The sequence below is a fragment of the Ornithorhynchus anatinus genome, chromosome 17 (assembly GCF_004115215.2).
Source record: "Ornithorhynchus anatinus isolate Pmale09 chromosome 17, mOrnAna1.pri.v4, whole genome shotgun sequence".
NCBI classification, from domain to species: domain Eukaryota; kingdom Metazoa; phylum Chordata; class Mammalia; order Monotremata; family Ornithorhynchidae; genus Ornithorhynchus; species Ornithorhynchus anatinus.
The window spans coordinates 35,510,103-35,582,191 of NC_041744.1; the positions used below are offsets into that span (position 1 = coordinate 35,510,103).

At 46.4% G+C, this 72,089-nt stretch overlaps 1 long non-coding RNA gene and 1 other non-coding gene across 2 annotated transcripts; both read right to left on the reverse strand.

Annotated features, from left to right (window-relative positions):
* Positions 1–1,341: 1,341 nt before the first annotated feature.
* LOC114818086 lies at positions 1,342–1,479 on the reverse strand. Its single transcript, XR_003765907.1, has one exon. It is a non-coding gene; the product is annotated as a small nucleolar RNA SNORA7 (small nucleolar RNA).
* Positions 1,480–29,407: 27,928 nt separating this feature from the next.
* On the reverse strand, positions 29,408–44,726 carry LOC114817641. Its single transcript, XR_003765498.1, has 2 exons — positions 44,642–44,726; positions 29,408–29,870 (listed from the first exon to the last, which is right to left on the reverse strand). It is a non-coding gene; the product is annotated as an uncharacterized LOC114817641 (long non-coding RNA).
* Between the last annotated feature and the right edge of the window lie 27,363 nt (positions 44,727–72,089).

Genomic DNA, 72,089 nt, shown 5'->3' on the forward strand with positions numbered 1-72,089 from the left:
AAACATCCCTAGGAATATGTAAGCTCGGGGCTATTGGCTTATGACCAAATAGAACCCAGCCAGGGAACCTAATGAAAAACTTAACACATACCCCTCCCTCCTTTCTCAGTTTTCAAAAACATTTCAGAATTATGTGCACGTTTTACAATGTGTGCATATCTTTTTCCTTCTTCCTCCTATTTGTAAACTGCCTTAGAGTCAAACTCCCTCTCCACTCCCCACCCCAGAGGACAGAGATTGTGTCTACTAACTCTATTCAATCAATTAATCAATCAGTCATATTTATTGAGCGCTTACTATACGCAGAGCAGGGTACTAAGCGCTTGGGAAAGTACGATACAGCAATAAACAGCGACACTGCCTGCCCACAAGGAGCTCACAGTCTAGAGTGAGAGAGACAGACTTCAAGATAAACAAAATAAAACTTAAGTGCTTTGGGTCTGGGAGCGGGGAAGAGCAAGCGCATTAATAAAATTAATAGTGCCCTTTCCCAGGCCCCTAGTATAATGCTCTGAACGCCATAGGGACTCAACAAATACAAGTGATGGATTAATTGATTCATAGAAGGATCTGGATTGGGAGGAGGAAGGATCTTGCTGTCTGTTGCAGAGGAGAGTTTGATCTTCTAACAAGCAGCTTGTGAACAGCAGGGAACACAGTGTGGTTTAGTGGATAGAGCACGGGCTTGGGAGTCAGAAGGACCTGGGTTCTAACCCCAGCTCCACCACGTCTGCTGTGCTACCGTGGGCAATCGCTTAACTTCTCTGGGCCCCCGTTACCTCGTCTGTAAAATGAGGATTAAGGCCGTGAGCCCCATGTGGGACAGGGACTGTGTCCAACCTGATTAACTTATATCTCCCTCAGAGCTTAGAACAGTGTTTGCACATAGTAAGCATGTAACACATATCATCATCATCATCATCATCATTATTATTATTATTATTATTAAGGGGTGGAGGAAGCATAGCCTTGGTCCACGGAGATGGAGCCAATGGGAAGTTTCCAAGCAAAACATAATTTGGGCAGCCTAATCCACTTGGAAAATGACTTGCATGATTTAGTTCCTTGTGGGCATGAAACGTGTCTACCAACTCTGTTACGCTGTATTCTCCCCAGTGCTTAGTACAGTCTTTTCTCATCTTAGGCTGTCGAGCCGACCCTGACCCGTAGCGACGCCAGAACGCCCCACCTCCACCTGCAATCGTTCTGGGGGTGTTTCCACAGAGTTTTCTCGGTAAAAATCCAGAAGTGGTTTACCATTGCCTCCTTCCATGCAGTAAACTTCAGTCTCCACCCTCGACTCTCTCTCGTGCCGTTGCTGCCCAACAGAGGTGAGTTTTGACCTGTAGCAGATTGTCTTCCCCTCGCTAGCCACTGCCCAAGCTAGGAATAGAATGGGTAGGCCTCTGCTTGATTCTCCCTCCCATCGTCGAGATTGGTAGAGTACTGGAAACTCTCCAGGTGTGATCCTGAGAGGGGGGCTTAGTACAGTGCTCCGCACTAATTAAGTACTCAATAAATATGATTGATTGATTAATTGACTGATTGCTGTGCTCTTGGCTCTGCCTTACGTTCTGCCGGTAAATTTCCATTCTGAATCGGTCTTAGCCCCTCTTCAACGGTAGCCCCAATCAACCATCTCGCAAGGCGAGGTTGCTGGCTTTATGCGGGGTGGTGAGAGAGTGAGGATGGCTCCATGCAAGCCATCACCACTAAGGACAAACAATTTAAATACAAGCCCGACTGATGATGGTATGTCTCATACCTGCACTCAAAAAAGTCCTGAGTAGGTGGTCTTGGATATAATAATAATGATAATAATTGTGGTATTTTTTGAGCACTTAGTGTGTCCAAAACACTGGGGTCGACACAAGCAAATCCAGCTGGACACAGTCCTTGTCCCACAAGGGGCTCACAGTCTCAATCCCCGTTTAACCGATGAGGGAACTGAGGCATAGAGTAAGCTCTCAATAAATACGATTGATTGATTATTATTATAGACGGTGGGGGAGCCCCATGTGGAAAAGTGACTCTTGTCCAATCCGCTTATATGTACTCCAGCACTTAGAAGAGTGCTTGACGCTTAATAAGAACTATTATTACTATTATTATTGTTACTATTAAGTGTCTAACAAATGCCACAGTTGTCTTAATCGACATGAACTGAATACTCTGTCCTGAAGAAAGCTCATTTCTACCATTTGTAATTGGGCTAGAATGCTGTCGGGGATACAGCGAATTTGTGTTGAATGCAGGTGTGAGCATCTGCGGTGTCAGAAGGGGTAAGGATGACATCGCACGTTTTCCTTAATGGGGTTTATTTTTTTTTTTTCAAGGCAGCAAATCCTGTTACAGAACTGGACATACAGAATTTCATTTTTTATTAAATTCAAAAGAGAAGTCAGACTGTCTGGATCCAAGTCCATAAAAACAGAATTGAGAAAGAAAACTGAAATAGACTATCGCTTCAGGGAATGTTCGGATCTGTGGTTTTGCTTCTCATCAGGCAATGGTTAAGAGGAATGAATAACTGAAATTGTTTTCTTATAATAGAGTTTGCGCTCACACCGTGGTTTATGCCTGCTGATTTCACAGACAGACTTGGGGTTGGGAGCCATATTTAAAAGGAAAAAGTCTGAGTCACAGAAAGTTGTCTCAGGTAGCACAATTAGCAGCAAATGGCCTGGCCCAAGTTTGACGCTTGTCTTTGTTGAGAGGAAAAAGTTTGCAGAGAAAAATCACTGCGGATTCTCGAGGAAGAAGATATCCTAGCAACAAGAATCTTGTGGCCGGGATCTTCACTCTATACAATCCTGACTTTTGCTCTGTAGGTGGAAAGCTTCTTGTGTCTATCAACTCTGCTGTACTGTATCAATCAGTCAATCCTATTTATTGAGTGCTACTGTGTAAGAACTGTACTAAGCACTTGGGAGAGTACTATATAACGCTATAACGGTTGGTAGACACATTCCCTGCCCACAGTGAGCTTACAGTCTAACAGGAGAGATGGATATTAATATAAATAAATACAATTCCTGATACGTAAATAAGTGCTGTGGGGACTGGGGAGGAGTGAATAAACGGAGAAAATCAGGGCAACGCAGAAGCGAGCGGGAGAAGAGGAAAAGAGGGCTTAGCCAGGGAAGACCTCTTAGAGGCGATGTGCCTTCGATAAGGCTCTGAAGGAGGGAGAGTAAATGTCTGTCAGATGTGAAGAGGGAGATTGTTCCAGGCCAGAGGCAGGACGGGGGAAAGAGGTTGGCGGTGAGATAGACGAGACGGAAGTACAGTGAGTAGGTTGGCATTAGAGGAGCAAAATAAGTTGTAGAAGGAGAGAAGCGAGGTGAGGTAGAAGGGGACAAGGTGATTGACAAGGAGTTTCTGTTTGATGTGGTGATGGACGGGCAACCGCTGGAGGTTCTTGAGGAATGGAGAGACGTGGACTGAACGTTTATTGTACAAAAACGATCCGGGCAGTAGCGTGAAGTACTGTACTCTCCCAAGTGCTTAGTACAGTGCTCTGCACACAGTAAATGCTCAGTAAATACGATTTGATAGATTTACTGATAGAAATAGGGCCCACAAACGGGGGAGAAGAGGGCAGAGAGAACAACTCAGAGACCATTTAAAAGAACAGACAGGGTGGCCTAGAGTGGAGTGAGAGACCTGCAAGAGACAGACCAGCTGGACTGCGGGAATCGGGAGGAAAGTGGTTCTCCACTAGCCAGGGCATCAGGAAGTTCAGGAGACAGGCTCAGAAAGAGCAGTAGAAATACAGCGGACCTGCACTGGTGCTACAGAATTACAAATGCATCAGAGGAGCAAGGACCAGTAATCAAATTCCATCCTGATTCCCGTATCAGCCTCCTTGTTGACCTCCCTGCCTCCTGTCTCTTCCCACTCCAGTCTATACTTCACTCCACTTCCCGGATGGTTTTTCTACGGAAACGTTCAGCCCATGTTTCCCCGCCGCTCAAGAACCTCCACTGGTCGCCCATCCACTTCCACATGAAACCGAAACTCCTTTCGGTCGGCTTTAAAGCGCTCGATCACCTTGGTCCCTCCTACCTCACCTCGCTACTCTCCTACTTCAAACCAGCCCGCACACTTCACTCCTCTAATGTTAACCTACTTACTTTACTTCGCTATCACCTATCTGGCCACTGACCTCTCACCCATGTCCTTTCTCTGGCCCGGAACACCCTCCCTCTTAATACCCGACAATTATTCCCCGCTACCATCCCCAAGCCTTATGGAAGGCACACCTCCCAGAAGAAGCCTTCTCTGACTAAACCCTCTTTCCTTTGTCTTCCATCACCCTGATTTGCTCCTTTTATTCATCCCCGCTCCCAGCCCTACAGTCCTCATGTACATATCTGTAATTTTATTCTTTTATCTCAAAAGTCTGTCTCCCCTACTAGACTGGAGGTTCGTTATGGGCAGAGAATGTGTCTGTTGTTATTTTGTGCTCTCCCAAGCACTCAGTACGGTGCTCTGCCCACGCTAAGCGTTGGATAAATGCGGTTGACCGAATAACTGACCAACCTTCACTCACAGGGTAAAATGGAGAGTCAATCGCAAGTGCCTTTCCAGTCACACAGGCACGAAGTGGAGGGAATCTCTCCAACAACGTCGCCATTTCTCAATCTGAGGGGTAGTTTTCTGTGTACTCTGGCGGCTTTCTTGTGTGGTACGAAGATATGAGGGCCCCAGGTTTTTAGAGTTTAGAAATGGGGTTGCCAATCGCAACCCCAGGAAGAAAGAAGTGAAGCCAGGGTGGATTAACAGATATATATATTCATATGTATATATATCCTCCCGGCAATCCTCAAACATTGGGAATCACCTGGAATAACAACTTGAACCAAAGCAGGGCATATCACTAAGAAGAAGAAAGCTTGCCGCTGCCTGGAAGGGTGACAGGGACACTGGGGCGAGAAAGCCCTTTCATTCAGCCTTAGGGTAGACTAAGTATTCTCCAGATTCCATATAGAGAAGCAGTGTGGTCTAGTAGAAAGAGCTCGGACTTGGGAGTCAGCGGACCTGGGTTCTAATTCTGGCACTGCCACTCGCCTGCTGGGTCACCTAGGGCAAGTCGTTTAACTCCTCTGGGTCTCAGTTTCCTCATCTGCAATATGGGGGTGCAATACCCGTTCTCTTCCCTCTTTATATTGTGAATCCCATGTAGAACGGGGACTGTGTCCAATCTAATCCTAACGTATCTACTCCAGTAATTTAGTACAGTGCTTGGCACATAATATAAATATTACCATTATTATTATCGCACTAGACGTTTCTCCTACTGCACGCTACCATGCCCACTATTTACAAACTGTCTTTCTCTAAAGAGCACAGTGCATCACGCAGGTAATTTAAGCATAAAGAGATGGAATCATTTTTATAAAAATTCATGATTTTCCAGTAACTAGAATTGACCCAGGCAAGACTGTTTGCTTAACTGTGTTGATGAATTCACAGAAATAAATTTGAGACACATGTGACTTGTCATTTCTGGAAATGTGTTCATGATAACATGAAAAACCCCTAAAGCAAGGAGATTAGTTTGAAAAAGCAATTTGCTGTAGCCAATAAAGCTGTCTTTCTATTTCAAAACACCCTGCTCCCTGGGCGATAACATTAGAGACTTCCCACAAGCATTTTGCATCCAATGTATAGCATCGGTCTCCCACTGGCAAAGATAATCCTTCCCCTCAAGCAATCCCTTGCGTGCAGGAGTAACTCAAAGCACAAAAGTCCGGTCTCAGTAGCACTCATTTCACAACTGAACAATGCCCATTTCACCACCCCGAATCTGCAGGTACTAAAGGAGACTCAAGCCTGAGCCAGGTTAGGGATAAATCGTAAGGAGAAAATAAGCAAAAAAAAAAAAAAAGAAAACCGAGAGGAATCCTTCGTCTTGAGGTTGTGCACATTGTGAACGGCAACTACAGTAGGAGGGACGGTGGGTGGAAGAACAAACCAACAGTAAATGCCTGGGGTTTGAATCACGGGAGGGTTTTCCAGGAGATAGTGCTTACTTTTCAGACGGTATATAGTAGCATCATTCAGCACCGGCAAAAGGAAGCCCCTGGCATAAAATTAGAATATGCAAACTCTATCACAACAGAAAAAATGAATAAGTATATGTATCTATATGATTCATTGAGAGTTTGGTGAAGGAATTCAAACATCTTTTTTATTTCCCATTTTTTTCATGGTATTTGTGAAGTGCCGTTCTATTTGCGGAGCAGATACAAGTGAATCAGGTCAGACATAATCCCTGTCCCACATTGAGTTCACAGTCTAAATAGCAGGGAGAAGATATATGGGTTTAAGGAGAACCAACAGAATCATAACTTGGGAGCTACTGTGTGACCTAAAACAAATCACTTTTCTGGGCCTCACTTTCCTCATCTGCAAGGTAAGTGATATGTTCAAGGTCACACAGTAGTTCCCAAATTATGGCTCTGTTGGTTCTCCTTAAACCCATATATCTAAACTAGAGTTTCTTTGGGGTTTTTTGTGTGTTTTTATGGCATCTGTTAAGCATTTACTATGTACGGGACACTGTACTGAGCACTGGGTTAGGTACAAGCCAATCAGTTCGGACATCCCTGTCCCCACTGGGGCTCATCACAGTCTTAATCCCCATTTTACATATGTCTTTACCCCTTACCCTTCGGCCCCCAAGTCACCCCCAAATCCTGCTTCTGGCTTGGCCCCAAAGATTTTTCCTTTCTCCTTTGTATAAGCTTCTTTGCTAAAGCAATGTGGAGAGCAGCCCGCCAGCTGTTTTTCAGTTTTACACTGCAGCTTGTTGTCTGTGCTGCATGCAGGGATGGAGATGGATATCATTTATTCTGTGAATGCCAACAATATTACTGTTAAACCATATGTGCGCCACTTTAAATAAACTGTAAAGCGGTGAGGATTCATTTATTTCTCTCACATCTCCCCATCTGATTGCCTTCATCTCTTTCTGTCTCAGGTGCTTCATTAATTTGACAAATACTTATCTTTGACAGAAATGATTATTAGCCTCTTTTTCCAAAAATAACAATAATAATAGTTGTGGCATTTGTTAGGCGCTTTCTATGGAATCATCATCATCATCATCAATAATAATAATTGTGATATTTAAGCACTAATGTGTCCAGCATTGTGCTAAGCACTGGGGAAGACATAATCTAAGTAGATCAGACACAGTCCCAATCTCACTTGGGACTCACAGTCTAAGTGGGAAGGAGAACAGGGGTTGAATCCCATTTTACAGATGAGGAAATGAAGGCACAGAGAAGTGACTTGCTCTAGGTTATACAGCGAGTAAGTGGCAGAGGCAGGATTAGAATCCAGGTCCTCTGACTCCCAGAGGACTCCCAAAGTGGCTCTTTCCACTAGGCCACACTGTTTGAAACAGTCGGCTTTTCAAATACTATGGGATCTTTCCATATAAATAATGATGATGGTATTCGTTAAGCCCTTACTATGGGCTAAGCCCTGTTCTGAGTCCTGGCAATGTTCTAAGTGCAGTCAATCATTGCTATTTATTGAGTGCTTGTTGTGTGCAGAGTAATTAGCAGCAGGATCAGGAGGGGATTGGAGTATACCGATTCCTGACCCAGCCACTTGTTCCGAAACACTGCTTCCATCCATCGACCCACATCAGAAAAGATCATACTGCAAATCGATCAAGCATGGCTATTGATCGAGTACTTACAATGTGCAGAACACTGTACTAAGTGCTTGGAAGAGACCAATAGTTAGTAGACACAATCCCTGCCCTTAAGGAGTTTACAATCAGAAGGAGGAGCTCACAGTGAAAAGAACTGTCACAGTCTTAAAAATAAAAATGATCAATTTGGTATTTGTTAAGCGCTTACTATGTGCAGATCTCTGTTATAAGCGCTGGGGGAGATACAGGGTAATCAGGTTGTCCCACGTGAGGCTCGCAGTTAATCCCCATTTTACGGATGAGGTAAATGAAGCACAGAGAAGTGAAGTGACTTGCGCACAGTCACCCAGCTGACAAGTGGCAGAGCCGGGATTCGAACCCATGACCTCTGACTCCCAAGCCCGGGCTCTTTCCACTGAGCCACGCTGCTGCGTCTTGCCCGAGATGGTGAGGTAATAACATCTTCTCTTGGAAGGATAAATTTTCTCCAGCGATATAAGATTTCTTGGTCAACCAGAAGCCTGGGAAAGATGATTTATTTATCTTTCCCTTCCATGTTTGCTTCACCATGGCTATTTGCCTCAGCGAGACAGTCTATTTTGGAGGAATAATACGAGTGACTAATGCGCTTGGTTATTTTGAGCAAAGTTGTCTGTCCCATTTCTAGAAAGACTTTGCCCGTCTCCTTCCTCACCCATGGAAGGATGACATCACTGTGAGTCTGGGTTGGGTAGGTAAAGAATTACTAGTAAAAATTAACAATAATAATTACGGTATTTGTTAAGCACTTACGATATGACACTTTTCTAAGTGCTGGGATAGACACAAGGTAATCAGGATGGACGCAGTTCCTGTCCCACCATCTTTATCCTCATTTCACAGATGAGGGACCTGAGGCGCAAAGAAGTGAAGTGACCTGTCCAAGGTCACACAGCTGACAAGGGGCAGAGCCGGGATTAGAACCTACGATCTCTGACTCCCAAACCCGTGCTCTTGCCACTAGGCCGTGCTGCTTCTCATTTTGGGGTGGATTCAGTCTCTGGGGACCCAAAGAGGAAGTCAAAGGGTCGGGTGATGGTGAAGGTCATTTAGATCCCGTTCCATCTGACCAATCTTTGCCGACATGCCAGGCATAAATGGCACTGAAGCCACCTGTCAGCCACTTTCCCCATGCCCTTCACTTGTTTAATTCTTTTCATTTTTAGCACGGATACTGGCCAGGGCTCTCAATTTAAAAAAAAAAACCCAACAAAAAACCCCCAAGAAAGGTGAGGGTAAAGAGTTCCAAACCACCAGAAGATGGGCGTGAGGTCTATATGAGAGGGGCTCCTGTTCCCACCAGTCAATTCGATCGAGATTTTCTGACAGGCAGTGACTGTTAAAGGATTTATTTCACAATGCGGTGACTCAGTAGCTGTTTCCTGGTTCCGTTCTTCCAGCTTGGCTGGGGTGATGCTTTGGTTTATTTTAAGAACAGAAATGAGCAGTCCTCTTCATGACATCAGAAGGTCTTTCTCCCTCTCTCTCTTTTTTTTTTCTTTTTTAATGGTACCTGTTAAGCACTACATGCCAGGGTAGATACACGCTGATCAAGTTGGACACAGTCCATGTCCCACATGGGGCTCACAGTGTTAATCCGCATTTTACAGATGAGGGAACGGAGGCTCAGGGAAGTAAAGTGACTTACCCAAGGTCATACAGCAGACAAGTGGCAGAGTTGGACATAGAACCCACATCCTTCTGACTCTCAGGCCCATGCTCTATCCACTAAACCACGCTGCCTCTCTTTTCGGGCATAGCTATTTTACATATCTCATGTTTCAAGGTGGCCAAACACACACGGAGACACTGACACACGTAACTAGTTGTGATAGATCACTTGACCGGTGGCTAAATCATGTCGGGGTCCGTGAGTGCGTTGTTCTATTATATTGTTATAATGTTATATATTGTTTAGTGTGTTGTATTACATTGTATCATGTCATATATGTTTTGTTATATCGTTATATCGTACTCTCGCAAGTGCTCACTACTGCGCTCCGCACACAGTAAATGCTCAAAAAATACGACTGATTGATCGATTGAGGGTGCCTGAAAAGATCGGTACATAAGCCTTGCGCATTATGTGCACATACACTTAGCTGTTTATTGTTTAATGGGGTCATTAACTTGCAGTCGCCATCACTGCTTTTTATGCTACTCCTCGACTTCTCCCTCTGCCCAAGGAAAATAACTCCTCTCCTATCCGCTACACACCAGGACGAGGCAATGAATTAGAACCCGGGGTCTCATCCGGGCTCTGCCGCTTGTCTGTTGTGTGACCTCGGGCAAATCACTTCACTTCTCTGGGCCTCAGATACCTCATCTGTAAAATGGGGATTATGAGCCCAAAGTTGGACATGGACTCTGTCCAAATCTGATTCACTTGTGTCTACTCCAGAGCTTAGTAGAGGGTCTAGCACGTAATAAAAGTTTAATACCATAAGAAGGGGAAGCGTTTTGCGTGTGTGTGAGAGATGTATGTCTGTGTATTATTCTTGTCTCCTCTTCGTAATATATTTGACAGTCTGTCTTCCCTGCTATACTGTAAGCTCCTTGAGGGCAAGGATCATGTTTATTAATGCTATCATTTTCCCGCAGGGACCGTGCAGAGAATGTCACTCTTTATTGTTGCATTGTATTTTCCCAAGCATTTAGTACAGTGCTCTGCACGCAGTAAGGGCTTAATAAATATGACTGAATGAGTGAATAGGTGCTCAATAAATACTAATCATTAATTGAATGATTTACATAAGACACTGATATAAGACATTAGATATTTTCAAGATTTTTGACATTCTAGGGACCAACCACAAAACAAGTCGCTGAAATGAATTCCTCTAAACAAATTTGTTTTCAAAGGCTTTGGCCAAAGGTTTCACAGACACTCGTAAGTTAACAACAGATACAACGGTTCCATATTGGGCTTCCTCCCCCCCCCCCCCCCGCTCCCCCCGGCTTAATAGAAGAAGAAATTGTTTAATTTTAGGAATTGATAACTGACACCAGTCTGTCAAAAACCAGTTGAGGATCCTATATTCACCCATCTCTTTTCTCAGTGAAACATCTGTCAGAGAATAAGAATTTGCAGTGATGTGCGGAACTTGGAGGATGAAGTTAAAAATACGATTTTCTCCAAACACCCTTAGGCTTAAAGCGGGACGTGAGAGCTGAAGAAATTTATAATGGAAAAAGGATCAACTATAGACCCGTTTGTGCCAATGCATTTTTACCTGCTCCACTGAAGAAAGAAAAGTGATCAGATCTGATTATTTTCCCATTACCGAAAAGAGAAACATCACTGAGGCTCTGTGGACCTGGACTGAACAGGCGACTTGAGTGAGAGTCATGGAATTATCTTGGGGGGAACGTTAACGGGGGGGTCAGAAAGTGGGATTCTGGTTAAAATTCCGAGGATATGGTATCGGATTGGGGGAATTTGCGAGCAGTCGAGACGGCGACGGTGGAGGGAGTTGAGGGAGAGGCTAAGGAGTGAGATGGGGAGGGGCCTAGGGAAAACTGGGCAGAAATTAACATTAGTCTCTATTTCTTCCTTTTTCCACACGTGCAAAAAGTATAATTTAGGCATAAAAAGGGAGAGTTTTGATTGATTTCTGCCCAGACTTCACGAGACTCAATCGATAGTATTTTTTGAGTTCTTACTGTGCAGAGCACTGTACTGGGAGCTTGGGAGAGTACAGTAGTACAGAATCGGTAGACGTGTTCCCTGCCCGCAATGAGATGGAAGAGAATCAGACACCGGAGCGGACCCACTGGAGACTTTCTTGGCATAGGATGCAGGTAAACAACTGAGGTACGTGACTGGGGGCAGAGGAATGGACTAGGTGACCTCAGGGATCAGTCTAGCTCCAATCAGTGGTGTGTATTAAGCATTTACCATGTGCAGAGCACTGTACTGAGCACTTGGGAGAGTACAATACTCCAGATTGGGCAGATATGTTCCCTGTCCACAATAAGCGTACTGTCTAGAGCTCTAAGAGCCTCTGATTAAAAGAAACCGCATTGACACCAGTAAGGAGATGGCTATAATTCATTCTCACTGGTGAAACAGCAAAGCTTCAGCTGTTCATAATAATAATAATAATGATGATGTTGGTATCTGTTAAGCGCTTACTATGTGCAGAGCACTGTTCTAAGTGCTGGGGGAGATACAGGATAATCGGGTTGTCCCACGTGAGACTCACAGTCTTGGTCCCCATTTTGCAGGTGAGGTAACTGAGGCACAGAAAAGTTAAGTGACTTGCCCACAGTCACACAGCTGACAAGTGGCAGAGCCGGCATTCGAACCCATGATCTCTGATCCCCCAGCCCGGCCTCTTTCCACTGAGCCACGCTGCTTCTCATGAAACTTTGTTTTGATGGCATTTGTTAAGAGCTTACTACGTGTCAAACGCTGTTCTGAGAGCTGAGGTAAATGCAAGTGAATTAGTTTGGACACAGTCCGTGTCCCACATGGGGCTCCCAGGCTAAGTAGGAGGGACAACAGAGTACGGAGGCACAGAGAAGTGAAGCGACTCGCCCAAGATCACACAGCAAGCACTTGGCAGAACTAGAATGAGATCCCAGGTGCTCTGACTCCCAGGGCGTAGCGCTCCTTAAACTCGTCCCCGATGAGTCTCCAAGGGACACGCTGACGTACACTTTGATTCACGAAAAGTGACCGAGAGTGGAAATCCACGATTGTATTGTATCAACATCATTTGGGAATCCTAAACGAGTATCATTATTCGCGAGGTCACGAAGGTAGCACTTTCGGGAGCCGGGTTGAAAGGTAGCAGTCGCCAGGAAGGAGAAGTTAATGTAGGTGGATTAAGCCATTGCAATTAGGTTTCTGGGAACATGATTGCCTCTCTCTGCGGTGTTACTAAATCCAGAGTGACACGGTTTTAATGAGCCTTCTGGGTTCTGAACAGTGCAGGTCAGGAAGCAGTGACAACAGAGAGGTCCAACACCAGATACGGATTTCTAATACAAATTGTGGGATTTATTAAGTGCAAACTATTTGCCAAACACTGTGCAAGATCATCAGAATGGACCCAGATCCTACCCCACACGGGCTCATAGATAAAGACTCACAATCTAAAAATGAATATTTTTTTTCTCTTTCTCTGCCTTGCTCTCACCAATAGTTAGCATCTCTGTGCCTCAGTTTCCTCATCGGCAAAATGGGAATTAAAAACCTTTTTTATGGTATCTGTACTTACATTTACCGTGTGCCAGGCACTGTACTAAGTGCTGGATAGATACAAGCTAATCAGGTTGGACACAGTCCCCGTCCCACTGGAGCTCACAGTCTTAATCCTTATTTTATAGATGAGGGAACTGAGGTACAGAGAAGTGAAGTGACTTGCCTACGGTCACATATGGCAGACAAGTGGCGGAGCCAGGATTAGAACCCTGGCCCTTTGACTACCAGGCCCGAGCTGTTCTTCCTCCTACATGGACTGTGGGCCCCAGAGGGACTTAGTCCAAGCTAATTAACTTGTATCTATCCCAGCGTTTAGAACAGTGCTTGACACATAATAAGTGTTTTACGAATACCATAAAAAAATTCTTATCATTGTGGCCTAATGAATAAATCAGGGGGCTGGGAGTCAGAAGGACCTGGGTTCTAATCCCAGCTCCTCCACTTGCCTGCTGTGTGACCTTCGGAAGTCCCCTCAAGTCTCTGTGCCTCAGTTCCCTCATCTGTCAAATAGGGATTAAGACTGTGAGCCCCATGTGGGACATGGACCGTGTCCAGCCTGATTAACTTGTATCTATTCCAGCATTTAATACAGTGCCTGGCACATCTTAAGCACTTAACAAATACCGGAAAAAAGCCAACCTCATTCAATGGTGATATTATCCTCTAAGCCCAAGGTAGGTAACGAAGACCAAAGTTTGAATTGCTTCGGCAACCTTTAACCTCCCCCATTCCCCATTTCATCGGCCAGTCCGTCGGGCTGTTCGGTGTAAACGTGAATACGACTGAAAAATGCCGAGAGCACGTCGGTGGTGCCGTGACTCACTGTGACTAACTCAGTTGTGGAGTTCCCCGGGGCTTGGAGATTTCACCCGTCTGTTCGACGAGCACGGGGCCACGAGGAGAGGTTATTAAACCACCTCCATGAATAACAGCTCCATCAATTTAGCGATGGCAGACAGTCCCCATCTATTCATTCTCAAATCCAGGAGGACCTGGACTCCAGCTGCCACAGTGGCAGAAGGAAAATGAGCTCTTTCGGCTAATTCTCCGCAGATTGTGCTAAAGGGAAGGGGCGCTTTTTCAACGACCCATCTGAGACCGCTCTCCCGATATGCAGGACAAGGAGAGAAGGTCGTTTCACCAAATTGGAGGTGATTAGACTGGGGAGATTTTGACGAGGAAGCCCTGCCTTCTTTCTCCTAAAGACGGCCATCTCGGTACTTTAAACCAATAAATCAGTATACATTTGAATTTGAATTTGAAGAAGAAATCATAGATGGTGAAATTCACTTGTGTGGTTGTGTGGGGCTGAAAGGCCAATGCAGTATTCACAATTCTGGCTAGACTGGGCACCCATATTGTCTCGTGTTTAATGTTTGCAGCACCTGGCACTGTTTTCTCTTTTGCCTCCTAGTTTCTCTTTCCCTTCCTCCTCCTCCTTCTCCTCCTCCTATTTCTCCTCCTCCTCCTGCTCTTCCTCCTCCTCCCCCTCCTCCTCCTCTTTCTTCTCTTTATCCTCTTTCCTCCTCTTTTTCCTCTGCCTCTTTTTCCTCCTATTTCTCCTCCTCTCCCTTTTTCTCTTCCTCCTCTTTTCTCCTCCTTCCCCTTTGTCCTCCTCCTCTTTTCCCCCCAACTCTTTTTCTTCCTATTTCTCCTCCTCCCCTTTTCCTCTTCCTCCTTTTTCTCCTTCTCCTCCATTTTCCTCTTTTCTTATCTTCCCACTCACATTCTCACCAGGATCCTGAACTAGCCTCCTGCCCATTGCACTCCTGTTTCGGATTACCCAGGGAACTACACCCTTTCCCGTTAGTGTGGATAATTAAGAGATGATTCTAATTTCTTCCTTTTGGCAAAATCAGGCCCTTCGAGTTTCCAGGGCAGACTCATAGGTCAAATATATTTTAAATGCCACGCGTCAATTTTGTGGAGTACCGATTTTAGGTATTGCTCCGTGCTAGGTACTCAACCAACCAATCCTTCGGTGGTATTTACTGAACACTTATTGTGTGCAGAGCTCCGTACTCTAGAACAGTACAGAAATATAGGTTGAATTCAGCCCCTTTCCACAGGGAGCTTACCTGTTAGGCTGGGGAGACGAACATCAATAAATTAAACATCAAAGGTCTCCCTTTTCCCTCCCCTTCCCTATTCTCAGTCTCGCCCAAGCAAAGTCCCCACTGCTCCAGACGTTATCAAGCTTCTGGTGTTCCACTCCAGGATCATAAAGTTTTAGAGAGGACCGTGGAAGGTGAGTGTTCATCGTAACTCTCATTTTCTAGCCTCAATCGTTCCGACCCCTGGACAATGAATCTGTCCCACAGAGGACACACCTGTAGCTAAATTTATGTCATCTTGGCAGGGACGCATACACCGAGGCTTTTGTTGATTGGGTTATGTATTCTGTGAACAGAATAGCATTTCCCTTTAAGTGGGTCAAGGGTGTTTAAATCACTACACGCTCCCTTCTATTCTTTGGCTAAGACTGTTTTCAGACACTTAAGGCCAAATGTCTTGGTTCCGTCCCCATCTGTGGAAAATACAAACGAGAAACACAAAGAACCCCGAGACCATTATCGATCCTCCCTCATTCCGAGGGAGGTGGTGTTTGTATCTCCTTGAAAGAAGTCATGTTTTCGGCATTCTTTTTTAACCTAGGCAGCTAGCAATCCATTGTGATTGAGCTGGAGCCTCTAGGAGTTATTGAAGAGCCAGCGCTGCCAAGAATTCTACAGCAACACGCTCTAAAGTCTGACTTATCTACTCTCCTGGATTAAGATCCCTCTGCTTTTACTGTGTGTTGAATGGATGAGCCTCAATACAACTGAAAAGCATTCTCCGGGCCTTGTACCAGGTCCACATTTTGAAGCTCTATTTCTATAGGAAATTCCTGGTGTCCAATTCCCTTTCTTCTCCACATTGTTGCAAGACACACATGCCGCGATAGCCTGACACACCGAACCGTTTTAGAAAGCCTCCGGAGAGCAATTTGCCGAGTACGCATTATCCTGGTGTGAAACGCTTGGCAGCCATTATGAGCCAACCCACTCTTTCATGTAAACAATGACATTTATTTTCTTTTCAGAGGTTAATATTCACAGTTCTTAAGTGGTATAGGCATCCTGAAAGGGACAATTCCCCTCTCGGTCCTCCGGGAATAGGACAGTGTCACCAGCCTCGCCGTAAAAGCTTCATGGAGCTGCCATCGGCGACCGAAATTTGGGACCGGCTGGGAGGAAATAGGGGTCAGATGATTCAATTATTGCTTCGGATTGTCTTTTCCTTGCTTGAATGGAAACGCCCACGTTTGAAAGAAAATGATTTAAACAATAGCCAAGATCAAACTGGTTTGAGACTTTTGGTAGGGTAAGTTGTCTGGCCCTTTAAAACGATCTTGAACAACCTCCCTGATCCCACATGGTCTGGAGAAGGCACCTTGGGACAATGAAGGCTTAGATTATCTGTGTGATTTGGGATTCGGCATTCGAAAAACTCCTTACCGTCAACTTGAAGGCACTCCAACAGTTCTCTCCCTTCCTGCTTTATGTTGCCTTTTTTGTACTAAAACCCAGTCTACACGCTTTGCTCCTCTAACACCTACGTACTCACTGAATGTCGATCTCGCCTCTCTCACTGCCTACCCCGATCTCGCCTCTCTCACTGCCTACCCCTCACCCACATCCTCCCTCTGGCCTGGAACTCCCATCCCCTCCACATTCATCAGACCGCCGCTCTCCCCACCCTCAAATTCAAATTAAATTCCATCTCCTCCAAGAGGCCTTCCCCAACTCATTCACCCTAATCACTCTCCCTTCTGCATCATTCGTTCATTCAACTGTATTTATTGAGCGCTTACTCTGTGCAAAGCATTGTACTAATTGCTTGAAGAGTACAAAATCACAACAGATAGATACATTCTCGGGGCTGAGGGTGGGTTGAGTATCAAGTACTTAAAGGGCCTAGGCGATATGTATAATTTATTTTTTTATTTATATTAACATCTGTCTACCGCTCTAGACTGTAAGTTCCTGTGAACAGGGAACGCGTCTATCAGCTCTATTGTACTCTCCAGAGTGCTTAGTATAGTGCTCTGCGCCCAGTAAATGCTTTATAAATACCAGGGGTTGATGGATGGATTGGTTGACTGAAAAAGGAAAAGTTGCGAGAAAAGAGTCTGTGAGGCTGGCACGGAAGTTTAGAAGACCGCCTTGTAAACAGGCCGACTACTTTTAGAGTGTAAGCTACTTGTGGGAGGGAATGTGTCTACCAACTCTATTGCACTGTACTCTCCCTAGTGCTTAGTGAAGTGCTCTGCACACAGTAAGCGCTCATTAACTATGACCAATTGACTGATAAACTGTTTCAACGTGATAAGGGGTTTTATTCATAAAATTTTAAGAATTTAAATTTTAAAATGAACAATTTTAAAAAGAGGAAATCATCCTAATGGCGGGGCCATCTGTCCTTTAAATCCGATCCAAGTGTTTTTGGGACCGGACACATTGGGAAGGTCAGAACGTTTCTAACTCCACGAGTTCCTCCGAAGTAGTCCTTAATCTGTCCGTAAAATAGATGTTCCAAAAAGAATACTACTTTAAGGCTAAGTAGTACCTTCTTTTGACTTTCTTCATTACCAAAGTCCTTCTGTGGGCCGTCTATCGATCAGTCCATCAGTCGTTGGTATCCATTGAGCGCCTGCTGTGTCAGAGCAGTGTACTAAGCACTTGGGAGAATATAATAGAGCTCTAGGAAAATTAAAATTGTTTTAAACGAAACAAGGAGGCCAACCATCTATATCAGTGCCCTCCCTGACCGCGTCCTAGAGGACAGGAATCAGAAGGGAGAGTCAGAGGAGAGAGGGAGAGGCAGAGGTGACATAGTCCATGTGGACCGTGAAGAGCATTCATTCATTCATTCATTCATTCATTCAATCACATTTATTGAGCACTTACTGTGTGCAGAGCACTGTAATAAGCGCTAAGAAAGTACAATTCGACAACAGATAGAGGCGATCCCTACCCAACGACGGGCTCACAGTCTAGAAATGGGCTCACAGCCTACAGCAGTAGGCTTGCCATGGGTTGGCAGAGCACGAGCCTGGGGGTCCGAAGGAGCTGGGTTTTGATCCCTGCTCTGCCACTTGTCTGCTGTGTGACCTTGGGTAAGTCACTTAGCTTATCTATGCCTTAGTTCCCTCATCTGTAAAATGGGAATTAAGACTGTGAGCCCCATGTGGAACCTGGACTGTGTCCAAACTCATTAGCTTGTATCTACCCCAGTGCTTAGTACTGCCTGGCATATAATAAGTGCTTAACAAATACCATTAAAAAAATAAAGACTGAGTTGAATTTGTCATAACTCTACCGGATCTCTCGTGAATTGGCTGGAGGAATTGATTATCCTGGAGGATAATCATCAAGTAGTTCCTTCAGCTTCCTGGTGACATTACGTGAGACAACCCACAATCAGGCTGGATCATTTATTCGGCCTGGTCATGGCTTACGTTCTCAAGCCTAACCCAAACCCTAAACCTAACCCTAACCTCAATTCTAAACATAGCTCTATCTGGCCCAGAACATGGTCTTGCTTATGTTCTCAGTACAATTTAGATCCACTGATTTTCCCCTAATTCCATCAGAGAAAATTCATTCTCATCTTTCATGATCCATTTATTGTATTATCTTCCTTCCTGAAGTTCAGTACGCCACAATTCTGCTATTTCAAAATGCCCGTCATCAGCATCTTCTTCAGCAGCCCCGATTCCCTGCTCTTCTTCAGTCTTCTACTAAAATATTTGGTTACAAGCATCTCCTAAATTCCAAGTACATCTCCCAAACCCTTTCGCATTCCTCCAGCTAAATGGGGTAACACCCACATGACAGCTAACGACTTTGAACATCACGTCTTTAAATTCTTTTTTTCATGCTCTAGAGTCATATTTCCCAGGCTTCCCACAGTTCCGTATCACGGGACGCAGATTATCTGAACGTCACCGTTCTCAACTGACTCTTGCCCAGACAATAATGAAGGGTCTTGAATGTCTGAAAAATAAAACCATCATTTCACCGGTTATCCAAACCTAAGTGCATCTGAAAAAGCCTCACCACCAATTGGTTTGGGTAAATGGCATTTGACAGCACACAAATGGGTCATGTTTACACATTTGACTATTCTGAGTTGCCCACATGCTCGCCCTTTGCCCGTGACTCATGCCAGTGGTTACATCACAGCGTCTCACGTTTCTCTAAAAGCTACTCCCGGAATCACCGTCCTTTTTGAATACGTTCTGTAAATCTTCTAACGTCTTCGAACGACGCCAACGACCGACTTCTTTCCTTTCGCCTGTTCAAAATTTTTCTTTGACATTTAGAGTTCTTAGCTACTTAATGGTGGGGGAAGAAAGGGGATCATAGACTAACTCTAGAACAGTGAGAGCTGCACCGTACTCATTCAAAAATGCTGTCTGGGGCTCAATTCTACTACTCGGGCTTCGGTTACCCTGGGGGTGCCCAGTCACTAGCCCCCCCCCCAGGGAATATGATTTGGAGGAGGAGTCTAAGGGGCTAGTGGAATTCTGAGTGGGCTCATTCATTGCTGCTGCCTTCTGAGTTTGGTCAAGAGGAATCAGAGTCATTGCAGATGGAAAATAATAAATATCACTGGGGCGGGGGGGGTCCCTATAGGAATAAGGAAATTTTCCTTTCATTAAGAGTTTAACTGTCCTTGGTCTCAGAGGTTGCAAACTAAGACTCTCAAAAAAGGCCAAAAAAGGCCTTATAAGTGATAGACCGGATGGGAAGGGATGGAGTCACTCAGTAAATCGTATGTTCATTATATTGATATTGGACTCTCCCAAATGCTTAGTACAGTGCTCTTAATACAGTTAGCGCTCAGTAAATACAATTGATTGATTGATTATCTCACAAGGATGTTGTGAGGGATGAAGAGTTTGGGAATGAAGTTTCCAAGGGCTACACAGATCCATTGTATCACTGCTGCTTTTAAAGTAGGAGAGGGAAGAGAACAAAGGGGAATAAAAGAATAAGAGGCAAAGGAGGAAAGGGAAAATAAAACCTGAAAGTGGCACATATGTGTTTAAAAGGGAACACCGAGATTCTGAACTACATTGATCTAGGGTGGCAGGATATGCAATTTTTTTATGTGAAACAGAACAGATAATAGACGAGGGGTGATGAAGAGGGTGATGGAATAAAGGTAGAAAAGTTATAGAATTCCAGGTAAGGATCTTTGCCATTCATTAGGTTTCTTCTATGTTTTGCTTCCTGTGGGCAGGGATAGTCTCTACCAACTCTGTTATATTGTACTCGCCCAAGCGTTTACTACAGCACTCTGTACACAATAGGCACTCAATCAATACCACTGATAATGATAATGATGCTATCAATATTTTAGCCCCTTCCAAATCTCCAGATCGCACAAGTGATTTCTGCATCATTTATTGGCATAGTCTCTCTTTCACAGCGGTCAGTATTAGATAATTTACTGAACGCAGAGCGCGGTTTTAAGCACTGGGGCAAAGTACATGGAGAAAATTTGCAAACATTTCCTGATTCTCAAAGGGGTGGATAGTCAAAGAGTAAAGGGGCTAGAGCTGGAGTGAAAACCCAGAAGGAAAGATGAACACAAACAATTAAGAAAGAAGGACAGTGATATATAGCTATAAAAAAGGGCCAAAAGATATTGTGGCCCAGAAGACAGAATTTCAAGGTCCCCTGACCTCAGCTCAACAATCCCCAAAGTTTCAGTTGGAGCTATAGTTGGGAACTTGAGAGGGCCTCAGGTTTCTGGTGTTTTAGTCCTTCCCAGCCTGGAACAAGAGCTGATAGGAAAACAGATGTCATGGGAGCGGGGCAGCTTTTGTCCCGGGTGAAAGGTCTTCCCTTCTAGAGTGTAAATTGGCCGTGGGCAGGGAACCCTGTGGTACTGTACCCTCCCAAGCGCTTAGGGCAGTGCTTTGCACACAGTAAGGACTCAATAAATACCACTGATGAGAGGCCTTGATTATATAACATGAGGGGAGGCAGAAGGTGAGTATGAAAAGGCCACAGTTTTCATCTCAAACCTTACAGTTGTGAACAGTCAGGATTTGGAAACCGTTCAGAAGGAAACCGTTTTCATCCAGGTAAACTGAACTTAATTCTGCTTCCCTCCCAGACCCCAGGGATAAAAATGAAGGGCTGGTCTCAGGGCTCTCAAAGTTGCGGGAGAAGTGAGCTTGCTGACATCTTGTCTCAAGAAGTTTTGACTAATGACGACTGCAGCCAACCAGCTGAGCATGGGCCTGGGAGTCAGAAGGACACGGGTTCTAATTCTGGCTCTGTCATTTGTCCCCCCGCCCCCCGGTAACATCCATACCGGTCTGCATCTCCTCTCTTCAGCACTGACAAGTCTTCAAGCCTTCCTTTCTCTTCCCCGGATCCCCAGATTTAAAAAAAAACGCCTTAGAAGGCAGCAGCTCCCAAGATAAGAGCTATTAATGGAAAAAGTTTCATCCAGGCTTTTACAGAATTTCTGCTCTTTTAAAGCCCCTTCTCTGCTGATATCGCCACTCCTCCTCCCTCTTTCCCACTCCTCCCTTCCCAGTTCAATCTCCACAGTAAGGGTGTGCACTGCTGATAGGAGAGGGAAAGAGATTCTGACGGAGACTGTTGGGGCAGAACACCGAGTTTATCCACTGCTGCTTTCCTGCTCTCACCAAGTAGTGGGAAATTGCTTTTTGTGCTTAGAGTGAAACTTTGGAACTCGTCCAGCAAAAAATGATTTTTTTCCTTAGTGGCTTTCTTGGCATTCTAGACTGAATGGGGCAGATACAGAATGACCTGCATCTACTGGACTCTGGTTACTTCTAGCCCAGCGTTCTCCCAGCTCTAGGTTAGCATTTACAAAGAAGTTTGATGTGTGTGTGGTGGGGGGAGAGACTTGGTTCTATGCCTTCTCTCCACCTAATAATGATAATAATAATGACAATAACTCTGGTGGCATTTTTTAAGTGCTTACTGTGTGCCAAGCTCTGTACTAAGTCCTGGGGTAGATACAAGCAAATCAGGTGGGACACAGTCCCTGTCCCACATGGTTCTCACAGTGACAACCCCCATTATACCGATGAGGGAACTGAGACACAGAGAGGAAAAGTGACTTGCCCAAGGTCACACATCCACTACTCCATGCTTCTTCTCACAGCACCTAACAATAATACTATAATTTTTTAATCATCAGTGATAGTTACTGAGCACTTACTGTGTGCGGAGCACTGCGTTCTGTTCCAGGCACTGTATCAAGCACTGGGGAGGATGCAAATTGATCAGGTCGGACACAGTTCCTGCCCAAAATAGGGTTCGTGGTCTTAGGGGGCGGGAGAACAGCGGCGTGGTCTAGCGGTTAGAGCACAGGCCTGGGAGTCAGAAGGACCTGGGTTCTAATTCCGACTCTGCCACATATCTGCTGTGTGACCCTGGGCAAGTCATTTCACTTCTCTATGACTCAGTGATCCGATCTGCAAAATGGAGATTAAGACTGTGAACCCCATGTGGGACGTGGATTGCGTCCAATCTGATCACTCTGTATCTACCCCGGCGTTTAAAACCGGCACCTCACACGTGGAAAGTGCTTAACAAAAATCATTTAAAGAAGGGACTGAATTCCCATCTTACAGATAAGGAAACTGAGGCCCAGAGAAGTTAAATGGTTTGCCCGAGGTCACACGGCTGTCAAGTGGTGGAGCCAGGACTAGAACTCAGATCCCATGGCTCCCAGGCCAGTCCTGCTCCTCCTAGGTCATTCGTGCCTAAGGTTTCATTTCCAAAAGAGGAAACCTCTTTTGGAAATGAAACTCACTTTTCTCCCCACATTCCCTAAAGAGTGGAGTCATCGGTATCGAGAAGCAGCGTGGCTCAGTGGAAAGAGCCCGGGCTTGGGAGTCAGAGGTCATGGGTTCGAATCCCGGCTCAGCCACTTGTCAGCTGTGTGACTGGGCAAGTCACTTAACTTCTCTATGCCTCAGTTACCTCATCTGTAAAATGGGGATTAACTGTGAGCCTGACGTGGGACAAACTGATTACCCTGTATCTACCCCACCACTTAGGACAGTGCTTTGCACATAGTAAATGCTTAACAAATACCAATGTTATTATTATTATTGTTAATCCCCGCTGCCTCTAGAATTGGAGAATATTTCACTGACAGTGAACCTGACATCTTAGTCAGAGCTTGGCAAACCTGGTCCCAATCCAGACCCTCATTTCGGTCCCTGGTTGAGCTCAAGCTAAGGCTGCCGGCTGCCACTGGGTTGTGAAAATCTTTGCTGCGTACAAACTGAAGCAGCGTGGCCCAGTGGAAAGACCACCAGCCTGGGCGTCGGGGGACCTGGGTTCTAAACCCAGCTGTGCCATTACTTGCTGGGTCACCTCGGGCAGGTCACTTAACTCCTCTGAGCCTCGGTTTCCTCATCCGTACAATGGAGGCTCAATACCCGTTCTCCCTCCTACTTAGGCTGTCAACCCTTCATGAGACGAGACTGTCAGACCCGTTTATCTGTCCTAGTGCTCAGTTCAGCGTTTGGGACACAGTTAATGCTTAACAAATCCCACAATTATTGTGGGACTTTATGACCCTCTGACCCTCTTGGCATGTTGACATAATATTCAGCCCATTGTTCGTACATCTAATAGGGTTTGTTAAAACAACTGTAGAGGCTCCAGTGGTCTGCTTGCATGTCCTAAATTTGATTTTATAGAAATTATTAAGAAAAGTATGTTCAAGTTTCCTTGGAATCATAAAGGCTGTTTCATGACAACAGAAGGTTATTGGTAAATATGCGGCCATGAAGAATCAAGACATATAAATGCATATAAACCTAAGGCTATAGGCAGAGTTGTTAATAATGATGATGACGGCATTTGCTTTGAATTTATCACGTACCAAGCACCTTCCTAAGCACTAAGGCAGACACAAGGGGACACAGTCCCTCCCACACACGGGGTCCACAGTCTAAGCGGGAGGGACATCAGGTATTGAATCCCTACTTTGAGGATGAGAAAATGGAGGCACACAGAAGTTAAGTGACTTGCCCAAAGTCACCCAACAGGTCCCTGGCAGAAGTGGGATCAGAACCCAAGCCCTGTGATCCCCAGGCCCCTGATCTTTCCACTAGGTTACACCATTTACCTTTTTGGTTGCCTATCCTCACCTCTGACTTCTACGCTCATCAGCGACATTTATCGAGCGCTCGGGAGAGTAGACTGAAACAGAGTTAGTAGACACATTCCCTGCCCACAACGAGTTTACAGTCCAGAGCCTAATACAGTCTAATTATCCTATTTATAAATTCTCCTGATTACCCTGGGAGCTAGGGGACAGAGACTTTGACTGGCCCAGCTCTTAGTACGGTGCTTTGCACAAAGTAAGCGCTTAACAGCCACTACGGTTATTCCTAACAGATTCCCCAGGGATCAGAGCCCAACAAGAGTGAGCAGAAATGGCATCATAAATCACCCCGGGGCCATCCAGTAGTGCTTCTGTCTTATCGACATCTGGGCATTGCATTCCCAGACCCCGGATCTGTGTGTGACTTGCGTTTCGCTCTTCACCTCATCAGTACCCAATTCAGGCAATCCGTCGGAAATACAGTTAGAGCTGTAGGATTTGGGAAATTTGCCCGAAACAAGGAATTGAGATCGATGGGATCTACTGAGAGAGAATAATTCACATAACAAGGTGCAGATATCAATTGTGGAAGATTTAGGAATGGGGCGGACTCTGAAGGAAGAGAGGGGGATTATTAGCAGTCGGACGGTCCATGAACTTGGAGCAACGACATTGCGAAAAAGCTTTCGTTTTGCTGGCACATGGTGGTGACATAAAGTTCAACATGATGGAAGTTTCCCGGGGAATATTGTCAGCCATCAGGTTGCATTTAGTATGGAGCCTTTGTAGCACTGTCAATCTCTACCACATGTCTAAGATTGTCTTCTCCCCAGTGCTCGGTAAAGTGCTCTGCACGCAGAAAGTGCTCAATAAATACCACTGACGATGAAGAGGGGGAGGAAAGAGGAGAGAAGAACCTATTCTCCAGATGAGGAAACTGAGGGGCAAAGATGTGTCATCCCCAAGAATTGAATTTGAAATTAAATGAATCCCCCATTTTTTCCTCCCTCTGCATTTCTTGCTTTGCCTTTTTTTTTTCCAGTCGTATTTATTAAGCACTTACTATGTGCTAAGCAGTGGGTAGAAACAAGCTAATCAGGTTGGACACGGTCCATATCCCACATGAGGTTCAAGGTCTTCACCCCTATTTTTCAGGTGAGATTCCTGAGACACAGAGAAGTAAAGTGACTTGCCCAGGGTCACACAGCAGATGAGTGGCAGAACTGGGTTTAGAATTCAGATCCTTCTGACTCCCAGGCCCGTGCTCTATCCACTAGGCCACGCTGCTTCTCACTAGTCCACACTGCTTCTCCCCAGGCCATCCTGCTTCTCAAAGCATTTCACCTTTATTAAGAAAGCCGGTTCATCTTCCTGTTCCTCTCTGCTGTGTCTTCATTTTGCAGAGGAAGAAACGGTGACAGATAAGTCATCCAAGGTCACACTATCAATCAGTCAATCAATGGTACTTTTTGAGCACTTACTATGTGCAGAGCACCGTACTAAGAGCTTGGGAAAGTAAAGTAGAACAAAGTTGGTAGGCACATTCCCTTCCCTCTAGGAGCTTACAGTCTACAAGGGGAGACAAGCAATAATATTAATATAAATTAGGCATAAGTACTTAAGTCCTCTAAATGATAAACTCATCATGGGCAGGAAGCGTTTCTGCCAACTCTGTTGAATTGTATTCTCCAAAGCACATAGTGCGTGGCTCAGTGGAAAGAACATGGGCTTGGGGGTCAGAGGTCATGGGTTCGAATCCCGGCTCGGCCACCTGTCGGCTGGGTGACCGTGGGCAAGTCACTTAACTTCCCTATGCCTCAGTGACCTCATCTGTAAAATGGGGATTAAGACCGTGAGCCTCACGTGGGACAACCTGATTCCCCCGTGTCTACCCCAGCGCTTAGAACAGTGCTCTGCACATAGTAAGCGCTTAACAAATACCAACATAAGTATTATTATGACGGGGCTTTGCACATAGTAAGTGTTCTATGAATGCTACAGAGGATGATGATGAAGTGTTGTGGGGTAAGAGTGAATAAAAGGGGCGAATCCAAGTGCCAGGGTGACACCGAAGGGAGTGGGAAAAGAGGAATTGAGGGTTTAGCGGAGGAAGGTCTCTTGGAGGGGAGGTGCTTTTAATAAGTCTCTGAAGGTGGGGAGCGTGATCGTCTGTCAGATAGGAGGAGGGAGGGCGGTCCAGGATGGAGGCAGGATGTGGGCGGAGGATCGGTGGTGAGACAGACAAGATCGAGGTACAGTAAGAAGCTTGGCATTAGAGGAGGGCAGAGTAGGTTCACGCGGGGTTTAGATATATTCACGCTGGAGAATTCCATACTGGAGTCTTAAAGGACGAGGGAGAGATCAATCAATGATATTTATTGAACGCTATGCAGACACTCTACTAAAAACTTGCAAGGGTATAATTCAACAGAGTTAGAAGACATGATTCCTGCCTCCAGGGAGCATAGGAACTTAGGGATATGGAGGGAAAAGTTAGGGTTGTTAGCCGGTCCTTCATCAGATGTGAGGCTGGATGAAGCGTCGCGGCTCAGTGGAAAGAGCAGGAGCCTGGAAGTCCGGACCTGACTCTACCCCTTGCCTGCTGTGTGACCGTGGACGAGTCACTTAACTTCTCTGGGCCTCAGATTCCTCAGCTGTAAAATGGGGAACCGATGACTCGTTCTGCCTCCCGGTTAGACGGTACTAAGAGATTTAAGATGCAGCATCTATTAATCTTCGTGCGCTCTCGACATCTTCAAGGCAACCTACTCCTCTCTCTCAGTAACCTATCTACTTACGTTATATCTACCCGGTGTTTAATATAGTTCTTGGCTCACAGCAAACGTGCTTAACAGATAGTACTATAATTAACATGTCCAAGTAGGTAATCGGTGAGTTGCATGGACTGGGCACTTACTTTGAGCAGAGCACTGCGTTAAGCAATTAATCAATCGCTCATTCCTATTTATAGAGTGGTTAGGGTGTGCAGAGCAATGTATCAGAGAGTACAATGTATCAGAGGTGGTAGACACGTTCCCTGCTGACAAGGAGCTTACAGTCTAGAGGGGGAGACAGACATTTACACAAGTAAATAAATAAATTCCGGCACGTAAGTGCTGTGGGGCTGAGGAAGGGGTGAATAAAGGGTTCAAATCCAACTGTAAAGAGGAGGCCGAAGGGAGAGGGAGAAGAAGAAACAAGGGCTTAGTCGGGGAAGGTCTCTTGGAGGAGATGTGCCTTTAACAACCACCACATGTGCCTGTGGTCGGTGTTGAAGACAGAATCCTGGGCTGGCTGAAGTACTGATTTCCTCAGTGATGCTCTGCTACTTTCATCAGTCAATTAATGGTATTTAGTGGAGCGCTAACCACATGCAGAGCTCTGTACTAAGTGTTTGGGAGAGTACAGTACAAGATTTTCTAATTTGCTGGGTGTGCTGTATTGTACTCTCCCAGTTTTCTGCACATGTAAGTGTTCAATAAACATCACTGATTGATTGGGGGTGGATCTAGATTTTCATTCGAGATATCTACCTTCCCTCAGCTCTCTCTCTTTAGGGTGTCCTTATGTTGTACGTATATGCCATCGCTGAGTTATGTCGCACGTGGCCCTATGGTCCTCTAGACTGTAAGCTCATCGTGGACTGTATCTACCGCTGTTATATCATTGTATCGTACTTTCCTAAGTGCTTAATACAGTACTCTGCACGCATTAAGTACTCAGTAAATACCATTAATTGTTTGACTGTAAGCTCACAGCGGACAGGGAACGTGTCTAGCCATTCTGTCGTATTGCACCCTCTCAAGAGCTCTGTAGAGTGCTTTGCTCATAGTAATTGCTCAGTAAATGCCATTGATTGATTGACTGGTAGACTGTAAGTTCGTTGTGGGCAGGGAATGTATCCACCAACTCTGTTGTATTGCTCCCTCCTTAGCAGTTTGTGGAGTGCTCTGCACACAGTAAACGCTCAATAAATACGATCGATTGATTGTTTGACTGCTATGCTCACAGAAATGGCTCAGAAAATACCATTAATTGATTGATTGATAGATCAGGCCCGACGGTCCCTGACTAACTTTGGACTCGGGGGGACGGGAGACAGGTATTTACTTCCTATTTTCCAGATGACAAAACTGAGGCACAGAGAAGGGGTCACTTGTCCAAGATCACACAACGGGCAAGTGATAGAGTCAGGATTAGAACCCAGCTCTCGTGATTCCCAGGCCCATGCTCTTTCTGTTAGGCCATGCTGCTAATACTTCAGGAACTTCAGTCAGCGAAGCAGAGCACACGTCTAGATCAAGGAAGATGAAGGACAGTACAGGTCAGAGACAGGCCATCTTTTCCAGGTAAACGCATTTTTGGAAAACCGATTCTATATTGGACGAATCAATATTGTTAACTGGAAAGCATCTGAATGAGAAAATCTGGAGCTGCATCTTAAATCTCAAGTTTGGTTCTAGTTAAGCAAAACTCAAAGCTGCAAAGGTTTAAATGCAGTTTGAAATTTAGCACAACCACTATGGGAAATGCTGCTAAATATAACCGTCGTTTATGGCCTCCCTAATTGCAGGCGACATTGTTCTGTCTTTTTATTGCTGCAATCCTTACATATTAATTAATGCTAGGGTTTGTTGACTGTTAGGTTGGCATTGTTATGTCTTTCTTATGTATTTTTGGGCTTGGCCATCTGGCCGGAGACACAACCCAAATAGCCACTTAAAAAAAGAAAAATCCATCAGTGATCTTGCAGGCAGGATGGAACACTCGGGAATGGGGATTCTTTTGTCAAACAATCTATCCATCAATCAATCATATAGAGAGTTTACTGTATCCAGAGCACTGTACTAAGCACTTGGGAGAGTAAAATGTAACAGAGTTAGAAGACGTGTTCCCTCCCCAAAAGAAGCTAACAGTCTACAGGGATTCTGATTAACTCCCCCCCCGCCAAAAAGTGTTGATATTACCCTATTAGAGTTCAATCAAACAATTTATATAGCTGCCATTAGATCGCTCACAATCAGATTTTGCCTGAAAAATTTCAGCAGGATGATAACTTTGAATCTACCTGAAATTGAGAAGATGGTCATTTTGATTGTCACATAATGGGGAGTGTTAAGACGCGTCCTGGGGAGGGTTGGGGAGGAAAGGTTTGGGGCAGAGCTAGGAGACAAGCACTAAATGTCTTTTAAGGCTCACTGGGGTTTATTTAGGGGATGGAGCCTATTAAAAACTTCCACATGGGACTCTTTAGACTCATGCCCTTAGTAGATCAGTTTTGCTCCTTCTCCGCTAAACCCGTCCACATGGACATTTATGACAGGAAGGACATTTCCCAGACTTTAATATAAAACAGCAGAGGTTCCCATCTGCATTTTCTCAGCCGCACTGCACGACCAGGAAGCCAGGATTTGGTACACCAGAACTTGTGAACTGCAAAGCTCCAAAAGCGGCTATCTCCCATGTAAAAACATCACGGAAAGAGCTATAGGTTACTGAGAGAGAGGAGTAGGTTGCCTTGAAGATGTCGAGAGCGCACGAAGAAGAGGAATTTTTCTACAGGGAGCGGGCCTAGCGACTTCTGTTTCCCTAGGGGTCAACATTCCTTGCGGACGCCTGCCCCCGGATACGATTCTCTCGTTCGTTCTTCTAGGGGGGTCTCTGGAAGCTGGAAATCTTGGGCCCGCCTTTTCATCCTATCGTCGGTGTCGTCGGTGACCGGCGTCTTCTGGATTAGCCTCAGTTTAAATTCCCATCCCTGGAGAGGCGGAATAAGATAGGCAGTGTGGCCTAGTGGAAAGAGCACAGCCGTTGGAGTGAGAGAAGCTTACTGTGTGGCCTGGGTCAAGTCACTTAACCTCTCTGTGCCTCAATTTTCTCATGGTCCATGTCCTACCTCTAGCCTGGAACGCCTTCTCTCCTCATGTCCTCCAAACATCCACACATCCCCACTCCAAAGCCCTACTGACGGCCTTCCCAGACTAAGCCCCCTTTTCCTCAGCGCCCGACCCGCTCCCTTTGCTCTGCCCCGCTTCCCCCGACACAGCTCTTGTTTATCTATGTGCATATCTATAATTCTATTTATGTGTACTAATGTCTATTTACTTGTTTTGATGTGCATATAATTGTAATTCTGTTTATTTATATTGATGCCTGGTCACTTGTTTTGATGTCTGTCTGCCCATTTCTAGACTGTTAGCCCAATATGGGCAAAGATTGTCTCTTTTTATGGTTGAATTGTACTTTCCAAGTGCTTAGTACAGTGCTCTGCACACAGTAAGTGCTCAATAAATATGACTGACTGAATGAATGAATTCCCTTCTAATTTCATACCCATGCAAGCCTTGGGGTAGATAAGGACTAATCCTCATCTCAGCATAAGGACTGTTGTTCATGGTTTGTCCATCCCCCTTCCCCAACCCTGTTCAGCACAGATAAGGTGAGCGAGCAAATGCAGAAAATGACCCGAGAAGCAGCGTGGCTTAGTGGAAAGAGCGCGGGCTTGGGAATCAGAGGATGCGGGTTCTAATTCCGGCTCTGCCACTTATCTGCTGTGTGACCTTGGACAAGCCACTTATCTTCTCTGTGCCTCAGTTCCCTCATCTGTAAAATGGGGATTAAGACTGTGAGCCCCAAGTGGGACAAACTGATCACCCTGTATCTATCTTAGTACAGTGCTTGGCACGTAGTAAGCACTTAATACCGTAACTATCATCATTATTATCATTGTCTGGCCGCCTTCCACTGCTGACGGATCTTGGCCGGAACCTTTCGGGTCAGGTTACTGTTATAGTGTTATATCGTACTCTCCCAAGCGCTTAGTACAGTGCCCCGCACACAGTAGGGACTCAATAAAGACCACTGACCGAGTGACTGGATCTCAACGTGACTTCAGGTCAAAGCACAGCTAGATTTATTAGATGAGATGCTTTCTTCGGCAGATGAAGGAAGGGTGCAGAAAGCATCCCCAAGACCTCTATATTCCTTTCACAAATGGCACCAAAAAGTTTGACACCATTAAGAAAGTGGGGTCCTGGCAACTACCAAGCAACTTTGGCTCTTCTGAGGAGACCTGATGCTTCTGAGGACTCCAAATGGGGGTGACAAGAAGACCCAGATTGCTGAATATGCAAAGTAGAAGACACCGGTAAATGAATCAAAAACAAATAAAGAATGTCAAAAGATGGCAGATGGGTGACATTGATCAGGAACGTGGAGGGATCAATCAAGTTAGGCCAAGGGTGCGGGACAGGTTGGGTGCTTTCAGCTTCCATCCAGCCTGGTAACGAACTGCTTAGTATTCGCCCAGTTTTTAGCTCAAGAATTTAAAAAGAACAACCTCATTTATCTGGGGTACGCCGAACTGGCTGAAATGCTCCCCTAAAATGGATAGCCTGATTTTAGGTAACGGAAGCAACATGGCCTGTTGGAAAGAGCGCGGGCCTGGGAGTCAGGAGACTTAGGTTCTAAGCCCGGTACTGCCACGTGCCTGCTCTGTGACCTAGGGCGAGTCAGTTCACTTCCTCCGTGCCTCAGTTACCTCATCAGTGAATCGCATTTACCTCATCTGTAAAATGGGGATTAAGAGAGTGAGCCCCATGTGGGGCAGGGATCGTGCCTAGCCTGATTTACTTGCACCCACCCCAGCGCGCAGTGCAGTGACTGACACACACAAAGCAATTAACAAATACCATAATTACTATCATTAATTATTATCACTCTCCCAAATCCTTAGTACAGTGCTCTGAACGCAGTAAGCACTCAATTAATACCATTAAGTGATTTAAAAATTGGTTATGCAATTCTGCCTTTCTCCCCCGGCCTCTGCTTTTTAGCCACTGTGTTCGTCTGCAAGCATCCCCTTCTAAAAGTTCTATTATATCCCAGCCGTTAATGTGAGCTTTTTTGAGCAGTTCGGTAGTGTATGTTACCATTTCCACTGGGAGAGATTACATCTCTATGTGATGAAATTTGTTCTCCTCCCATGGACAGCCTCTCCAGTTACACAAGCCCTACAACGTCGCATCCGGGCCTTTATTTACTTGGAGACATTTTTCACGTTTGGTTTGTAAGATGCGGGGTGGGGACACATGTTTGTAACATGTGCAGTGTAGAGCCTAGTTAATCTTCCAGTTTCGTGCACTGGGAAAGGGTCCCAAAACAATCGAAACCTGGTCGAGGCATAATAATCACGCTATTTTGCTCATCGGGTCGATCACGTTCTCTGTCCCATGTGGGACTGGCTGTCTAAGTAGGAGGCGAACGAGTATTTCAACCCATTTTACAGAGGAGGAAATCGCAGCACAGAGAAGTGACGTGACTCGTCTAAAGTCACACAGCAGGCAAGCGGCAGAACGGGGATTAGAATTCGGGTCTCGACTCCCTGGCCTGTTCCTTTCCAATAGGCCACGCTGCTTCTCTGATACTTATAAGGGAAACCACCTCACCACTATGTTTCTTTGAAATTTTCGAACCCATTTTCCCCTTGAACCGATTCATTCCTACGCTGCCCTTAATTTGCTTTTTAAAATGGTATTTGTTAAGCACGCACTCTACTAAACGCTGGGGTGGATACAAGCTTGTCGGGTTGGACAGTCCATCTCCCATGGGATTGGAACCCAGGTCTTTCTGATTCCCGGGCCTGGGCTCTAGCCTTTAGGCCACGCCGCTTCTGCCCCGGGACCCGGGATCTTAGGATGCAGTCTGAGTGACTCGGAGGCGAAGAGCTATGTTTTCAATCGACAGACTATTTGAGCCTTTCCCCCTTCCTCCCTGAAAGATGCTCTGTAAATGCCATGTTCTTTTCGAGTTGTGTTCCTTGCAACTGCATGTATTATTCATCCGGTTGAGGTACCCCCACACGGTCAGGGGGAAATTGTGAGCCGAATGTCTGTGAGCGTCCCTTTGATGCTGTGAGCAGATTCACGATAAGTGGCCTGGAAGAATGAGTGTATTTTTCCTGTACATTCTAGTTAAAATGACAGTATCACCCGTATGCGCTATATCTTTGTGGGAGATGTCACCCGAGAGGTTGGCCCCCGAGATTCTGATTCACAGTAGAAAAGGAAAAATGAGTTACGCTGCCCCAGTGTCACGGAGAAAATTCAGATGCCGATAAACTAGCGCTCGGGTCTCTTTGACCGCGGACGAGACGACGTCCAAATGCCTTTTGTGAAGAACCTGAGTTCTCTCCCTCCGGACTATAAGCTCGTTGTGGGAAGGGATCTGTTATATTGTTCTATTGTACTCTCCCAAGTGCTTAATGCAGTGCTCTGCACACAGTGAGAACTCAGTAAATACGATTGATTAATTCTAACGTCAGCTCCCTAAGCGTGTCTTATCTAAGACCTCGGGTCGGACGCTTAGCCTCTCTGGATCTCGGTTTCCTCATCTCTCAAGTGGGGGTAATAATGCTGGTATTTGTTAAGCGCTTACTATGTGCAGAGCACTGTTCTAAGCGCTGGGGTAGATACTGGGTCATCAGGTCGTCCCACGTGAGGCTCACAGTCTCCATTTTACAGATGAGGTCACTGAGGCACAGAGAAGTGAAGTGACTTGCCCACAGTCACACAGCTGACAAGGGGCAGAGCCGAGATTCGAACCCATGACCTCTGACTCCCAAGCCCGGGCTCTTTCCACTGAGCCAAGCTGCTTCAAGTGATCCCCATCTCTCTTTCCCTCTCAGGGATGTCATGAGGATAAAATAAGATCATTGACGAGAAAGAGCTCTGGGTACATAAAAACATTCGACAAATGAAAGGGCTCTGGGTACATAAAAACATTCGACAAATAACAGATGTTATTACCGAGACCCGATGCAGCGGCAAAGGAGGACCTGGGGTGCTGGGGGCGGTCGTTCCTGACAGAGAAATGCATATTTTATGAACTTGGCTGGTTGAAAATACAGGACTGGCTTTTAGGGGGATAGAGTCAGGTGAACTGGGAGGGGGAGGGAAGGGAGAACTCCGGACTCTCTCCCCGTAACGGCAGGAGTCCGGGAAATACCTGGGGGTTCGTACGGTTTGGGTTTCCTCTCCATCCAAACCGCTACCGCGTCAGCGTAATCGCTCATCCTATCCCCACCCCATTATTGCATCAGCCTCCTTACTGACCTCCCAACCTCCCGCCTCTCCCCACTCCAGTTCATACTTGACTCGGTTGCCCGGATTATCTTTCTACAGAAACATTCTGGGCATGTCACCCCCTCCTCAAAAATCTCCGGTGGTTTCGTATCAACCCCCCATCAAGCAAAAACTCCTCACAATTGGCTTCAAAGCTCTCCGTCACCTTGCCCCCTCCGACATCACCTCCCTTCTCTCCTTCTACATCTCAACCCGCACGCTCCACTCCTCTGGTGCTAACCTTCTCGCTGGGCCTCGTTCTCGCCCGTCCCGCCGTCGACCTCTGGCCCACGACCTCAGACCTGTGGCCTGAAATCCCCTCCCTCCTCAAATCCTCCAAACAATCACACCTTCCCCCTTCAAAGCCCTACTGAAGGCTCACCTCCTCCGAGAGGCCTTCCCAGACTAAGCCCCCTTTTCCTCCCCTCCCCTCCCCTCCCTGCCACCCCGACTCTCTCCCTTTGCTCTACCCCCGCAGTACTTGTTCATGTAGGTACATATCTATAATTCTATTTATTTATATTAATGTCTGTTTACTTGTTTTGATGTGTATATAGCTATAATTCTATTTATATTGATACCTGTTTACTTGTTTTGTTGTCTTTCTCCCCCCTCCTAGACTGTAAGCCTCTTGTGGGCAGAGATTGTCTCTTTTTATTGCTGAATTGTACTTTCCAAGCACTTAGTACAGTGCTCAATAAATACGACCGAATGGAGGGGAGAGAAGTGACCTTTCCCACTGGAATCTCCATTCTGCGGGTCCCCCTTCTGCTTCTGGATATGCTGTCCCCTCCCTGACTCTTTCCTCACCTGTCCAAAGCCCAGAAAGTCTGGGAGTCAGAAGGTTATGGGTTCTAATCCTGGCTCTGCCACTTGTCTGCAGTGTCACTTCACTTCTCTGGGCCTCATTTCCCTCACCGTAGAATGCGTTTTGAGACCGTGAGCCCCAAGTGGGACAGGGATGGTGTCCAACCCGAGTCGACCGGAACCACCGCCGCGCGAACCACCGCCGCGCTTAGTACAGTGCCTGGCATATAGTAAGTGCTTAACCAATACCACGATCATCATTACTATATTATTGTAAAGTTGGAGATGTCTGTTAAGCTCTTACTATGTCCCGGGCACTGTACTAAGCTCTGGTGTCTTTCCGAGGTGCAGGTTCGTCCTGGTTCTGTTGCAGGCTGAGATGCTGAAGCAGTCATTCAGTCAGTCATTCGTAATTATTGAGCATTTAATCTGTGAAGTGACTTGCCCAAGGTCACGCAGCAGACACATGGCAGAGCGGGGATTAGAACCCAGGTCCTTCTGACTCCCAGGCCCGTGCTCTATCTATTAGGTCTTATATCGCTCTCCCCTACCCACCCCGGGAACAGCCCTGCTCCAGAGCAGCCCGATGGGGGGCCTGGACTCTTCTGGACCATTCCAATGTAGAGAATGACCTCCATTTGACCTCTCCTCCCTTTGAATATTCAGATTGACTGTGGTTTCCGACTTCCTTTCCTGTCCTAAAATGTCAATTTGCCCTTCTGCCCAGCTGTTCTAAAGATGGAGCTTTCTCTTATAGCAAGATCTGGTTCGTAGAAGGGCATAGAAAACTTGTAGCTGTGAGCCTCTTTATATTTGTGCGCCCACAAAGACATCTACCCCAGCGCTTACAGCAGTGCTCTGCACATAGTAGGCGCTTAACAAATACCAACATTATTATTATTATATGCCCCTATAGGCATGTAAATGCGCACATGGACATATACTCCGTGCCTTCATTCATGCAATTGCATTTATTGAGCTCTTACTGTGTGCAGAGCACTGTACTAAGCGCTTGGGAGAGTACAATATAGCAATAAACAGACACATTCCCTGCCCACAACGAGCCTACAGTCTGGTTAGCGACATCTTTAATAGGAATGCCTATCACCATATATGTTGTGGATCAACCTCGTCGTTAGACTGTAATTTGCTGTGGGCAGAGAAGGTGTCTGCTAATTTTCTTGACTGTTGCTCTTCCAAGAGCTCAGTACAGTGCTCTGAGCATAGTAAGCATTCAATAAATATGACTGATTGATCAAGGTAGGAGCTGGAATAGTGTTTTCATGTTTCCAGGAAGGATTTACCAAGAACATCATCATCATAATAAAAATGATACTATTTGGTAAGCTCCAGGGCAGATACAATGTAGTTAGACTGGATCCAGTCCCAGTCCCACATGGGGCTCAAACAGATTCAGCTTATTGGATATTATGTGAAGGAGCAAAGGACACACATGAGGAATGGGCTAAAACACGGGAGGAGGAGACTTTTCTTTGGGAAGACATTCCTCAGCGAGAAGGAGCACGATCCAAGAATTTTCACAGTAGGCGTTTTAAACATCCAGCCTTATCCCTGAGGCACTGTCAGTGAAGCCTGGTGGAAAGCGCACAGTCCACTAAGATTTGCCCCCTTTCAGTCACCCCTACCTCAGCACTTCCTATGTGCCAAGCACTGTTCCAAGTACTGGGGTAGATAAAAGTCCATCAAGTTGGACACAGTCCCTGTCCCACATGGAGCTCACGCTCTTAATCCCCATTTTACGGATGAGGTAACTGAGGTCCAGAGAAGTAAAACGACTTGCCCCAAATCATCAGCAGACACTTGGCGGAGCCTGGATTAGAATCCATGTCCTTCTGACTCCTGGGCCTGGGTTCTATCCACTCGCTTCGCTCTTCCAATTTCAGCCTGGGGTCCTGTTCTTTCTGGTGTCCAGACTGTGGGAGCCCCAGACAAATGAGAAAGTCCAGGGAGAATTCTCCAGCCCCAGTTCCAGTAGAACAAAGAGAGAGCAAAGGGAAGAAGAAAAAGCTTTTGCTTGCCAGCCCAAACCCACCTGGGAGGCGGGCACTGCATTATCTCTGCATTGTGAATCAACTTAGTTGGATCCGGGCTGGGGCCAGAGTCCGATGAGCCCATCTGCAGCCTTCATTTGTGCCCTCTCTGTCCTAAAGTGTCTCCCTCTGCCTGGCTCTGGCTACTGAATGAAGTCACCTGGATCTCTTGGTCAGAAGGCTGATTTTTCCCATGCAGCCCTTCCTCCCCCAGTGCCCGCACAGAAATCGTGGCGGTTAATTAAAGTGAGACTTGCTTGGGCCCAGAAGAGAAACGGAAGAAATCCAGCACTAGAAAGCGTTTTCTTTCTACGTGTGAGGGGCAGAAGGTGGAGTGAGGAGTGATGAGGAGGCGGTATTTCTTCTTTTCCGATATAGGTGATGTCGACTCGAGTGCGGAGACTCGAATGATGGAAACCAAAGTCCCAAATTAACTCAGTATTTCCACTGGGATGGTTGCTTCCCCTTGCCATCCACCTCTGTGGTAGCCAACAGCTAGCTGACATCCCTAGCCTTTCAACCGTGAATTTAATCAAACCATACGTGAGAGAGCTCTACAGATAACTGCAAAAATCCCATCAATTTTACCCCTGCCGACATCCAATAATCCATCGATCCAACAGCCGTATTTATTGAGCACTTACTTTGGGCAAGCAGCGTGGCTCAGTGGAAAGAGCCTGGGCTTTGGAGTCAGAGGTTATGGGTTCGACTCCCGGCTCTGCCACTTGTCAGCTGCGTGACTGCGGGCAAGTCACTTCACTTCTCTGTGCCTCAGTGACCTCATCGGTAAAATGGGGATTAACCGTGAGCCTCACGTGGGACGACCTGATGACCCTGTATCTACCCCAGCGCTTAGAACAGTGCTCTGCACATAGTAAGCGCTTAACAAATACCAACATTATTATTATCATTATTGTTACTGTACCAAATACTTCGGAGAGCATAGAACAGTCGGTAGACCTGATCCCTGGTCTATAAGAGCGTACAGTCGAATGGGGGAGAAACACCACCTTTCAGGCAAATTAGTCTTGTCCCTTCCCATCCTCAGCCCTCCAGGGTTAAATGGGTTTTTCGCTGAAAAGGAATCAGTCTCAAAAACCAGGCACCATCTTTCTGAGCTAATAATTGCTGAACCAAGTGGAGGGAATGCAGGGAAAATAGGTAATACAGCTTTATCTCTCTCCAGCCTTTGTTCAGTTTCATTAGGTAACAGTGTGGGGACCAAGAAGTCTCTCCAACTCTTTCCCGCTTGCCCTCTCTTTCTTTCCCTTTCTTGCCTCGTGCTCGCTCTCTTTCTAGTTTGCCTTCGGAGCCACTTCGGAAAATTGTGTTTGAGTCGCGTTTCTGTTTATCAGTCCTTAGATCAAAGCGCCTTGTGCCGGGATTGTGTTTTCAGAGAACAGATTGATGCAGCACCCACAGATGTCCTTCCCTCCTCCCCGACACATCAGGGCAAAATGGTTTACAGATTGGAAGTTTGGCACGAAGCAGAGTTCTGAAATAAAACTCCATTGTTTTCCAGTTTTTAAAGAGAACGGCAACCTTGGTTATTTATTTTCTTCGACGGGAACCAGAAAAAAGCGCACATCTGTTTGCAATAGTGGATTGAAAGGTCTAAAAATAAATCTGCTTTAAAGAAAGAAAACAAAACTTTGCTGGCGCTCCGAACTCAATCGACAAGGGGAAATGTTTGTCCTCGAAGCTTTTAGCTTTTTGTTTTTTAACAAAACAAAGAATATAAAATTATAAATTCCCGGCTAAGTGGTTCACCACTTAAAATGGGTTATATTTGACTCATCTGTCTAAATTATTTTAGTAGTGTCTTAATTCTTAATTATTCGCAGCAATGTTTCGGTTCCTTTTGATTTCCAGTGGATCTTCCCTGGTATCCGCTCTAACCGGGGGCGGAGGGAGGATGTGGAAAGGCTGAAATGACACAATCCCCCTTTACTCCGATCCTCAATGTGTGCTTTGGAGTCAGAGATGGAGCCTTCAGTTCAAAGAAACGTGCGGCCTCGTCTTATCCATCTGGGCAATGGGGATGATAAGAGGGGCGTTCCCCAAGAAGTGAGACAGAAACAAATATTTTCCGATTGCTCTTAGACAAGGGGTTTGCCTGAGCAAGGAAGACTCTCTCTTAACAACAGCCAATGAACCAGACACTTCTCTTGAACTGCTAGGACTGGGTGAGATTAAGGCTAAATGGATGCATGAGAAGGATAGGTTGCAGATTGATCTTTACTGTAGCACTGTACTAAGCACTTGGGAAAATACAATCTATTAGAGTTAGTCAGTCAGTCGTATTTAATCATTCAATCGAATTTATTGAGCGCTGACTGTGTGCAGAGCATTTGGGAGAGAACAATATAATAATAAATAGACATTTCCCGCCCACAGTGAACTTCTGGTCCAAGTTATGGTCTTACGGCCTCTCAGATCTGCCCCGGATGGGACCTTCCCATGGCTCAAATGGGTATGGATCAGGATTGGGACCTGCATGGAGAATCCCAGCTTCCAGAGAAGCAGCATGGGGTAGTGGAAAGAACACTGACCTGGGAGTCAGAGGACTTGGATTCTAATTCCTCCTCCATCACTTGTCTTCTCTGGGACCTCGGGCAAGTTGCTTAACTTTCCTACACCTTAATTACCTCCTCTGTAAAATGGGGATTAAGATAGTGAGTCCCGTGTGGGACAAGGACTGTGTCCAACCTGATGATCTTGTATCTAGCCCAGCTCTCAGTACAGTGCCCGGCACATGGCGGGCTAAAGAACAAACATCATTAAAAGAGGGAAAAAAAGCTGAGACAGTGACAGGACATGTGATTCACAGCTCTAAAAAATGCCAGTTCTCCCAATCCTGATGCTGATCCTGTTACTTGATATTAGGAGTGCAAATCTGGGTCCCTAATCGGTTTTTCCACAAGAAAATTATCTTCCCAAACGTAGGGCTGGTCCAGGCAGATCCGGTCCCAGTCGACTCGCTCAGAACCTTTTGAGTTTTATTGTGATTTTCCGAGCTCACCGGAGCCCACATTCTTCACTGATGACAGGTTCTGGACCAAGAGCCGGGCTTTAAATCCAAACACTTCGAGTTACACAAGAGAAGAGAAAAAGCATCTGAAAAATGTTTCCAAGCAGGAGAGGAGTTTTGTTTTTGCTTCCCGACTGTTGATGACTAAGTCTGAATTTTATAAGGAAAGAAAAGGGTTGCTTTGGCCTGAGAATAGATAGAGCGCGGGGTCACTTCCAAAAGAAAAGTTACTGTTCTCTGATTAACGGGACCAGAAATGCAAATTCCTCTTCCTCTGGGATGAATGCAACTTTCTGCGTCCTGGTTGAGTTTTGAAGGATTCTTTATTTGTTCTCTTTATTATTATTATTATTATTTCATTGGAAAGACTTCCAGGAAATCTCTGGCCTTTCTCCTTGCTTTCCTCATCGTTGTTCTGGTTTTGCCCCTGGATAAATATTCATCTGCTCAAAAGGTTAAGAGTATTACTCATAGCTTCCTGGATATATTTTTTTTTTCCCCTTCATACCGGTCTAGATGCTAATGGTCTAGAATTCCGTCCCTCGGTCCACCTCTGCCCCTTTTGCCCCACATTTTCTCCTGTTCTTAGGTCAAACCAGAGGCAGTCTTCAGTTCCTCTAATTCAGATTTACCACTGTCATCCCAGCATTAAAAGCCATACCAATGAGTAGGTCCTACTGGTCTCTGTACGTGCATGTGTTTCAGCGTAATTTAATAATAATGATGGTCTTTGTGAAGCGCTTACTATGTACCAGGCACTGTACTGAGCACTGTGGTGGATACGAGCAAATCGAGTTGGACACAGTCCCTGTCCCTCATAGGGCTCACGGCGTTAATCCCCATTTTCCAGATGAGGGAACTGAGGCACAGAGAAGTGACGTGACTTGTCTAAGGTCACACAGCCGACAAGCGGCGAAACCGGGATTAGAACCCACGATCTTCTGACTCCCAAGCCCGTGTCAATCCAGTAGGCCACGCTGCTTCTCTGCTACTAACTAGGCCATGCTCCTAACTCCGCTGTACTCTCCCAAGCGCTTAGTACAGCGTTCCGCACAGAGTGAGCACTCAAAAAATACTATTGATTTGCAGAGAAGTTTGTTTTTCCTCCCTGGCTTGACCACATTCTCAGGAACACAGGAACCCAAAGAAGTCTTTTGTATTCCCGGGCCTAAGGCCAAACCAAACCTAACAAATGAACGACATTAAACCCAAGATGAAAATTCTGGGTTTGACAGAAAGCTTGACATAACACTAAGTGTCCCTTTGGGATCTGGTCAAAAGAATGATTGCTTAAATCTCATTTCCATAAAGGGTGTTGCTATTTCTAAATATTGCAATATTTTCACAATTATTGGTTCAACATGTATTCTTTTCAGACCTAAAAAGGTCTGAAATTCTGACTTGTGAGCAAAAAGTTGAAATCGCATATGTCGTTTATAGTTAGAAACATCTTTCTTCCACTCCCAAATCGGGACCACTGAAAAATCTGATTTTCACCATTCGACGTAATGTGCGGACAGTAGAATAATACAGATGTGTCAGCTGTTCCCGTGCTCAACTGATGTTGTTTTATTTTTTGCAAGAGTAATAAAGAGCAATTGAAGAATTTGCTAAGTGATCAGATTCATTTGTCCCGGGCTTCAAAAAGGCTGTCACTGTTTCTGTGTTGTTTGTGGGAGTGTGTGTGCTTGTGTCTGAATACGGTTGTGAGTGCACAGGAGTGTGTGTGTGTGTGTGAGCGTTGTATAGAAAATCTAAGTCCATTTTCCTGGCAAGTAAAAACAGTAAAAGCTCGTTTTCAAAATCCAAATTATAGCTTGCCGGTGACGAAAACCAGCCCTTATTTCTTTTTTTTTTTTTTAATTTTTCCACTCTCAAACAGAAACATGAAACTTGTGTTTTGCTTTTCCTCCTGACCCTTATGAATGCGGCAAGGCTCTCTGGGGCAGGAAGGGTTAGTCACCCCTCTGGGTCACGCATTTCCTTCGCATGAGGAATTGGCCAGAAGGAAAACATTAATTCGGGGCTTCTTCGTTTTCCCTCCCAACCTCTGGAAGACACCCATCGTCTGCCGGTCAGAGGAGATATATGTGACTTCGGGGCTGTCCTTGGGCTTAGGGGAGGAGTAGGAGGACAGACGGACCAGTTCAGCCCATCCTTCAGGTTGCATGGATCTCCTCAGTGCCGCATTCAATCAATCAAATGTATTTAGAGAGCCCTTGAGTTGTGCGGAGCACCGTGGAAACCGCCCGGGAGAGTACCGGTAGAAGCAGTATGGCGGAGCGGATAGAGCGCGGGCCTGGGAGTCAGAAGGTCGCGAGTTCTAATCTTGGCTTTGTCCTTGACTGCTGTGTGACCTTAGGCAAGTCACTTCACTTCTCTGTCCCTCAGTCACCGCATCAGTAGAATGGGGATTGAGACTGTGGGACACATGGGACAGGGGTTGTGTCCAACCTGATCCTCTTGTGTCCACCCCAGTGCTTAGTACAGTGCCTGGCACATAGTAAATGCTTAATAAATACCCCAGTTATTATTGTTACAGCACATGTCACACAACTCACTCTTACTGGTCCCCCCAGAGCTCATGCCTGCTTTCTCACTTCCACAGTCCTCTGCTCCACATGATGACGCATCAGCAGGGGACAAGTATTCACCTAGCAGAGGCTGGTTAACGCCCACGTTTATCCCAGAAGAATCAGCTTCACTAAAACAGCCTGGCCTAGCGGAAAGAGCAGACCCACGGGCCTCAGAGTCAGAGGACCTGGGTTCTAATCCCAGCTCCGCCACTTGTCTGTCGCGTGACCTCGGGCAAGCGACTTCACTTCTCCCGGCCTCAGTGACTTCATCTGTAAAATGGGGATTCATTCTGTTGCATCTCTTCCAAGAACTTTATTACACCTAGTAAGTGCTCAATAAATTCCACGGATTGACTGATTCAAGTCTCTACTGCTCTGTGCCTCAGTTTCTTCAGCTGTAAAATGGGGACGAAATGACCCATTCTCCCACCTCTTTAGTCTGTGAGATCCATGTAGGACAGGGACCGTCTCTGACCTGATTTTCTTGTGTCCGACCATAGTGCTTGGTCTATAGCGAGCGGTTCACCAATGCCATGATTGAACATTTAGAATCATCCTCATTTAACCAAGACCTGGTAATCCCAAACCAGCTTCAATGCAACCTGCTGGTTTTGCGTTATCTTCGCCAGCTCTAAACGCTTGACAACTTCCCTAATTACTATCATTATGTCTGTCTGTCTTTCTATTAGGTTTCAGGCCCCTCCCCGTGTCTTTTCCATTTTTTCTATAGATTCTCCCAAGCCCATTCGGTGTAGGTTTCTTTTATGGTATTTATTAAGCGCTTACTATGTGCCAGGCACCCATCCTAAGTGCTGGACAAGATACAAGCTAATGAGGTTGGACACAGTCCCTACTCCACACGGGTCTCACCATCCCCATTTTACAGATGAGGGAACTGAGGTCCAGAGAAATTAGGTGACTTCCCCTAGGTCACACAGCAGACATGTGGGAGGGCCGGGATCAGAACCCAGGTCCTTCTGACTCCCAGGCCTGTGCCATATCCACTAGACCACACTGCTTCTCAGGTGGTTGATAGGTCCTAGTGAACGAATGAAGAGGATCACAACAGCTGATTTCTCAGGGTTCCATGGACCCAACTGAATAGCACTCTGAACGATGGAAGTAAATCCTACTAATTCTGCGACCTAAGGATAATATCCCCTTTTCGCTCACCCTCCTATCCAGGACCGCCACTGCGACCTCTGGGACAGTAATAATCATATTTGAGGTATTTGTTAAGCGCTTACTAGGTGGCAAGCTAGTCGATCTGGTTTCCATCCCCTTCGCTCCATAGAAACTGCCGTCTCAGAGATCACAGATCATCTCCTTATCAAATCCAACGGTCTCTATTCCATCCTAATCCTCCTCCACCTCTCAGTTGCTCAACACCATCAACCACATCCTTCTCCTGGAAACATTATCCAACCTTGGCATCGCTTCTGGACACATTCCCTGTCCATCATGAGTTTACAGTCCAGGTGACTGGACTCATGCCCTAGTGACCCCATTATCGTGTAAAAACTTGTTCTGCAGCCCCTCGTGGACAGGGAACACGTCTACCAACTCTGTTAAAGCGGACTCTCCCGATTGCTTAGTAAAGCGCTCAATAAATACCATCGATTAACTGATTGAAATGCTTACAGGTTGGTGGCAGGGTGATGATGCCTTAGAAAGAACTCGGGTCCCGGGAGTGAGAACACGTGTGTTCTGCTCATAGCTGTCACCTTGGGGGACCTGGATTCTACTTTGCCTACTGCGAGACCTTGGACAAGTCACAACTTGTCTCTGCTTCAGTTTCCTTCTCTGTAAGACGGGGATCGAATACCTGATCTTTCTCCTCCTTAGATTAGGAGCCCCGTGATAGAGACTATGTCTGACCCGATTGTCTTAAAACTCCCACAGTCCTTGGTCTGTAAGAGCTTAACAACTAACACAATTATTATTAATATCATTATTACTTGGACCAGTCACTTACCCTCTGCGGGCTTCAGATCCTTCTTCTGATCCTTCCAGTCTACCAGGGATAAGGTGAGGTAATTATTGCAAAAGCAACTCGGAAATAGTGAAGTGCTATAAAAATTCAAATGATTATTTCTGTTAGTGGATTTGCCTAATAAAAGCTCCCAACGGGAACCAGCGAGAGAGGGGATGAGAGCAAGAAGCTCAGCCCCTCTTGCCAGAGAGAGTTTTGAAGGGAGGATTATACCAATAGAAGCGGATGATAGTCCATATGTGTGTGTGCGGGGGGGGGTGGGGGGGGGGAATGACACAAAAGAGACATGAGGAGAAACGACCTCAGAAAGCCAGTCCTTCTGAGTGAGAGAAGCAGTCACGAGCCGCTCTTGAATAGGATCAGGAGTGAAATATTTACCTGAAGGAACAGCAGAATTGAGAGCTGCCATTGTGTCGGGTAGAAAGGAATTCTGGGATTTTCCCCTCCACCTGGAGCACCATCTTATCAGAAAGACCCAGAGCCAACCCACTGGGAAGAAGTTCAAAGGAGATTGACAAGGGTAATTAAGGGCAGGAGGAGGGGATTTACCTAGTGAGATTAAAAAGAATCCCATAACGCTCAACAAAGTTGGCTATTAACTAACCTGCTGCCTTGAAGGGCTGATTGAGGAACACCGGGAAGAAAGGAGATGAGTTCAGTGGGGTACAGAAAGGAGGAAGTGGAGTAGGACGTCGCTAATCAGAACTGTCTCACAAAATAGCAAGGCACACCTTACACCTGCAGAATCAACCAGCCAGTCTGAGAGACACTGCGATGCAGGATTATGGTCCTCAGAGCTGGGAAGTATCCAGGAGGTCCGTTTTATCGTTATATCATATTTTTCCGAGAGCGCGGTGCCCCGCACACGGTCAGTGCTCAATAAACACGTTTGATTGATCGACTGATTGAGGGAAAAGTGAAAACAGCAGCCAGCCCCGCAAACAAAAAACTTATTAGCACGGCAAACAACAGGCTTTGTGTGTTGCGCAGGACCTGAGGTCTAATTCGGGCTCTGCCACTCACCTGCACGTTGGTCAAGTCACTTCACTTCCCTGGGCCTCGGTTTCTTCATCTGGAAAATGGGCGTTAAATGCCTGTTCTCCCTCCTACTTAGATGTGAATCCCATCTGGGGCAGGGACTGTATCCAAGCCTTATTAAAGTGCTCCTTAGTAAGTCTGTTGTGGACAAGGAATGCGTCGGCTATTTTTTATGGTTTTTCTTTAAGTGTTTACTATGTGTCAATTGCCTTTCCAACTGCGGGGTAGGTACAAGTTAATTGATTAGGTTGGACGGAGTCCCTGTCCCTCATGAGGCTCACAATCTAAGTAGGAGGTAAGACAGATGTCTCTATCTTACCCCAGCTGAGGAAACTGGGGCACAGAGAAGTTAAGTGACTTACCCAAGGTCACACAGCAAGCAACTGGCAGAGCTAGGATTAGAACCCAGGTCTTTTTGACTCCCAGGCCCATGCTCTTCCCCTAGACCATGTTGTGATATACTCTCCCATATGCGCGGTACAGTGCCCCGCACACAGAAGCGTTCAATAATGGGTAGAGCACGGGCCTGGGGGTCAGAAGGTCATGAGTTCTAATCCCAGCTCGGCCACATGTCTGCTGTGTGACTTTGGGCAAATCACTTCACTTCTCTGTGCCTCAGTCACCTCATCTGTAAGATGTGGATTGAGACCGTGAGCTCCGCATGGGACAGGGACTGTGTCCATCCCGTTTGCTTGTATCCACCCCAACGCTTAGTAGCGTGGCTGGCCCGTAGTAAGCACTTAACAAGTACCGTGATTATTGTTATTTTTATCTACCCCACTGCTTAGAAAAACACTTGGTAAGTGCTTAACAAGTATAACAAAAAAAAAAAAAGATCTGAGGAAGTTTGGAAGTATCATCTTACTTGAGCAATATTAACTTTAATCATCTTTCTATTACCTGTGATCTTCACCCTATCAGGGTAGTCTGCTTCTGTTATGCTTAGTGGAGAAGCAGCGCGGCTTAGCGGAAAGAGCGTGAGCTTGGGATTCAGAGGTCATGGGTTCTAATCCCGGGCCCGTCACTTAGCCGTGTGACTTCGGGCAGGTCCCTTAACTTCTCTGTGCCTCAGTTACCTCATCTGAAAAATGGGGATTAAGACCGAGAGCCCCACGTGGGACAACCTGTTTACTGTGTTTCTATCCCAGTGCTTAGAAAGGTGCTTGGCACATAGTGAGCACTTAACAAATACCGTTATTTTCATTATTATTATTATTAAGGTTAGGGACCTTAATAATCTGCTATCGGGACCCCAGGTTCAACCTAACATTTTGAGACAAGCCTTTTCCTCCTTAATTCACTACTTAAATGTGAGCATCCACAATCTTTTGTGGATGATTTATCCTCTTTCTCAGTTCCAGAGTAACTATTATAAGGGAATCACAAGTTTTCATGAGCAAAATGAATTCTAAAATAACAAATTCGAAGCCAGGGCGTATAGATTTCTGTAGGTTCCGTCTCTGAAATAACATCCACTCTCAACACTATTCTCGAACATTTTGCCGGGAGATATAATTCTTTCCTTCGGGTTTTAATCCATCCCCAGTACAGACATTATGTGACTCCAAACATCAAGCAAGCAGGGAGGTCTAACAGCCCAGAATTCTGAAAGAGTAATGTTGACATTTCTCTTTAAGGGCTACATTTCAAGTTAATTTACCTCCAAATTACTCAGTTTTTAAAATGCTTATCCTACAAGTCAGATGACCGCATTAAGCAGCGTAATCTTCACGTTACTAAGTGTCACTTTCCTGTTTTGACATAACGGGGACTTCGCTATGTTACTCCGGGAGAGTGTGTTTAGTTTATATGAGACTTTCGTCTCAGTTGACCGTATCGCAGAAACATCCACCCCCTGTTAGAATGACATCCACATCCAGTACCTCTCTGAGCCCGGTTTAAAAACTACTTCGTCCACGGGATCGAAAAGAGGAAGTTGATCACGGGAATCTTTTTTTTTTTAAATTCCTGTTGCCCTGTGGCCTGCGGTGCGTCATTCTCAGACCCAGCACCACTTGAATTTCCATCTAAATCCCAGACCCAGAGTAGGGTTCATACCCCACTTCAGGCAGCGAGGGGGATACCCATCACAAAGACTCCGTGCAAGGGCTTTTACGACAGAATCGGAGCCAGTTTTTTGTTTGACTTATTTCTTCCAGATGTGGAAGAGGTTACTGACTGATTCTGCTGTGATCTCCCTAAGTTGAGCGTTCCGCCCACAGTGGCCCAAATTCAGAGACGGATTTGTTCTTGATAGCGATTAAATTGGATGTAGCGTGGCTCGGTGGAAAGAGCCCGGGCTTGGGAGTCAGGGGTCATGGGTTCGAATCCCAGCTCTGCCACTTGTCAGCTGTGTGACTGTGGGCGAGTCACTTCACTTCTCTGGGCCTCGGTTCCCTCATCTGTCAAATGGGGGTGAAGACTGCGAGCCTCACGTGGGACAACCCCATCACCCTGTATCTCCTCCAGCGCTTAGAACGGTGCTCTGCACATAGTAAGCGCTTAACAAATACCAACATTATTATGTATGAGTTGGAAGCTGTGTCCCGCTACCGGAGGTCCCTGTGTTTCCCCCTCTAGACTATAACTTCTTTGTGGGTAAGGAAGATGTCTATGAACTCTGCTATATTGCACTCTCCCAAGTGCTTGGTAACAGTGCTCTGCACACAGTAAGCACTCAATAAATACAATTGATTGCCTAGTGAAAAATAAGAGAAAAAAACATCTATTCAACTGTTTGACTTTCCTCCAGCACTGAGTCCCTAAAACACTATTAACAATTTTTTTTTTAATGATACTTAAGCACTCACTATGCGCCGGACACTGTACCAAGTGCTGGGGTAGTACTTGTCAGCTGTGTGACTTAACTTCTCTGGGCCTCAGTGACCTCATCTGTAAAATGGGGATTAACGGTGAGCCTCACGTGGGACAACCTGATCACCCTGTATCCACCCCAGCGCTTAGAACAGTGCCGCGCACATAGTAGGCGCTTAACAAATGCCAACGTTATTATACAGGATAATCAGAATGTGCACAGTCCCTGACTCTAATGGGGCTCACAGTCTAAGACAGAGGGAGAAGGATTTAATCCCCATTTTACAGATGAGATCACTGAGGAACAGAGAAGTGAGTTGCCCAAGATCACACGACAGACAAGAGGTGGAGCTGGAATTAGGACCCAGGTCCTCTGAGTGCCAGACCCGTGCTCTTTTTCGTGTGTATGTTTGTTTTAAGTGGTATTTGTTAAGCGCTTACTATGTGCCAGGCATCGTACTAAACGTCGGGGTGGATACACGCAAATGATAATGATAATGATGCTGGTGTTTGTTAAGCGCTTACTACGTGCCGAGCGCTGTTCTAAGCGCTGGGGTAGATACAGGGCGATCAGGTCGTCCCACGTGAGGCTCACAGTTAATCCCCATTTTACAGACGAGGTAACTGAGGCACAGAGAAGTTAAGTGACTTGCCCGAGGTCACACAGCTGACAAGCGGCAGAGCCGGGAGTCGAAGCCACGACCTCTGTCAGTCCCCGTCCCACATGGGGCTCGCAATCTTAATCCCCATTTGGCAGAATGAGGTAACTGAGGCACGGGGAAGTGAGGCGATTTGCCCAAGGTCACACAGCAGACAAGGAGCGTATCTGGGATTCGAACTCAGGTCCTCTGTCTCCCAGGCCCGTGCTCGATCCACTAAGCCACGCTGCTCCCCCTGCTTCAGTAATTCCCGGAGTATTCACTCACCGTAACTCAAATCACTGACCGATGACAAAAACCTGTTGCCGTTTCAGACTGCCAAGTCCCCCCAGATTTAATGTCCGGTGGAGGCCTTTGTGCCACCCTCCTACCTAAACTCCCGGGCGCGGGCGGCAGAAGGGGAGGTGGGAGGAAGAGGAGGGAAACGGCGTGTAAATCTGAGACGTGATTAAACGCAGTCACTCCAGGGGCTCTGATTCCCGTGCCCAAACTAGAATTGGTGAGTTTCAATTCCCCTTCGGATGCCGGTGGTTGAGCAATTGCTCTTTTGCTTTTACACATCTGGAGGGTTAGAAGGAGACAACTCCGTCAGTAACGTTCAAACATCAGGTTTTATTTGATTCATCGCGAAGGTCTCCGTGACAGTCGCTTGAACTTCAGCGCAGAACAAACAGCGAGACAAGGGGCTCAGTGGAAAGAGCCCCGGCTTGGGAGTCAGCGGTCGTGGCTTCTAATGCCAGCTCCGCCACTTGTCAACTGGGTGACTTTGGACAAATCACTTCACCTCTCTGTGCCTCAGTTACCTCATCTGTAAAATGGGGATTAAGACCGTGAACCCCATGCGGGACAACCTCATTACCTTGTAGCTACCCCAGCGCTTAGAACAATGCTCGGCATAAAGTAAGTGCTTAACGAATGCCATCGTGATTATTAGTAATAATTAATAATTATGATGATGAATAATGGACTCCCAAGCCCGTGCTCTTTCCATTAAGCCACGCTGCTTCTGATTATTAACAAAGGATTGTCTGCCGTATCTCCAAAACAGCAGCCTTTTTTGACTAGAAATGATAGATTTTTGTCTGTGTGCGTAAACATTTTATCGCACGAATGGCTCGTCAGATATTTGTCACTCATCTAGAAGCCAGGGATTGGGAACTTTGGTTCTCCGGTGCAAGAAGACCTTGGCTAAATGGAATCAAGAATCACCCTCTAGACCATAAGCTTCTCGTGGGCAGTTTATGTGTCTCCCAGTTCTGTTCATTCATTCGTTCGATTCATTCAGTCATATCTGCTGAGCGCTTACTGTGTGCACAGCACTGTACTAAGCACTTAGGAGAGGACGATACGACAATAAACAGACATTCCCTGCCTTCAGTGAGCTTCACTGTACTCTCCTAAGCGCTTAGTACAGTGCTTGGCATAAAGGAAGCATTCAGGAGATTTGATTAATCGATGGATTAAATAAGTTTCTGTAACCTTTCTAAGACATGAGTGCCTCATCGGACATTTGACTCATCCTTCTTAAAGGCCGGGGCTTGGGAACTTTGGTGCTCCGGAGCAAGACTTCGGCCGAAATGGAATCCAGAACCCCCCTCTAGACCGTAAACTCGCCGTGGGCAGGGAACGTGTCTGTTCTATTGCTCTATCGTACTTTCCCAAGTGCTTAGTACAGTGCTCTGCACATAGTAAGTGCTCAGTAAATATGATTGATTGATTGATTGTTTGATGGATGGATTACTTCCCCAGTTTTCCTAAGAAGCAGGATAGTTTAATGGGCAAAATCCTGAGTTCAGGATTACTGCTGGTTCCAAGTTGGCATTTAAAGCTGTATTTAGAGTCCTGATGCGCTAGACACCGTACAACTTCTCCAGGACAGATCCTTCATCATCCCAAATAATAATAATGATGATGACGATGATGATGACAAAGATAGCCGGGGTGACCCAAACCATGAAAAATGGATGAGATTACCCCACAGTGGCCATTCGGGGAGAAGGAGAGAGTACCTAATTTCATTTCCAAGTTTCAAAATCGTCTCTGTAATTGGCCAGGTCATCATTTCCTGGTGCCTCTGATTCACTCTCCATAAATAGGGACAGTGCCGTTGGCCTCTTTGCTCGGCCCAGAGGGACATTAGATTTAAAAACTGCTCCGCATCGTGAGCTCTTAGGATGAAAATGACCATAAATGGCAGGAGAGGATTTCTCCTAATCAGGAAGGAGTGGATTTTCCCCAGTTCTCACCGTAGAAAGATAAAGGGAGGCCGGAGCCCAGGCCACCCTATATTTTCCGAGGAAAAACGTTTGCCCACGACGATGGCATTTTGGTGGCGTTGGAGGAAGGCGTGAAAAAACCAGGATATTCCGGGACCGAACTTGGAAGCGGACACCTCTCAGAATGACCGGTTTATGTGGTCGACCGGCACTCTATCCCGAACGAAGGGTGAGGGAATTGCCTTGAAACCCAACACCCTCTTGGCTTTGGGAAGGAGCTTATCTCCTGCCTGGAGTTCCTGGCCAATGTGCTTTGCTGGTCCAGGCCATGAGGCCTGGGGCCAGTTCTCCTCCCATCTCACAGAGGGAAACTTTTTTTTAAATGCGTTTCTGGTATTTGTTATACGCTTACTATATGTACTAAGCGCCGGGGTAGATACAAGCTCATCAAGTTGGACACAATCCATTTCCCATGTGGGCTCACAGTCTCAATCTCCATTTTACAAATGAGGGAACCGAGGCACGGAGAAGCGAAGTGACTTGCCCGAGGTCGCGCAGCTGGCGAGTGGCAGAGCCGGGATCGGTGCCGGGCTCTCGGTCGGTGCTCGATAAATACGATCGAACGAATAAACGCATGAACCCAGGTCCTTCTGAATCCCAGGCCCGGGCTCTATCCACTAGGCCACGCTGCTTCTCAGCTTGACAAGTAGAGCGAAGAGCCACCAGCACTCCAACGCGAGACGGGCTGGTCTTCGGTGACTAACCTTCTTGATTCATTACAATTCCCCGGGGCAGGGGAGTCACCCTAATTTCTTGGTGTCTGACATTTAGTGGTTTGATTAAACTCACCCCGGGGGGAACAAAACCAGGGGCCCATTTTCCTACTATACAAACACCATCTTAAATGCCATGACAGGCAAACCCAGCCATGCCACAGAGGGTGACATCCTGCCAGATTTCAGGCCCAGCATCCTGGGTTCAGCAGTCTGATCTCCCCGCAGTGATTTTGCAGAGGTCAAAGGGTCACCGTGTTCTACTCTCGCCATCGGCGCTGGACTGTGCAATGGGGCGATGGCAGAGAAACTTGATGGCTTTCTGAGAAGCAGCTTGGCCTAACGGAGAGAGCACGGGCCTGGGAGTCAGAAGAACCTGACTTCTAACTGTGGCTCTGCCACTTGTCTCCTGGGCGACCATGGCAAAGTCACTTCACTTCCCTGGGCCTCAGTTGCCTCAACTGGAAAATGGGGATTGAGACTATGAGCCCCCTGTGGAACAGGGACTGTGTCCAACCAGGTTTGCTTGAATCCACCCCACCACTTAGTACAGTGCCTGGCACATAGTAAGCGCTTAACAAACCCCACAGTTATCATTACTATTATGATTTCTGGGGGAAAACACTATTATTATCTCTGGAAGTGTACTTTCCTCTTTTATGTTGACAGAGTGCTAGCAACGCCTTTTAGGATATTAGAGAACTCTTTGGAGTGGGTCTGAGGAATACTATTAGTCACTCTTCAATACAGAGAAACAGTGTGGCCCAGTGGAAAAAGCATAAGCTGGGGCATCAGAAGACCTGAGTTCTAATCCCAGTTCCATCACTTACCTGCTCTGCGACCACTGGCAATTTATTTATCTTCTCTGTTCCTCAGTTCCCCCATCTGCAAAATGGATATTCAAAACCTGTTCTCCTTCCTACTTAGACTTCGAGCCCCACACGGGACCTGATTATCTTGTAGCTACACCAGTGTTTAGTACAGTGTTTGTTAATAATAACAATAATAGCCATTATTATTATGGCTATATACATCCCACGGGGGGGGCTCATATAATAATGGCTATTATAATTATTATGGTACCTTTTTCGTGCTTACTATGTGCCAAGCACTGTTCAGAGCACTGTGGTAGATACAACGTAATCAGGTTGGACACAGTCCCTCTCCCACGTGGAGCTTATACTCTTAATCTACATTTTATAGATGAGGGAACTGAGGCACAGAGAAGTGAAGTGAAGTGCCCAAGGTCACACAGCCGACATGTGGCAGAGCCAGGATTAGAACCCAGGTCCTTCTAACTCCCAGGCCCATGCTCTGTCCTCTAAGCCATACTGTTCCTCCGTTTCATACAGTGACAAGTAGTAAGCATTCCTCACACCCACTCCGGAGAGTTCTATAATATCCTAAAAGGAGCTGATAACACCTTTTGCCATCAAAGGGGAAAATACAACCTCAAAATAAATGTGGATTGTTGTTATTTATTATGAAAGTGAAACAGGAAAATATCAGCCTGTTTAATGCCAAGAACTAAGGCACTTTAGTTTCATTGCTTAAATAAATGGTGGTATTTGTTAAGCGCTTACTATGTGCAGAGCACTGTTCTAAGCGCCGGTGGATACGAGGAGATCAGGCTGTCCCACGTGGGGCTCACAGTTTTAATCCCCATTTTCCAGATGAGGTAACTGAGGCACAGAGAAGTTGAGTGACTTGCCCAAAGTCACACAGCTGGCAAGCGGCAGAGCCGGGATTCGAACCCACGAACTCTGACTCCCAAGCCCGGGCTCTTTCCACTGTGCCGTGCTGTTTAGGAATGAACCCTCTTTGTACCCCCTGCTCTTCCCAGTGGACCAGAAGCAGTGGCTTCTGTCGTGTATCTGTCGTGGATGCTGCTTCATCCTGGACCAGTCCCCCAAGATCCTTCAGGCCCAACCTCCTCCCCTCGCACCCATCATCGGGCCTGAACTGGAAACAGTTGGTGTTTTTGTTCTTCCTTTAAAATATCACAAATCTGGGGACACACCCAGCACCCAAGGCACTTTGAGCTTCATCAGGAAGCAGCTTGGCTGGTGTGTTGGGAAAGAGTATGGGCATGGAATTCAGAGCCTGGGTTCTAATCTCAGCTCGACCGCTTGGCTGCTGTGTGACCTTAAGCAAGTCACTTCACTTCTCTGCGCCTCACTTCCCTCATTTGTAAAACGGGGATTTAATAATGTTGGTATTTGTTAAGTGCTTACTATGTGCAGAGCACTAAGCGCTGGGGGAGATACAGGGTCATCAGGTTGTCCCATGTGAGGCTCACAGTTAATCCCCATTTGACGGATGAAGGAACTGAGGCACAGAGAAGTTAAGTGACTTGCCCACAGTCACACAGCTGACAAGTGGCAGAGCTGGGAATCGAACCCATGACCTCTGACTCCCAAGCCCAAGCTCTTTCCACTGAGCCACGGGATTTAATGGTGTCTCACAGGCACTATGACCCAGGTGGGTCATTTAATAGCAATCAGCCAATCAGTCGTATTTATTAAGGGCTTACTGCGTGTACAGCACTGTACTAAGCGCTTGGGAGAATACAATATAACAATCAAAGTCAGTAGACGCATTCGCTTCCCACAGTGAGCTTACTGTCCAGAGGAGACAACAGACATAAATAAACGAATAAATAATTGATGACTATGTGCACGAGTGCTGTGGGGTCGAGGGAGGGGTGAATAAAGGGATCAAGTATTTAGATAAATTAACGCTTCAACAGATTAATAGTAATAAAAGTATTTGTTGAGTGCCCACTGGTGCAAAACACTGCACTAAGCTCTTGGTAAAGAACAGAAGCGTGACGTATTTTGTACCCACTAGGAGCCCCCAGTGTAATCATCGATCTCAACTGAGATTGTGCATCATGCATTGGCGCATATTCATTCAATAGTATTTATTGAGCGCTTACTATGTGCAGAGCACTGTACCGAGCGCTTGGAAAGTACAAATTGGCCACAGATAAGAGACAGTCCCTGCCCACTGACGGGCTTACAGTCTAATCATATTCTTCCCAGCTGTTCTGCGAACGGTGAGCTCTGTAAACGCTGTGGGCCGGGGACCTGTCTCCCAGCTCTGCTGGATCGTACTTTCCCAAGCGCTCAGTACAGTGCTCTGCGGATAATTCGCCGTGCATGAACTGGCTATCCGCATCAGGTGAATTTTCGCCCCCAGATGCTGTTTTCCTCTGGCATTTCAGAATGAGTTTCCAAACCCACTTTAGCGCTTCAGGTGACATCAACTCGTTTTCTGAAGAAGCGGTGTGTCACAGGCGGCGAGCTAGTAGACGCTAGAAACGTTGAGGGGAAGCGGCAGTGGAAAGAACACGAGCCTGGGAGTCGGAGGATCTGGGTTCCAATTCCCGCCGTCTGTCCGCTGTGCATCCTGGGCAAGTCGCTTAACTTCTCTGTCCCTCGGTGACCTCATCTGTAGATTGGTAGACCTGGACTGTGAGCCCTGTGTGGACAGGGATTATGTCCAACCTCAGCACTTAGCACAGTACCTGGTACCCAGTAAGGGCTAAAAGACTACTACTGGAAAAAACAGACATGTAGGGGGTTATTTGGGGGGGATACCCAACGAAAGGCCTCCTTACTCAAAGACTGTCCGATTCAAGGAACACTCATGACTTGGATGGACTCGGAGATTCATACTACCCCCTACACAATATTCCTATTAAAAGGGGGATTACTCATAATCGTGCTTCAGATCAAAGTGGGGTGGGGGCTCCCCTCGCACCGAGGGGCTTCATTGGTTTCGTTGCCTTTCCTTGCAGAGAACTAGCGGGTGTGAGTCAGAGTTTGCCAGCCTAGAAGCAGCGCTTGTGAGAAAAGGGCTTTAGATGTGGAATGGGCAAGATTGCTTTCACGACACGCGTCATCTCCTTCAGGCCAACGGGCTTTTAGAGAGCCGAGAAAGAGCCTACAGAGAGGAAGTGTGTAGGAGTTCTGGGTTTTACTTCTGTTTTGGCTCTCCAGACGACAGGTATGTTCTTGTCTGCCCTTTTTCTAAATAATCATCTGTCGTGAGAAGGGAAATAGGGCACCACGTCTCTCGGTCTCCTCGCCTCTCCCAGTTCCTGCGCATGGGAGCGTCGATCAATCGGTCTATTGATCCGTGAGTTGAATTGACCGAGCACTCCTTGCGTGCGGAGCACTGCAATAATCTCTTTGGCCTTGGTAGACAATGGAGCAGTCGATCACATTTACTGAGCACTTACTGTGTGCAGAGCACTGTACTAAGGGCTTGGGAGAGTATAACAGAGTTGGTGGACACGGTCCCTGCCCACAGTGAGTTTACAGTCTAGGGAGGGAGACGGACATTAGCGGAGCAACTTACTAAGCACTTGGGAGAGAACGATACAACAGATCGAGCTGACACTTCTCCTGACCACATTGAGCTTATTAGAGGGGGAGACTATGTTTCAAACATTGTTCTAAGCACTGGGTACAATTTATTGGGGTATGTACGTTTTAATTAGGTCGGATCTACTCTCTGTCCCACATGGGGCTCCCCGTCTAAGTGGGACCGGTAATGAATCCCCATTTTATAGCGGAGGAAATTGAGGCACAGAGAAGTGAAGTGACTTTCCAAAGTCACACAGCAAGCAACTGGCAGAGCTGGGATTAGAACCCAGGTCCTTTGACTCCCAGACCAGTGCTCTATCCACTAGGCCATGCTGCTTCTCAGGCTTCACCGTGACTCAGTGGAAAGAGCACGGGCTTTGGAGTCAGAGGTCATGGGTTCGAATCCCCGCTCGGCCACTTCTCGGCTGTGTGACTTTGGGCAAGTCACTTCACTTCTCGGTGCCTCAGTTCCCTCATCTGTAAAATAGGGACTAAGACTGTGAGCCCCACGTGGGACGACCTGATTCCCCTGTGTCTACCCCAGCGCTTAGAAGGGTGCCCGGCACATAGTAAGCGCTTAACAAATACCAACATTATTATTATTCTTACTACGCTGTCGAGCCCCGTATTAATCGCTGGGATAGAGACAAGATACACACCCAGAGAGCTCCCTTCCCCCTCCCCCCCCCCAAAAAGGCTGACACAAATCCCCTTCGGCCTGATCAAAAGGGGCAAAGAGGCTCGATTTGCATTGCTTTTAGCAATTCGGTTCCCGAAGGCATCAAAGAAGGGAGCAAACCAGTTTGAACCAAGTAAATCAGTTGGAACAAGTCTAGACGACTTGGCTATTCGGCATCTGGCATTCATTTCTGTCGGTATTGTCACGTCAGAGCCGGTCAGTGCTTCATTATGCAGCTGGAAATGGAGTAGTGGAAACTGGATGAGATAAAGGCCTCTTTCGACCACCCATAGTCGGGGGGTGTTTTAATTTCCCATTACACAGTCTTCCCTGTTTATCGTTCCCCCACTTCAGCTCAGCATAAATAGCTGAATGGAACTCCCTCTCCCTGCATCATCCTGTCTAAATCTCCTCGGTCGATCCATCATCCAATCAGTGGTATTTATTCAGTGCTTACTGTGTGCAGAGCACTGTGCTAAGTGTTTGGGAGAGTACACTCGTAAAGTACTTCGCGAACAGTAAGCGCTCAATAAATACCATTGAATGAATGAATGAACCTTCAGTGTGCGGTGTCTTACATCTTTCCTGGTAGGAACTTTGACACTGAAATGAATAAATGGATAGTTAGTAGACAGGTACCCTGCCCAGAGTGAAGTCTGTAGTCTTGGGGGGGAAAGAGCCTATGTATGTTCATTCATAGGTTCATTCAGTCGTATTTATCGAGCGCTTAATGTGTGCACAGCACTGCACTAAGCGCTGCAACAAGTAACAGGTAGGTTCCCTGCCCACGAGTTTACAGTCTGGGGAGTGGGTGTTTTAATAGTACTCGTTTAAGGATTTATTTTGTGCCAGCCACTATGCTAAGCACTGGGGTAGATGGAAGATGATCAGGTTGGACATAGTCCCCATCCCACATGGGGCTCTCAATTCCCATTTTACAGATGAGGTGACCGAGGCACTGACAAGTTAAGTGATCTGGTCCCACAGCAGACGAGTGGCAGAGTCAGGATTAGAACCCAGGGTCTTCTGACTCCAAAGCCCATTCTCTATCAATTCGACCACGCTGCTTCTCTTCCTCAGCACCTAGTAAGATGTTTTGCAACTAGTAAGTGCCTAATAAAGCATGACCTCTAGACTGTAACATCGTTGTGGACAAGGAATGTGTCTCTTTATTGTTGTATTGTACTCTCCCAAGCGCTTAGTAAAGTACTTTGCAAACAGTAAGCGCTCAATAAATACCACTGAATGAATGAATGAATGAACCTTCAATGTTTGGTGTCTTACATCTTTTCCGGTAGGAACTTTTACACCGAAATGAATAAATCGATAGAATCTACCGACCATCCTCTCTGGGCGGGGCCCTGTACTAAGCGTTTAGGAGAGTACAACAGAGTTATGAGACATGATCCGTGCCCTCAAGGAGCCTACAATCCAGCCTACAAGACAAAGGGCAAAGAAGGAACGACAGCAGAATATCCAGATAGCGACAGAAATGGGAAAACGGAAAAGGAGGAGAAGAGAATAACTATTTTAAAAAACGTCAGAAGCAAATTATCAAACAGCATCTCGGAGCTGCAGATCATTTAAGGAAAACAGTTGAAGTTGATGCAGCAGTAAGAATAAAGTGACCATCTCTAGAGCAGGGCTTGGCGAAGATTATGGCACAATAAAAGGGAAACAGAAACAGAAAATCCAGCTACGGGGAGTAAAGTCACTTGTATCTGTTTAACTTGTATCTACCCCAGTGCTCATTCATTCATTCATTCAATAGTATTTATTGAGCGCTTACTATGTGCAGAGCACTGTACTAAGCGCTTGGAATGAACAAGTCGGCAACAGATAGAGACGGTCCCTGCCGTTTGACGGGCTTACAATCTAATCGGGGGGGGGGGGGGGCAGAACAGCACTTGACACATAGTAAGAGAAAGCACCATAGCCTAGTGGGAAGATTATGGGCCTGTGTGTTTTTTTAAATAGTATCTGTTTAGCCTTACTCTGTGCCAGGCGACATATTAAACACTGATATAGATACAAATCGATCAGATTGGACATATTTGGGGAAGGTCCTGCATTAGCCTGCTTCTCCAAACAGTCGCCAGCTGTAGGCCTGCTTGCTAGCCTCTGGCTAAGAGAAGCAGCGTGGCTCAGTGGAAAGAGCCCGGGCTGGGGAGTCAGAGATCATGAGTTCGAATCCCGGCTCTGCCACTTGGCAGCTGTGTGACTGTGGGCAATTCACTGCACTTCTCTGTGCCTCAGTTACCCATCTGTAAAATGGGGGTTAAGTGTGAGCCTCACGTGGGACAACCTGATGACCCTGTATCTACCCCAGCGCTTAGAACGGTGCTCTGCACATAGTCAGCGCTTAACAAATACCAACATTATTATTAACATTATTATTACCAAGGCAATCAGGTTCGCAACACATCTTCGCTTTGATCTCTAGGCCTTCTGAAAGGAGTAGCTGAAAACAAGGTGAAGCTACTCTTTTAGTGAGCTTGCACGGGATTTAATCACCTTGAGAACAAAGGAAGAAAGCCCCGCCCCAAGGGGTTATTGCCACCTGTCCTGACGTAGTTATCCAGTATTGTACTTTGATGAAATTAAATGCAGAACTGTATAAAAGAAGCTCTGGTTTACTCAGAACCGAGCTGGCCTTGACAGGCAGGGGAATATCGGCCTTTCAACCATCTCTCCCTACTCGTGCTAGAAGAAGCGTTAATAGTAAATAAACTTGTCTCTGACATTTTTGCTCAAATGCAATGCAGCGTCCGTGAAGTTTTTCTTCTACAGTCCCTGTCCCACACGGGGCTCACGGTCTTAATCTCCATTTTACAGAGGAGGCAACTGAGATCCAGAGAAGTGAAGTGACTTGCCTAAGGTCTCACAGCAGGCAAAAGGCTGAGCTGGAATTAGAACCCATGTCATCAGACTCCCAGGCCGGGGAAATTTCACTCATCCTGCTGCTTCCTAAAACACAGAAGTGAGGTGTTTAAGGGAGAATTGATAAACTAGCTATGACAGCTCAATATGGTGACCTACTCTTGTTAAGGATGATGGTGATAATAATAACAACAATGGCATTTTTAAGCACTTAAGCACTGTTCTAAGAGCTGGGGTAGATCAGCGCTTAAAACAGGGCTTTGCACATATAAGCGCTTAATAAATGCCATCGTTATTATACAAGCTTATCAGGATGGATACAGTACAGTCCCACCTGGGGCTCACAGTCTTAATCACCATTTGAGAGATGAGGTCACTGAAGCCCAGTGAAGTGACATACCCAAGGTCACTCAGCAGACAAGTGGTGAAGCAGGGATTAGAACGCGGGTCTTTCTGACTCCCGGGCCCACGCTCTACCCACTCATGGACCCGATAACATGAATTTCAGGATCGAAAAGTTCATCCAATCGTATTTATAGAGATCTTACCGTGTGCAGAGCACTGTACTAACTGCTGGGGAAAGTACAATACAACAGTAGGTTCCTTCAGGTTCTTTCAAATCAGGCCGCCACGCTGTCTAGTTCTGCTCCAGGACATGCCAGATCCAGGATCATTTCACTCAAAAAAAAACCCACAGCTGGATTCACTTGCCTGACTAGCTCAAACAGAGGCCTGGCTAACACACTATTTTCATATCATAAAAGACTCATGTGGATTTCAGCATGAAGGCCACAGAAAAGGTTCTGCAATGTTCCACGTGAAGCTACATGAAATGGAGAAGAGTCCACAATAGTCCAGGCAAGGTTACATGCAATAGAGAAGATTCAATAATAATAATAACGGTATTTGTTAAGCACTTACTATGGGTCAAGCGCTGTTCTAGGCTCTGGGGATACAAGGTAATCAGGTTGTCCCACATGGGGCTCGTTGTCTTCACCCCCATTTTACAGATGAGGGAACTGAGGCACAGAGAAGCGAAGTGGCTTGCCCAAGATCACACAGCAGACAAGTGGCGTGGCCAGGATTAGAGCCCACATCCTCTGACTCCCAAGCCCGTGTTCTTGCCACTAAGCCATGCTGCTTCTCTTAGCCACGCAGGTGAAGTTACATGCAACAGAAAAGATTCTGCTATGGTGCAGGTGAGGTTACATGCCACCTCAACTGATGGTTGTTGTTTTTTTAAAATAGTGTTTGTTAAGCGCTGACTATGCGCCAGGCACCGTGCTAAGCACTGAGGCAGTTACAAAGTAATCAGGTTGGGCACAGTCCCTGGCTCACGTGAGGTTCACTGTCTTAAGCTCCATCTTACAGATGAGGGAACTGAGGCACAGAGAAGTGAAACGACTTGCTCAGGGTCACGCCGCAGACACGTGACAGAGATGGACTAAGAACCCGGTTCCTTCTGACTCTCAGGCCAGGGCTCCATCCACTATTCAACACTGCTTACCTTGAAGCAACTGGTGAGAGAAAAGACAGGTTTCTGCGGCTCTGGGGCCATTGAACCGGAGGGTTTTTTAGGGCTTATCTGTTTACATGGAGGATGTGGAGCCCTATTTTTCTGCATGGCTCGAAATGACTCCAAGTTCTTCCACCTGAAGGTGCTGAACTCAAAAGCCTTGAAGGGCACAATGAAGCTATTATTTTCAGAGGGTTTTATGATTTCTTTTATAACGCATACGCAGGCTGACAAGACATTACCTCATTCATATATGTGGTGAGGGATCAAAATTATAGCTTAATCTTCAACAGCAAGGAGGAGGGGAGAGACTTGACTGGATAGGGGCTTGACCAGATCGAGGAAGACAATCCGTGAACGCGATTAACAAAAATCAGGCGTAGGGCAGCTAACGTTTTTAATATAACTGGAAAACGCCTCACACAGCTCTAGAACTGGGGGTCTCTGAACCTGCCAGCTGTGTGACCTTGGTCACGTCTCTGAACCACGGTGTGCCTCAGTTTCCTCATCTCTGAAATGGAGCTGAAACATCTGTCGTTCCTTCCCCTTAGACTGAAAGTTCCATGTCTAACAGGGATTTGGATCTGACTGTATCATATCTGCCCCGGATCTTTGAACAGTGATCTGCACGTAGTCAGCATTTAATAAATACCCACATTATAGGGACTGGGTTCATTCATTCATTCATTCGATAGTATTTATTGAGCGCTTACTATGTGCAGAGCACTGTACTAAACGCTTGGAATGTACAAGTCGGCAACAGATAGAGACAGTCCCTGCCCTTTGACGGGCTTACGGTCTAATGGGGGGAGACGGGCAGACGAGAACAATGGCAATAGAGTCGAGGGGAAGAACATCTCATAAAAACAATGGCAACTAAATAGAATCAGGGTGATGTAGATCTCATTAAACAAAATAAACAAAATAAATAGGGTGATAAAGATATATACAGTTGAGCGGAGGAATACAGTGCTGAGGGGGTGGGACGGGAGAGGGAAAGCGGGGAGAAGAGGGTTTAGCTGCGGAGAGGTGAAGGGGGGGTAGAGGGAGCAGACCTAGCTCTGAAATTTGCCTGCTGTGTGATATTGGGCAGGTCCCTTAACCTCCCTCTGCCTCAGTTACCTCATCTGAAAAGTGGGGGTGAACCACCTGCTCCACCTCCCCTCAGAACGTAACCCCGGAGTGGGACAGGGACTGCGTCGGATCCGATTGGATAGTACCCGTTAAGCGCTTACTATATGCCAAGCACTGTTCGAAGCGCAAGATTTGATTTCCTTGTATCGATCCCAGCCGTGTACTGCAGTGCTGACACAGAATAAGTCCTGAATAAATACCGCAATCATTATCATTTTTATTATTCTTAGGCTTCCAGCCCTCAGTCGCCTCATAGGTTCAACACCGGGAACGGTGGGAAGGACCGGAGAAACGGGGGGTGGTGAATTCCTCTCAAGATTGAGCCCCCTTTTCCCGGCTCACTCTCCCTACTGCATCATCTCTGCACTTCATTCTGTGACCTCGGTACATTTGTCATTTGCCCCCACCCCCAATCTCACAGCACTTATGTACCTATCTTTAAATTAGTTATTATAAATTATTTATTCATATTAATGTCCGTCTCCCCCTCTAGACCGTTATGGGCAGGGAGAGTGTCTGCTAATTCTGTTGTATCTAACTCTCCCAAGCTCTTAGTAACGAGTGCTTAGCGCTCTCTCTGCACATAGTAAGCACTCCGTAAATACGACCGGTTTAAAAAATATGGATAAGATTGCTTGGAGACGGTTTCCACGCTTGCTTCACTACCAAGGGGGGATTCCTTGACTTTCCAGGGCCAATCGTTGGAGGCAACACTTTTGTCCACCATTTCTGCCAACTCCCATGCCCGCCCACCCACCTAGGGAGGCCAGATCCACCTAGAATTCCTCTCCCTGCATCACACAGGCCGGAACAGGCCCCGGGATCGAGCGCTTGCCCCGAGTCACGTCGGAATTTGGCTGTGGAAGAGGGATTGAAGTTTCAGCAGCCCATGAGCCCAAAGAACCGCTGCCTCTCGCCTAGAGCTCATCGGAGGGAGATCCTGTGTGAGCAGCAAGCCCACGTGAAAGGTAGGCGTGAGCACGTGAAGGGTTCGGAGGAGAGAAGCCAGGAGAACAGAGCCGGCCCGAGGCTTGCCACGTTGCCCCTAAGGGTAGCTTTCTCCCCCGGCGGCCTCGCTGACCCGTGGAAACTATTCTCCCCAGTCCTGAGCCAGCGGGTAATCGGAAGCCCTACGTCAAACGGGAGGCAGAGAGGCAGCATAAATGGTGGCATTTGTTAAGCGCTTACTATGTGCAAAGCACTGTCCTAAGCGCTGGGGGATACAAGGTGATCAGGTTGTCCCACGCGGGGCTCACAGTCTTAATCGCCATTAGACAGATGAGGTAACCGAGGCCCAGAGAAGGTAAGTGATTTGCCCGAGGTCACACAGAAGACACATGGGAGAGGAGGAACTAGAACCCGGGTCCTTCTGCCTACCAGACCCACGCTCTGTCCACTAGGTCATGCTGCTTCTTTGAGAATGGAAATATCTCTGTTCTTAATTTATAGGGGAGTCTAATCACTGGTCTCCATTGGCAATAAGAGGTGGCTTACATCAAAGCGGAGATCAGCGTTTCCTCTCCAGCAGGTATTAGTTAGGAAAGCCTTGCTCCAAAGATTGCCTGGAGGTTCTTCTAAGCCTTATTGCTGGACAGAGCTTCCGGTTTAATTCTAATAACAATTTGCATCCCTGCAGCCTTTGGGTTTTCCAAAGCGCTTTTGGCAAACCGCCTTCTTTAACCCTCACAGACACCTCTGTTTTCGACATCAGGAAACTGAGGCACCCAGAAGGGAAAACTCGCTTTAGACCTAGTGGATAGAGTACTGGCCCGGGAGTCAGAAGAACCAGGGTTCTAATCCTGGCTCTGCTGCTGTGTGACCTAGGGCAAGTCACCTCACTTCTCTGGGCCTCATCTGGAAAATGGGGATTAATACTGTGAGCCCCATGTAGGACAGAGACTGTGTCCAACTCTTTACCTCGTTTTTGTCTGTCTCTCCCCATTAGACTGTGAGCCCGTCAATGGGCAGGGATTGTCTCTATCTGTTGCCGAATTGTACATTCCAAGCGCTTAGTACAGTGCTCTGCACATAGTAAGCGCTCAATAAATACTATTGAATGAATTAATGAATGAATCTACCCTAGGACTTAAAACAGTGCCGGGCATACAGTAAGCAGTTAACAAATATCATTATTATTATTATTGTTATTATTGTCTGAGACAGCACAGGATTCTAGTGGCTGAGGTGAGATTAGAACCCAAGTCTCCTGACTCCCAGAACTCCATGAACTCCCTTTGTCTGCAGCCATAATTTTCTTTGGCCTTCCCCTAGGACTATGTCACTTTTTATTTCCATTTCTTCTCCCCGTTTTGTTTTAATGGTATTTGTTAAGAGTTTACTATATGCCAGTTACTGTACTGAGCACTGGGGTAGATAAAAGCTAATCAGGTTGGAAGAGCTCTTAGGTACATATCTGTAATTTTATTTATTTGTACTGATAATAATAATGTTGGTATTTGTTAAGTGCTTACCACGTGCAGAGCACTGTTCTAAGCGCTGGGGTAGATACAACGTCATCAGGTTGTCCCACGTGAGGCTCACGGTTAATCCCCATTTTACAGACGAGGTAACTGAGGCACAGAGAAGTGAAGTGACTTGCCCACAGTCACACAGCTGACAAGTGGCGGATCTGGGATTCGAACCCATGACCTCTGACTCCCAAGCCTGGGCTCTTGCCACTGAGCCACGCTGCTTCTCTAATGATGTTTGTCTCCCCCACTCTAGACTGTGAGCTCACTGTGGGCAGGGAATCTCACTGTTTATTGTTGTATTGTACTTTCCCGAGCACTTAGTACAGTGCTCTGCACACAATAAATACAACTGAATGACCGAATACAGTCCGTGTCCCACACGAGGCTCACAGGATTGATCTCCAAGTGACATGAGAGGTAACTGAGGCCCAGAGAAGTTAAGCGACTTGCCCAAGGTCACATAGCGGACAAGTGGAGGAGTTGGATTAGAACCCGGGTCTTTCTGACTTGGAGGACCCTGCTGTACCCACTAGACTACGCTGCTTCTACCCACTCATCCTTTTCCCAAGTGAGAGAGCACCTCCTCCTCCTCTTTCAATCAATCGTAATTCATTAATTGTGGCATTTGTTCAGTGCTTTCCATGTGCCAAGCACTGTGCTAAGCACTGAGGTGGATACAAGATAATCCGGTCCAACAAGGGGCCAACAGTCTAAGTAGAGGGAGAACAGGGACTGAACGCCCATTTTGCAGATGAGGGAACCGAGACACAGAGGCGTGACTTGCCCAAAGTCATACAACGGATTGATGACGGAACCGGGATTAGAACCCAGGTCCCCTGACTCGTAGGCCCGTGCTCTTACCACCAGGCCATAGTGCTTGTATTTATTGAGTGCTTACTGTCCGCGGAGCACCGAACTGGGGGCTTGGGAGAGTACAATAGCTTAGTAGACACAACGGATTGCTGGCCCGAAGAGTTTACAATCTAGCCCGCAGACAAACCCTAAAATAAATTGTAGGTAAGGGAGAAGCAAGTGAGTTTAAAAATATGCACGCAAGTGTTATAGAGAGAGAAGTGGGGAGTACCTAAGAGCTTACTCTAATGGCTCACTAAGGCCTCATTTCCTCTTCTCCCACTCCCGAGTTCCCCTTGCAGTGGAATTTGCTCCTTTTATTCACCCCCCCCTCAGACCCACAGCACTCATGTCCATATCCGTAACTCATCTATTTATACCGATGCCTGTCTCCCACTCTGGACCGTAAGCTGGTTGTGGGAAAGGAACGTGTCCAGCGATTCTGTCGTATCGTACCGTCCCGAGGGCTTAGTATCGCGATCTGCCCGCAGTGAGCGCTCAATAAATATGATTGACGTCATGCCCCGCGCCCTCAGAGCGAGGACTCCAGTGGGCGTTTCACTGGCCACGTCTCCCTCAGGCTGTTCAGAAAGTGGACTAAGATAGACCGGCAAAAGGGTCCCGAAGAAAACAAGGCAACTCGAGTCATGAAGGATGTCTGTGGCAGACGAGCGCCGTAAATCCCCATTTCCCAACTTTGAGTTGCACGTCCGGCTTCGGGACACGCAGGATTGGATACGAGCACGGAAAGGTTAAGTCCCTTTATAAGGGAGCTTCCAGATGAGGCCAGCGTGGGCCTTAACTGAAAAATGATAATAATAATGTGGTATTCATTAAGCACCCTCTCAGCTCTGAGGTTGATATAAAATCACCAAGTTGGACGCATCCCATGTCCCACAGAGGACTCCAGGGCTTCACCCCCACTTTACAGATGAGGTAACGGAGGCCCAGAGAAGTGAAGGGACTTACCCAAGGTCACACAACGGACAAGTGGAGGAGCTAGGATTAGAACCCAGGTCCTTCTGACTTCCAGGCCCGTGCTCTTATCCCCAAGGCCGCGCTGCTTCTCTAATGACCGAAACCGTCTCATTCGGAACCCCAGGCCACTGATGGACAACTGATGGGCCACTTTGGACCTCTGGGCGATTAGAGCTTTGAAGAGGACGCGGCAAAGATCGGAGACGTCAAGCAAACACCCGATATTAACATGATAAAAAGGTTGAATGCCACACTCTCTCCCTTTCTTCAACTGGTTCAGCATTCTCCACAACCTGCTTTTTTTTAAGGACACAGCCCTTCGGTTAATGATTAAGCAAGCTCACTTCAAGCCATTAAAGCAATCTCATTACTTAAGATGTCTTTGTTTGGTGTTTGTCTGACTCATGTGAAATATTTATTCCAAATTCCATCGCCTCTGGGTACAATTCCGACTACACCCAAATGCTTTGTCTCTTACAACAGATGGAGCCCTCTCTTTGGGGGGGCATCAGAAAAAAAGTGTTCCTCAATCAATCCATCATTCATTCCATCGTATTTACTGAGCACCTACTGAGTGCAGAACACTGTACTGAGCGCTCGGGAGACTACATTATAACAGAGTCAGCAGAAGTGATAACCCCCGCCCTTCAGCTTCACAGCATTTATGTATAGATCCATAATTTATAAATATTAATGTCTGTCTTCCCATCAAGACTGTAAGCTGCTTGAGGGCAGGGAACCTATCAACTCGAATCAATATATATTGTTTGTTTTGCTTGCTTTATGGTATTTGTTAAGCTCTTTCTATGCTTAAGAGGGGCGGTAGGTATAAGTTAATTAGGTTAATTAAGTTAATTCCCCTCTCCTACCTCACCTTGCCACTCTCCTACAATCCAGCCCGCACACTGCGCTCTTCTAACGCTAACCTTCTCCCTGTACCTCGAGCTAATTTATCTCCCCGCAGACTTCTAGCTCAGGTTTCCCCTCCGGCCTGAAATGCCCTCATATAGGCCAGGCGATTACTCTCTCCCGCTTCAAAGCCTTATTGAAGGCCCATCTCCTCCAAGAGCGTTTACTATGTGCCGGGCACTGTACTAAGCACTGGGATGGATACAAGTAAATCAGGTAGGACCCAATCCCTGTCCCACGTGGGGCTCACAGTCTCAATCGCCGTTTTATAGTCTAGGTAACTGAGGCACGGAGAAATGAAGTGACTTGGCCAAGGTCACACGGTAGGTAAGTGGCGGGGGAGGGATTAGAACCCGTGACATCCTGACTCCCAGGCCCACTACATCATGCCTTCCCTGATTAAGCCCTCGTTTCCTTTCCTCCCTCTCCCTTCTGCATCACCCTGACTAGCTCCCTTCACTCATCCCCCCCGCTCCCGGTCCCTCAGCACTTAGGTCCATATTTGTAATTTATTTATATTCACGTCCCTCTAGACTGTAAGCTCGTTGGCACGGAATGTGTCTGTTTACTGTTGCACTGTACTCTCCCAATCGCTTAGTACAGTCCTTTGCACGTGGTAAGCGCTCAGTAAATATGACTGAATGAATCAATAAAAGGTTGGACACAGTCCCTGTCCTGCATGGGGCTCAGAGTCTAAGTAGAAGGGCCAACAGGTATTGGATCCCCATTGTACAGTTGAGGAAACCGAGGCCCAGAGAAGTTAAGCGATTTGCCCAAGATCACACGGCAAGCAATTGGCAGAACTGGGATTAGAACCCAGGTCCTTCTGACTCCCAAGCCCATGGCCTCTCCACTGGGCCACGCTGCTTTATTGAGAGCTTACTGTGTTCTAAGCGCTTAGTACGGTGCTCTGCGCAGAGCAAACGCTCAGTAGATATGATGGAAATACGATTGCCCAAACTCAGGGGCTTTTAGGGGTGCAATTTCACATCTGTGTGGGCTACATTTCGGTAGAGTGAAGGCAGACGGGAATACTCTTGTGTCTCCTCTGATCCCGCGTGGCTCAGTGGAAAGAGCCTGGGCTTCGGAGTCAGAGGTCATGGGTTCGACTCCCGGCTCCGCCACTTGTCAGCTGTGTGACTGTGGGCGAATCACTTCACTTCTCTGTGCCTCACTTACCTCATCTGTAAAATGGGGATTAAGACTGTGAGCCCCACGTGGGACGACCTGATTACCCTGTATCTACCCCAGCGCTTAGAACAGTGCTCTGCACATAGTGAGCGCTTAACAAATACCAACATTATTAACCTTTAAAAACCAGTGTTTCAGTTCTCAGATGGCACAAGTTCAGATCACATGGTTGCTCACCAGACCTTCCTCTTCTTAAAGTTTAGCAACTGTAACTCTGCAAGTGTTCGTATCTAGGGTTCTCTGTTTTGACCTTTCCCATGTGGGTTATGAGTCAGATTCTGATTTTTATCTTTTGCAAAAATGGTATTGGTTAAATGTTGACCCTGCTAAACGCTGCGTAGCAGCGTGGTGTAGTGGGCCTGGGAGTCAGGATGTCACGGGTTCTAATCCCTCCCCCTGCCACTTACCGACCGTGTGACCTTGGGCAGGTCACTTCATTTCTCTGTGCCTCAGTTACCTAGACTATAAAATGGGGATTGAGACTGTGAGCCCCCCGGGGGACAGGGATTGGGTCCTACCTGATTTACCTGTATCCATCCCAGTGCTTAGTACAGTGCCTGGCACATAGTAAATGCTTAAAAAATACCAAAGTTAGTATTATTATTAGATCCAGTGAGGGTGGGGAATGTGCCTGCTTACTATGTTGTACTCTCCCAAGCACTCGGTACAGTGCTCTGCACACAGTAAGCACTAAATGAATATGATTGATTGATTGATTAATGGAGAACAATCATTTGATTGATGCCACCCCTGGCTGCAGATGGGAGTTTGTCCATTATTCCCCCTAGATGTCAAGGGAATCAAAAAGGTGGGTGAGTGAGCAGAAGAATATTCTTCTGTGATTCTCTCACGCACAGACCAAGTCTCACTGTCAACAGCCTGTCTTCAAATGACAGGCAGAATTACTGCTAATTACCATCTCTGTGGTTACCACACTTGAATTCTTTGTGCTTCAGTTCCCTCACCTGCAAAATGGGGGAATTCCTTACCGGTTAATTCCATACGCGTTCTCTCTCCTTCTTAGATTGTGAGCCGCATATAAGACCGGATGATTTTGCGTCTAGCGCTTGGGTTGTTCTGTATCTACTGCAGTGCTCTGTACACCTAGTGAGCGTTTAACAACAACAAAACTCCCCCCCCCCCCAAAACAAACAACACAATTACCTAAAGGGATAGTATCCAAAACCGAAAAACTAAAGGATGAAAGATGTGCTTTCCCATGAATATTCTCCAACATAACCCGGAGAAAAATGAAACCAGAAGAGAAAATAACGGCAGGATATAGACTCTCTCCTTATTAGTTTTCCACAGAATATGCAACTTGGGAGGCTGAGCTTAGCAAAAATCTGCAGTGCAAGTTGCATTAGATTATCATAATTTTACTTGGTCCTTTTCAGGAGGAAAAATGAGCACTACTAAAAGTCTGCTTCAATGACTAATGGGTTTGATTCTGCTGAATTACCACACTTAGGCACATTTTATTAGCAGCCCTGATTTCCCTCCCATTGTAACATGAATAGAGGAAATTCAGCAAGAAAGAAAACAGGAAAAGAAGTGATGGTTTATTTAACTTATCCCAGAGGAACAGGGGGCGATTTACATGTATTAGTGCAAAACATCACTTAAGAGTCAGCAACCAGTAATTTTTCCTGTATTCAAGCTGTAGACTATAAGGAGAGCAAAAACCAGGCACTCACTAGATAATTTGTATGGCAAAATATTTCAAACACACTAGTTTCACAGAAAAAGGAAATTCACACTCTGAAGGAGGACGAAGACGATGTCTACCACCTCTGCGGGCGCTTAGAACAGTGCTCGATGCAGAGTAGATGCTTACAAATACCATAATAATATTGGATTAATCTCTCCCAGGTCTCAGTTCTGTTCTCTGCACAGTTAGTGCTCAATTAATACCATCGATCGATCGCCTGATTGGGAGAAAGAGAAAGAGACAAAGACAAACTCATTTCTCTGACAATTCCTTCTCAGTTTCATTCACTGATTCCTCTTCATCAGGAGAAGCAGGAGAAGAAGAAGAAGAGGAGAAGCAGCGTGGCTCAGTGGAAGGAGCCTGGGCTCGGGAGACAGAAGTCATGGGTTCGAATCTCGCTCCGCCACTTGTCAGCTGTGTGACTGTGGGCAAGTCACTTCACTTCTCTGGGCCTCAGTTCCCTCATCTGTAAAATGGGGATGAAGACTGGGAGCCTCACGTGGGACAACCTGATTACCCTGTATCTCCCCCTGCGCTTAGAACAGTGCTCCGCACACAGTAAGCGCTTAACAAATACCAACATCATTCATCCTGGGAGTCAGACGACTTGGGTTCTAATTTTGCTCCGCCACTTCCCTACTGTGTGACCTTGGGCAAGTCACTTAACTTCTCTGTCCCTCAGTTTCCTCATCTGTTAAACGGGGATTAAACCCTACTCCCTACTACTTTAACAGTGAGTTCTATGTGGGATAGGGATGGTGTCCAACTTGATTATGTGGTACCTATCCCAGTGCTTAATTCAGTGTTTGGCATGTAGTAAGTGCTTAAAAAATATCATAAAAAGATCGACCCATGGGGGAGCGCTTTCTTCCATACAGTGAGCATGGGAAAATGGTCCCTGACCAGAGAAACACTGTGGCGTAGTGGATAGAGCGCGTGTCTGGGAGTCAGAAGGACCTGGATTCTAATCCTGACTCTGCCAACTGTCTGCTATGTGACCTTGGGTAAGTCACTTCACTTCTGTGGGACTCAGTTACCTCATCTGTAAAATGAGGATTAAGACTGTGAGTTCTGTGTGGCACAGGGACTGTGTCCAACCTGATTACCTTGTATTTACCCCAGAACTTAGAACAGTGCCTGGCACATAGTAAGCGCTTAACAGATAGCATATATTATTATTATTATTGGCCATACTTTACGTGCCCGTTTCCTCCCGACTGTAAATTTGTTATAGGC